The sequence below is a fragment of the Helianthus annuus genome, chromosome 4, assembly GCF_002127325.2.
Source record: "Helianthus annuus cultivar XRQ/B chromosome 4, HanXRQr2.0-SUNRISE, whole genome shotgun sequence".
NCBI lineage: Eukaryota > Viridiplantae > Streptophyta > Magnoliopsida > Asterales > Asteraceae > Helianthus > Helianthus annuus.
The window spans coordinates 33,779,788-33,851,518 of record NC_035436.2 but is presented as its reverse complement, the minus strand read 5'-3'; the positions used below and the strand labels follow the sequence as shown (position 1 = coordinate 33,851,518).

Genomic DNA, 71,731 nt, shown 5'->3' with positions numbered 1-71,731 from the left:
CGTTTTGAGCTGAACCGTTTCGACGCGAACCGTTTCGACCCGTACCGTTTCGACCCGGACCGTTTCGAGCTGAACCGTTTCGACGCGAACCGTTTCGAACTGAACCGTTTTGAGCTGAACCGTTTCGACGCGAACCGTTTCGACCCGTACCGTTTCGACCCGGACCGTTTCGACCCGAACCGTTTCAAGCTGAATCGTTTCGACGCGAACCGTGCCTCGAAACGGTACGGGTCAAAACGGTTCAGCTCGAAACGGTACGGGTCGAAGCGGTTCAGCTCGAAACGGTTCGGTTCGAAACGGTACGGGTCGAAACGGTTCGCGTCGAAACGGTTCGGTTTGAAACAGTTCAGCTAGAAATGGTTCGGTTCGAAACGGTTTAGCTCGAAACGGTTCGGCTCAAAACGGTTCGGCTCAAAACGGTTCGGTTCGAAACGGTTCAGCTCGAAACGGTTTGCGTCGAAACGGTACGGGTCGAAACGGTTCGCGTCGAAACGATTCAGCTCGAAACGGTTCGGGTCGAAGCGGTACGGGTCGAAACGGTTCGCGTCGAAACGGCTCAGCTCAAAATGGTTCGGGTCGAAACGGTACGGGTCGAAACGGTTCGCGTCGAAACGGTTCGGTTCGAAACGGTTCGCGTTGAAACGGTTCAGCTCGAAACGGTTCGGGTCGAAACGGTACGGGTCGAAACGGTTCGCGTCGAAACGGCTCAGCTCGAAACGGTTCAGGTCGAAACGGTTCGGGTCGAAACGGTTCGCGTCGAAACGGTTCGTGTTCGAAACGGTTCGCGCCAAAACGGTTTTTTGTATTTTTCTAGAATTTTTTAGATTTTTTATGATTTTTTAGAATTTTCATTATTTTTTGGAATTTTTTTTTTATTTTTTGGAATTGGATAAAAATGGCAATTGAAAACATTTAAAATGAAAATCTCTAAAATACCCCTGGTTAAAGATGGAGTTTTTGGATGGAGTTAGTGTATGTGATCAAAATGGCAACAAAAGGGAAAAGTAAGGGACCCAGAGCTAAAAAAAACTATTTGGACTAAAATGGCAAATTTGGACAAAACTCATGGACTAAAATGGCAATTTACTCATAAAAAGTGGGTTTCGAGTATACTCACGGTTTTGCAAGTCTTCAACTTGTGAATCCGCGAGTGAGTTGTTGTTGGAGGTAGGAACACCAAGTCCTTCTACACGAAGAAACAAAGTGTATGAGTATTGGGAATTCGGAAGATTAATGATTAGGAGTTTAAACAACGTGAACACATATGATGTTCTAGATGATATAACCAACACTTTGACAAGTGAACATTAGTTCATCATCAAGGTTGATTACTTAGATAATATATAGGATATATATAATATATTAATATGTCAAATAGATCAAGCATGAGGTAGGAGGATGAATCCTCCATTTAGGAACCTCTTAAGTGTCATAGCATTCATGTAGGAGGTAGGAAGAAAAGTCTTCCATCTAGGCACCTCTAAGTGTTCACCACTACAATTGATGTTATGAACATACAAGTAGGGTCATGAACTTACAAGTAATACAAGAATATGAAAAACAAATCTATGAGAAATCATCAAGCAATGTTTGGATTTTTAAGTAGGATAACCCAAGTTAATCCTAAATCACACCAACATCAAATCTTGAACTTGAACATCACTTGTGGGTTAAACCCTTGAACAAAATAGAAAGTTTATGAGGTTTATACCTCTGATTTTGAATGTCTCAACCTTGTTTTTAAGCCTAACTAGCCATGGATGTGGTTATAAGCATAAGGAGATAGGTTTGAGATGAGTTTTCTCAAGTTTAATCAGGTTTATCAAAGTTCTTATACAAAACAGAAAAATCAGTCAACTTTAGAGCCTTTTTGGCGACGTTCCAGGCTCTGGTTTTCCAGGGAAAACCTCTGGAAACGTAGCTAAGACCAATCCAAAGAAGTAGGAAAAAGAATCGAGTGAATCGGATAAGAATTGAGTGAGTTATGCTCACTTTTGTAAAGTTGTATGAATCTGTCTTGCTTCTAATGTTGCTGCGAATTTCAGCTGGTTGAGAGGGGTTTTTGAGTGTGTTTAAGGGTTGTAAAAGTGGTAGGGAGGCTGATATTAAGTTGTATTTATAGGGGGAGGATTAGGGTTAAGTTGGATTGGCATTTAATACAAGTAGTTGGGTGTTTAACAATTAAAACACAACAATTTCCTCCTCTTGAAACCTGCGATCGGGGGGTGGCTGTTGGCAGCCATGTTTATATTTTTTTTATCCTTACTAACATATAAATAGACAGTGCACTTATTAAATTATGGTGGTTAGTTAAGTATATAGCTAATTATTAAAAAAGTCCATGTGACTAAGTGTTAATACAATTAAAAAAAAAACAATCCTAAAAGTGGTGGTTGTTCTCAAGACATGTGGCCGAAAGGCTGTATTCAGCCTTAAATGTCTTACATATTTTTTTGTGACATATATTAGTTGTACGTTAGTGGAAGATATCATGTATATATGAGGGTGAAGGGAGTGGTTAAACAGGTAAAAGTAGTAAACTTCAAAATTAACTAATGAGAGGGTGCCATGTCAACACACCTAAAGAGTTTAAACTTTGGTGAAAAGTGTTGGCATTGGTTAAACACTTAAAAGTGGTAAACTTTTTTTTTTTTCATTTAAAAAAAATATATATGTGTTATTAAAGTCAAGCATACACATACATCACCTGCCAACATTCTTGTCCCCCCAAGTTTCTCGATCGGCATGAGGTTACCGACTTCCTTGGTTTACCGAGCGGCAAAGGTGGCCGGCGGCGGTGTTGCCGCGCGGCAAACACCTTCACCGTTTGGTTTGCCGAGCCACTCCCTTCACCCTGATATTATAGGTAATGGAGTGTTGGAACAAGTTGAAAAAGACAATCAAGACAGCCCTAAAGGCCTGCGACCGGGCTGCTGTATTCAGCCTTTTATATTTTTTTGTTGTTTTTCTTAACATAATAAATGTATATTAGTGGTATATGATATGCGTTAGGGATATATTAAGGTATCACTAACATGTAACAAGCCTAATATGTAATATGTTGCATGAAATCAAGTGTCTTTTATAAGAATTTAAACACGGATTTTATGTTGTAAGACATGATGTATTGTAAAACATATAACTTGGCATCAAGTAAGCATAAATCGTAGAGCTAAGTCTCGTAATCGAATAACCAAGTGGTTTGTAAGTACGGAATGCTTGAACTTAAGAATTACGAATGCACAATCATCGTCTACGAGTTTAACTTACATTTAAGTGAATTACGAATCATGAATCAACCGAATGCACGTATCAATGCACAAGCATGTATAGACAATGAATATTTCACACAAAACATAACTCTTATTACGATCGAAGTCTCGGATTTACAATGGTTTGAAACGAAATAAAAATACAAAAGGAACAAGCTTCCAAAAAATAGAAATACCAGACACGTTTTCTAATTAAGGAAAGTTACGAAAAACGGAGCGTTACACTTAAACGCTTTATATTCGCAACGCTTACGCAACACGAATTACAGAAAATTATGCTATTTAAATTACCGAGTGTGTTTGTATGGTTATCACACGCCACCGCCTACGCTTATCCCGACTAACACGCTAAATCGCAAGCGCTGTTATTAGTAGTAGTAATGTTACGCTGTGTGTTCTTATATGCTTTACTTGTGTGTGCTTATTATGTGGAGTGTTTACTCGCAAACGCTATCGCAACACAAACTCAGCGCTACTCGCACAACTCGATATATCACTCTAAACGCAACGCAACTCGAAACTCTGTATTACACGCGAAACGCGGAAAAGGTTGCACAAAACAACATCTTTGTTCGAAGCTAGGCAGCTTCGTACGAAGGCACTTCCTTCGTACGAAGGCAGCCTATTCGAACCAAGGCCCCCTGTGCAAACCCACCAACTCTATAAATACCCAAGCCCTCCTCATTCATTCTCACTTGCTGATTTTGAGCCGAAACTCTGCCGAATTGATCTTCGACCATTTTCAAGTAAGATTTAACAGTTTTCTTCGATTATACAACGTTTTCCACATCGATTTTTACAAGAATCACTTCGTTTTTATCTAAATTCTTATGTTTTTACCTAAAAATATACAACTTTTTATTTAAACTTTTCTTTTCTTTATAAATTCCTGCTTCTCACAAAAGCCCTTCTTCTTATCACCAAAACTCAGTCCTATTCAAGCAAATCTTCATCTTTTTATCAAAATCTTCTTATTCCACCTCTGATCTACACTTAACCGGGTGTATTGGGACTAGCTACGGCTTCCCAAGTTAGAAATCAGTAGATTTCACACTCACAAGTGTTGGATTCGGGTGAAAGCTCTTTAAAACTCTTTTAGACTTGATTTCTACACCAAACCAGACCAAAACGACATATATTTCGTTCACTGAACAGTGGAACGAGGTAATGTCGAAGCCGTCTCGAATTGGTCTCAGAAACACATCCAACCCAGGCGAGAACACCACACCAAATGCCAAAAACAACCACGTTTGTGAACTGGACTGTTCTGTGCGAAGCCAGCTTCGTACGAAGGCACTGCCTTCGTACGAAGGGACATGGCCTCGTACGAAGGCACTACCTTCGTACGAAGGCTCTGGGTTTTCACAACACAGGCTAATTTCCCTTCGTGACACAATCAAAGACCTCTCCGACTCTAAGCTCAATCAATTGCTTAAGGTTGGAGGGATGAACACTCGATTTTTTCCGAAGACGACGTGAAGACACTCGATTTTGGACAACGAAAGAAGCACGTGTACGAAGACCCACCTTCGTACGAAGGGCCCCTTCGTACGAAGGCCCCAGCTTCGTACGAAGCTTCTGTTTCCCCACCGACACTTTGATTTCCGACCGTTTCAACACTTTGGAGGACTTATGCATCTGTTCCCGTACGCAGGCTGACCCGGCGCTCCCTTCAATCCATTGAGGATTGTGTTTCTTGATTAGTACACGTTCAGTGAGTATACTCGAACCCATTTTCGTTTAACGCAGTTTTGGGTGTTACATATTTTCTCTATCAAAACACAACACACAACTAAAACACTTATTAAACACTAACCATTCCCGCATGCTATACGTGATTTGTTGAAATGCTTGTTACTATGATTACACAGTGTTACACTAGACCGCCTTTAGCAACGATAGTGATATAGTTTGGACTCAACACCTGTGTGACAGGGTTGCTAAGGATCGCATTACTTTACGTCGCGTGTTCGTTTCGGTGAACATGTGTCACGCATACTCTACATCGTAGTCACGTGGTTAGGTTGTATCATTGGTGATAGTTACATGCTTCGCCCGTTACGTGATGCTGGTTATGCGTAAACACTTTTCATACTATATCTATGCAAACTTGTGTACTCACCTTTACTTTATGTATTGACTTTTATTTTAACGTATGTGACAGGTTAATTGGATGTTATGCGGCAACAAGTTAGGAAGTCTAGAAACTCACCAAATAAATCTGAGTTGTCGGAACGGAATTTTTTTTAGACTGAAAATCTGTAATGATTGTTTGCTTTATTGGTTTAATAGTATGGGATATTGAATCTTAAAAATATTGTCATAAATACCTTTTATGCTCATATTTGTTTTACTATTTCAAACACACGCCTTTCCTAAGGCCATTTTACATAATTATGTTAAACTTGAAAACACTCACGTTATAAAACCGAGACGACTTCGACAAAATAGGCGTGAACCCACAATTTGGTGGACGACCCTCAATCCACCTATTCTTTTTACACAAAGTTCGCCATCAAGTTAGTAGTGAAATCCTCACCTTGATGGAGAATTTCCATTTCAAATCTAGTGGACCCTTGTCAACGTGTCGCAATTAACTTCCTTGACCCGACGAGTACTAACCACACTTAGGGTACAATGTTGTCATGTTAGGGGTGAAACCCGCACCTTGTTAACTAGTCCCACTCCTTGATTTTCAAAATCCCATAAAGTCTCGAATTTTCGATTGATTTGGAACATGTAGTAACCGGAAGGGTGAATACGTTAACCGAAATTTCGGCGAGAGTATTCCACCTATTAGGCCAAAGCATGCTTCCCACACTCAAAAGAGCTTTCGACCACTTCGGTTTAGTCAAAAGTTCTGTTTTGGAATAATCCAAGTTTTAATCAAGAGTAGCATTTCCTTTTTTACAAAACACATCCCGCATAGCAATCAGATACTTTATATTCTTTTGACATTCACAAACTTGATTCTCCTTTTCCGTCCAACTCAATCTGTTTTGATTCAATAAGTGCAATGAATTATTCAAACAACTATACATGCATATCATCGTACACGTTTTGGTCAATATTTCACGACAATCTCACATATATCCTTCGTTTTACAAACTCAAAATTTCTTGATCATTTTATATGCTTACATTTGTTGTATTCAAATTATACTATATACGCAATCATTATCATTCATACTTATGCCTATACTCATACTTATATGCATACTTATACTTATACTCATATGTATACTCATACTTATACTCATACTTACACTCATCCTCATACTTATACTCATACGCATACTTATATTCATATTCGTATTCATACATTCGTATTCATACGTGAGCATAACCTGAGGGGTTCACTTACGTTGATCTCAAACATACTTAAACATAAACATGCTTACATGTTACATTCTTATACAACACACATTCTTATTTTCAAAGTTACTGTATACCCTGACTAGTACAAACTATGCGGATCATACGACGACCAATATAATCGTGGGTGCACACGGGATTATAGTGGTAGGCGCATGAAAATCATAGGGTGTCCTACTGTGTATGGTAAGACACAGAACGTAACATGACACCGATTAATGAAACGGACGTAACATGGTTAAAACATGGTGGATACGCCGCTGGTACTTCCTATATATAAGTGTTTTCACCATATTACCAAACTTTCGTAAAACGTGCCATGAGAAATTCGGTGTTTTACAGACCTTGTTTAAATACGATTACACAAAACAACTCACGAACACACTGCTAAACGCACGATATCTGATTATCCATGACGAGACCTCATCCTCAACACTTCATATTCACATTATATCCAAATGAATGAATTATCATACCATTCCTATCCTTGCTTTCATCTATTAGATCGTTCATTCACTCTCATACCTCCATTATTCCCAGTTATTCTTGGACTTTTTGTACAAACCTTATTTACACTTAAATCAGTTTAAACATTCAATCCCTAAAATACCTCTTTACTTCTAAAACTATCTTCCATTCTTTATTTACGCGCAAACTTATTTAGTCGGCCCGATTACCACTAAAACTTCTTGTTAAATACCTATCCTCCCCATTTCTCACCAATAAACACTTTTCTACAACCATGTGATTTTACCAATACTCCTTAAAACCAATAAAACCTTCTTACAGCCTATGATGCAGGCCACACGTTTCATCAAAATACATCCCACTTTATGCGAGAACTTTTCATCTTAGATAACTATTTTAAAATACAATCCCATCGAATGATTTAGACTTAACCAAACTCACTATGCCTATAAACACATATACACGTTTTACATATGATTAATGCCTCAGTTCACCTCAGTCAAACGAACTACTCGTTCCTCAAAATTTCATATATTTTCAACACACACTTCAAAATCTCGATTTTAGTCAACTATTTTAGTCGAAATGCTTTCTCCAAAGTCTTCCTCTTGAATAAATTTCGGGACAAAATTTCCTAAAGTAAGGGAGACTGTAACGCCTCGCTTTTGAAACCTTCCTTATTTATATTTGTATCCCTATTTTTGGAAACTTATATCAGTATCGTATTCGTATTTCACTTCGAGCTTCGTAATTCAAAGCTTTGATCGTAATAAAACTAAGCATTTTATACGGACTATACCTTAATTATTCATACTTGTTTTACATTCGACTTATTCACATACTTGATAATTGCTCATCATTCTCGTAAACACATACTTATTTCACGAACAAATATGCGTTTTAGGACTCTTTATGCATTCAGATACTTATTTATACCTTCAGTTTACTTGAGTTACACTTATATACATGATTTATACTTATTTTTTTTGTAAATAATACAAGTTATAGCATAAAATAACCAACAATACACGTGCAAGGACTAAAAATGAAAATTTTCATCTCCCCAACCACTTTTTTAATGTCCTAACCTCCAACCAACTCATTTAATACCCCTCCTAACTCCTAACCAACTTCATTTAAACCCCAACCACTTAACTCTCTTATAAATACCAACTCTAACACCTTCCAAACACTTGCACCAACTCCAAGTTACTTCCAAACTCTCTCAAATCTCAAAGATTTTCAACTTTGGGCAAAAAGTTCAAGAACCAAAATTGGTAACTTCGGTGTTCCAACAACTCAAGACTCGTCAAACTCCCTAAGTGGAAATTTCTTCGCATACAGTGAGTATACTCGACACCATTTTTATCATTTTACACTTTTTGGGTGCAACATGTTTACATATACAAAAACACACTCAACATACATACTTTCATGCAATAATACATACAAACAATCCAATACATGCTTACTATTATGTTATGCTTGATTCGTGTTTTCTGGGTGATTCTTATGTGATGAACTTGTCATTAACTTCATACGAGCCTCCACTTAACATGTATAGCACTATAGGAGTAATGAACGAGAGGTCATGTTAAGTCTATTCATTCTTTATACTTGTGGTAATCAGAAGGTTGACTTGTAAATCGCATGCTAGTTTATACGTTAATCTAGATAACTAGGTTTGCCATGTGGATTGTTCATTTTATACTTATATGCTAGTACACCAAACTTGTATACTTGCCAATACTTTTGTATTGAACTATGCTTCTAAAACATGTTGCAGGTTATGATGATGTTGATGATGCATGGAACTTAGTAGAATGCCTAGAAACACATTTTAGACTTTATATACTTGTTGTGATATAATTTTTTTTTTTGTTTCAAGTTGTTGTATTTGATTTCAAACAATGTAATTGATTCTTTTAGCAATGAAATGAAATTTGTTATTTAAATACTTGTCGCAATTTAGGGTTATGAGTTATGAACAATCTCGTTTTCGTCTCACTCCGATGTTTCCGCCATCGGTTGGGGTGTGACTCTTCACAACCGGCTCAACACGCCAAGTTACAAACTGCTTTTGTCACCAACACAAACCCTTTCCTACCACCACAACCCGCAGCTTCCGAACCCGTTTACCCAACCCCTTCCAACGCAAACCCTTTCCTACCACAACAACCCACCTTTGTTCCCCAACCATTCTTAGACCCAAATCAAGCAACTCAACAAGCTTTCTATGGAGGTTCATCTAATCCTTATGGTGGACCGACATCTAACCCAAATACAGTCCGTCTTGATACCTTTAATCTCAGCCAAGTTAGTGTAGAAGTTGCCAAAGAACACATGGAGCTTCTAAACACTTTGGTGAGTTCCTATTACGGATTAGTAACTGGACAAGTTGGTAACATTAATTTAACCAGTAAAGATTACACACAGATAGATAAGAAGGAGATGGAGTTGATTGATATCAAATAGGCCTTTGCAAATGTAGTGAGGAGAGCAATAGACTTTATGGAGAAAACGGGAAGAACTAGCCTGGAAAGCAAAAAAGAATACTCCATATGATTTTGACAAGGGGATGGTTACTTGTTTCAATTGCAGAGAAAAGGGGCACTTTAAAAGAGGATGCATGAAGCCCCCACAACAAGGAAATAAGTATCCTTTCAACATAAATCAAGTAGCTAACAATGAAAGAGCAATGGTTCCTACAAACAATGCAAACTGCGCGTCGATTGTTCAGGCTGATGAAATCTGTGATTGGTCTGTTCAATTAGGAAACAGTGGTGGAGGAGGAACTGCATGTTATGCAGAAATTGTAAAGAATGTTAGCGATGGGGAATCTTCAGGAAACGATGAAAGTTCAGGGTATAACGTTAGTTCAGATGAAGAAGGATCGAGTTTTGGTGAAGATAGATCCGAAGATGGTGCTGAGGTAGATGAGGTGATTGCTGAAACTGAATCGACGGATAGCATGGAAGCAGCTTTGGAACAGAAAATTGAAGACTCATCCGATGATTTTTCCAAGCATCTTTCAGAAGTTGGATCTTCTACTTTTCGTGCTACATTCATGGCTCGCTTGGATTTCCAATCCAGTCAGGTAAGTTTCAATAAACTTATGTTATCTAAGTGTATTGAATGTACGGTGTTAAAAGGTAAATACTTAAAACTAGAGGGTAAATTTTATCACACCGAGAAGCATCATCAGAGTTTGATTGTGGATTTGATAAAGTGTACTGAGGAAAACACAACTCTTAAGAAAAATGAAAAGGAATTTAAAACAACAATTGAAACCTTAAGGAAAGATAATTCTGAACTTAAGAAAACAACAAGCAAATTGGTATTAATAACTACATTCGTATCATTGATGAAACAAAGAAAAGCTTGCCCATACACGATGCGAGTATGATGCAATCAAACTCAAATTGGATAGTTACTCTAACTCAAGATATGTTTTGGATCATATCATCGATCTTCAAAAGAAGAATGGTGATGTAATATGCATAGGTTATCTGGCATGTCCTCCTTTGGTTAGACACAACTATACCAAAATGCCAGATGATGAGGATATGCCACATTTTGAATCCACTGTTCCTTTAGGTCATGATGAATTTATAGCCGGTCTAGGGTTCACTAAGGGTGCATCCTCAAGTCAAAGTCAATCGGATGAGACCAACGATTCAAAGAGGAAAACATACCTCTTGAGAATCGCATTCTTTGTGATCCACAAGAAAAACCGTCTGTGACTGCTACGGTCAAGTCTGTTGAACCTTCTACTGAGAGTTGTGAAAGCGTGAATCTTCTTTACACGTTGATTGAATCTGATAAAATATATTCAGATAAGGATTTCCCAATCAAAAATGTCAATCAATCTTTAATTTATAAAGTTTTCGAAGATTCTACTAGTAAGTTTTTGGGAAAACAAGGCCAAAACAATCAGCGAAAGCAAAATCACGCTAACCAAAGAAAAGGAAAGGGCAAACAAGGCTAAAACAAGAAGAAGGTTCAGAATCTGAACTTCGTGAAATCTCGAGGGACAGACAAAATCGAATCTTTTGAAAACAAGTCCAGCACGAATTTTGTTAAACAAGTCCAGATTTTGAAAAGAAATAGTCAAAACAAGTACACACAACACACAATGGTTGTGATGTAGGACCAAGTACCTCAAGATCACAAAGTTCATCATCAAGCTATCACAGTCATGATACTCGAAGGTCTGTTGAGCAGAGATCATGCTTTGAATGCGGTGAGTATGGACACATTGTCAGAAACTTTCCATATCTCACGAAGGGAAAAGCAAAAGTTGAATGCCCCCGTGGCAACGATTACCATGCAAGATTTGTTTCACTAAAACAGGACCCTCCTCTTGTTAAATAGCGAGAAATGAAACAGAAAAAGAAACAAATAAAAGAAGTTGAAAAGGTTTTAAAACCGAAAGTTGTCCAAACACAATCTGTTAATCAAAATGTTAAAAATGCCAAACAAAAACAGATTTGGAAACCAAAATCAGTAACTGTTTCAGGGGGAGCTCAATCAATTCCGAATCATCGGGATATCGAAGTCAAAATTCTCGATGATGCCGGACGACCCAGTCTATGAAGGCTTTCCCACTCTCCAACTGATTCTTAAATGAAGGTGCAGGATGTTCCAGGAGAAACTATTGATACTCGCAGGATTGTTAATAGTGGAGCATCCAACACCTGATCGGTGACATGCGGCTCCGACATATTGTTAAATCAAGGAGGAAATGTTGCCTTTGATGGAGAGAGAAAGAGAAAAGAAGACAAAACGTCTAGTAAAGGAATGATGGTGAAAGAATGTGGATGAATGAAGTTGAAAACTTCGACAAGATAAAATACTTGCCAAAGTTTGATTGTTATGGTTTTTTTATCGGCTCAAGATGATAGATTCCAACGAAATGTACGCCCCCTGCCGCACGTCTGAGACTTTTCAAAGATTCAAGGGTTGTACCTCTCACAAGAAGTTTCAGCCTCACAAGATGAACATGCAGTATACATTTCTCCATGGCGTGATTGAAGAAACTGTGTTTGTTGAATAAACCAACCGGGTGTGCGGATACTTTGGAGTGGATTGGACAGCCGCACACTACTTCTCAAGGAGGAAGTCGAAGACCTTTGCTGGTGCAAAAGTATGTGGAAGACATCATGTATGGACCGACCAATGATGATGTGTACAAGCTTTCCCACATGCTCATTTGCTTCTTACCAGCCGGACCCAGAGGTTTCTGATCCTAAATGCTGATAGTGAATTCGTTAACGGCAGCTGCAAATCGACCTTGAAATCCACACCGGGTGGATATCCAGTTTGGGAGAGCACTCAGATTCCTAGCAATGCACGAAGCAGTTGCAGGATTACGGTTTTGAATTTCTAAATTTCTGTTATCTTTGTCGATATTTAAGCTGCTTTGCGAATCTTTAACATCTCATACAACACTGCTTGACCGAACACGTTGATCTCGAATATCACCTCACACATGATTGTTTCATATGAAATCGTCAATGTTATTTTGGTCCACACAGATTACCAACGTGCCAACTCATTTTTCCAAAATTCGATAAATCGTTTCTGATTAATTTAAATTTTGGTTAACGACATCGAGGAAAAACATGAGTTAATCCACATCGGGAAATCATTTTTGTGAATATTTTTCTTGAGAAAATCCAAAAATATGTTATTTAATAGTTTAAATTTACTTTTTGAATTTTAGGCGGAGTAAATAAAAAAATCAGAAAAATACAAAAACAATAGAAAAATAAAAAAATGAGTTTCCTGGCGAGGAAAAGAGAAAATGATAGTAAACCAGTGGTCTGTTGAAACCTCTTTGAACTTAAAATGAAAAACAATAAGTAGCTCTCTATATAAGATGTAGCGGTAGGCTCACAATTATTTTAAAGTGTGCAGGGCGATATAAACATGTGAATATTATTGATTGGATGCCTCCAAAGATTCGAGGAAAGGAATATATATACACAAAACATAAATATAGAAACTGATAAGTACAAACGAATGGACAATAGAATAAATAGACTAAATTAATGTAAGCTAACATACCCCCTCAAGCGGAATGGTGGCAGACGACAACAAAGGCGGCCGCGAAAGAGCTCAAACTGAGATCGCGGGAGGTTTTTTGTGAAAATATCCGTAACCTGAAGCTTGGTAGGAACAAAAGACATCCGTAGTTTTCCAGATGTGACTAGCTCATGAATGAAATGGTAAATTCGATGTGCTTTGCACACATGTGAGACACCGAATTCTGAGTGAGAAACAACGCACTCCTGTTATCATATAGAAATGTGGGTCTGTCAGGTGGTAAAGTATGTAATTCACGTAATAGATGAGTTATCCAGATAATTTCAGCCGCGATGTTTGCCATAGCACGATACTCAAACTCACAACTGGAACGAGCAACAATGGGTTGTCTAATGCTGACTAGGCGGTAACCTTGTTTCTTAGCACTCCATGAAACAAGGTTACCGCCTAAAAAGATGGAGTAACCATAGGTGGAGCGACGAGCGTCGAGGCATCAAGCCTAGTCAGTATTAGAATAACCGAGAACTGTAGTGGTTGATGGTCTGGAGAAAACAAGACCATAGGAGACTGGACCTTTCACGTACCGAAGTATCCATTTGACATATTTAAAGTGAGTGATAGTTGGTGCCTGCAGAAATTGACTAACATGATTAACCGCATAGGAGATATCAGGGCGAGTGATGGTCAAGTACTTGAGAGGACCAATGAGTGAACGGTACAAGGTGGGATCTGGATGAAGAACACCATTAGCCGTGAGGGACTCGTTAACAACCAGAGGAGTGGAGACCGGCTTACAATCAAGTAAGTCAGCCCGTTGGAGAACTTCAGTAGCATACTTGGATTGGCAGAGGAAGATACCATCGGTTGTGGATGAGGCTTCTAGACCCAAAAAGTAGTTGAGAGTGCCAAGGTCCTTGATGGCAAATTTGTTGTGTAGAGAGGTAATGAAGCGGGTCATGGCATCTGGTATGTTCCTTGTCAAGATCAAATCATCAACATACACTAATAGGTAAAGGATACAACCATCTCGGTTAAAGATAAATAGAGAGGGATCTGCTCGACTACCCACAAAGCCGTTTTTCAATAAGAAGTCACTTAGTTGAAACCAGGCATGCAGGGCTTGCCTGAGACCATAAATGGCTTTGTTCAGAAGACATACATAATCATGAAATTGAGGGTTGGGAAATCCAGGTGGTTGTTCTATATAAACTTGTTCAGAAAGGTGGCCATGTAAGAAAGCATTGTTTACAGCTAACTGATCCAGAGATCAGTTATTAATGACAACTAAAGAAAGCACCACACGAATGGTAGCGGCTTTGACAACTGGGCTAAAGTTGTGTGAGAAAGCTAACCCCGACAATTGCGAGAATCCTTGGGCCACTAGACGAGCCTTATATCGATCGATTGACCCATCAGATCGGCACTTTGTGTGAAACAACCATTTTGAGCCAATAACATTTTGTGCCGAAGGTCGAGGAACAAGTGTCCAAGTTGAATTGTTTAGTGCAGATATCTCATTATGCATAGCCTCAACCCAGTGTGTATGTTTAGACGTAGACTTGTACCCCTTGGGATCTGAATTAGCATATAATGCCGAGTGGAGAGCTGTCGAAGCAAACTCGGCACGATGCTTAGGTTTAAAAATGCCTGCCTTGGCCCTTATTATTATCGGATGAGTGGAGGTTGAGAGTGGTGGTGGCGGAGGTATGGCAGTGGATGGTGGCGACGAACTAATTTTGGGATTTTTCTATAAAAAGTAAAAGACTTGGTTTATTTGATTCGTTGTATATGCATGCTTTTACTTGTTTGATGAACGTCTATTTCTTCACATGTGCCTAATTGAATGTCTTTCATATAATAGGTTCATGTTAGATCATTGGTCATTGTGTTTGTAATTTTTGTGGTTAATTGGCCAATACACCATAGAAGTAATATTCATAAATCAAGTAGGTCTAGGTGTTCTACTAATCTTAATAATCGTGAGGTGAGAGATTGTCGAGACGTCTAGGTTGGTAAATTGCTAGGTTTAGGTGCTTTGTGAGAAGTCCAACTTAGTTGCCTTTCCAATTCTTCCTTATCGAGTTGAGTTAAGTTACCAAGTTACCTTTGACTTTCATGCCTTGAGGTAGATTGTGGATTAAAGGTACTTTTTAGAACAATTAGATAACCGTGAGGGAGTCTAGGTAAACCGGTAATTTAATAGACTATTAGAGTTCCATAGGTGTCTTCTCGAGAAAGGTCGAGGGTCCTATTGGATTTCTCGGTAGGTTTAGTATTTACCGATCCTGGTTCCATAATTGTTCCTGTCTGGTAAAAAGATAAACTAATAGCATTTGGGATTCCAGCCTAGGTTTTCGTTTTATCATCATCTGAGTAAAATCCAAAGTCCAATTTGCGTCTTAGTCCATTCCACTGTGTTAATATTTAATTAATTTCAATTTTAGGATATTAGAAAATCCTCCTCTCAAAATATAAAAACAATTAGTCGTGTCAGTTGTTAAGTCTAGTGAATCTAGTTTACGTAATCAAACGAGTCTCGTGTGTTCGATTTCCGGACTTACTTAGCTTTACTAGAGTCGATGGGTTCACTTGACGGTTAGTAGTTTAGTTTAGTTTAGTTTTAAAGAGTCTAGAGTTTAACTAAGTATCTAGATTAGGGCAATTTAATTAATAAATATTAAACTATTTTTAGAACATCAAATACCTATTGTGTAGAGTGTATTATTAGGGGTATTTGGGATTGCTTATTTTAGAGACTTATTAGCTTATTGACTTTTTGAAAAGTTAAAAAGTGTTTGGGTGAAAGGGGAAGAGTCAATAAGTCACTCCATTGTGACTTATTAACTTTTCCAAAAACTTATAAGTTGTTTTAAAAAGCTAAGCCAAACATGGCCATTGTATTGTATTAATCTCAAAGTACAGGACCAAACTTATTTTATATATGCAATACAATCAAGGTGAAACAACACCTTAAAGTTGTGATAGTAGATTCAACATAAAGTGGCTAATACCGTTTGTTTCCTATCATACTTGATGGAAAGCCATGTCACACCCTGACTTTTGCGGAAGCGTGATCATTGCATTCAACCATATCAAACAATCTATATGATAATACCAAAGATTTGTCATCCATAAAATGAGTTTAAAACATAACAACATTGTCTAAAACGTAGACTTCAAAATTTAAGTTTTACAAACCAGATGAATTGTGTAAAAGTTTGCTAAGGACTCGTCAAAGATAATAGTTGTAATCCAAGCTTGGAAGACATGTCTCGTCCAGGATTAAGACACACTAGCCAAACCCAAAAACCATGGATGACATCTTTATATTTAACATGACTTGAAATTCCAACGCCCGCCAGATCCATACTTAATTTCCTGAAATACATGTAGTTTGGAAAACATCAACAAAAGTTGAGCGAGTTCATGTGTAGGTGAGTTTGTATAAATCGTTAATGTGTGTCTGTATAGATTGTGAAACATGTCTGTATAAATGTATGCCCTTGGTATGTAGCTATAAGGAAAAACAGATCAATTGATGTGTAGCTAGTACATTAATAAGTGATATGGCCTAGGAAGCACTCAAACCTGTAACGCGTACTTCATACCGGTCCTTCCGGCGGAACGACATAGTCACCACATGCAGCCACACGCTGGCCCATGTGTGGGGCTCGCAACACCCAATAGATCTATCACTCATGCCTCTCGGTCCTTATACAAGGATTAGTGGTCTTACGATAATAGCCTATCCATTCACGTGATCTAACAGTAAATTCCTTAGCTAATCATACCATGAATAAAAATGTCTGTAAGTGTCTGTAAAAGTCTGTAAATGTCTATAATAATTGTAACATGTATTTCACCCCCGAAGTATAAAACTGAAAACGGTTAAGAGAAAAGGGGGACATGAACTCACAGTATTGCGTCTTCGGTACTCGTAACCCAAATCTCCTAAGCAAACACGACTACCTACAATGGTCTAACGTCTATTAGACGAACGGGTCGTGCCTTGTCTTAGTATTGATTAGTGCTTTTGAGTTACGTTTTAAAGTGTCTTTAATATTTTAGTAATAATACTTCTCATGCTTGTGTATTCGTATTTCCTTCCCAAGGATGGGATATTTTACATGTGTCTGTTCATATTGGGATTATATTTTTAAGTCCCATTTTAGAGAATACATATTTAACCATATTCCTGTATAAAACCAACCCCCGATAGTCCGTATTTAGTTATAAAAATTATGGCGAGTTTTATGCTTGAAAACATAGTCTAGAATATACTAGTAACGCTTGTCCTGAAAATATTTACTAAGTGTTAGGATTTTTGGAAAATTTCGCCATAGTAACCTTTGTAAATAGAGGTGTCCATGCTTAATAGCATATCATTTTCTTTTACATAAATCCAATAGTTCATTTTCAATAACCAAACCGACATATAGACATACAAAACGTTACATACTTTATTTCAGCTTTATTACTCGAAACTGGACTGTTTTCGAGGATTTTTATAAAATAGTTAACCTTTTCCAAAAATTCCCAAATTTTTATAGAACGAATCATACGATCCAAATTTTATTGTGTAAAAATATCAGGGTCCAGTTCGTTACCAATATTTTACAGAAATTTATTTACCCGACTGCAATCAGATTTGTTACTTTCTGATTGCAGTTTACGGAATAATTCACTAAAAATTATCCGTAAGTCCGATTGACGAAATTCCAGTTGGAGGGTCATCCTGACAATGGTGTCCATCTACTGTAAAAATTCCATGAGTCGGTTTCACTCAGGTTTTAGTTTATGCCTTCGAAAATAACACACTTTTTCTGCCGTAAAAATGCAGCTTGAGCTACTGTCCAAAAATAGCCCTATAAAATTGTAAACGACCTCGAAAAATTACGATTCCAGTGCCATTTGTTTAGTTATTCCAAAATGCACATTTTAGGCTTCAGAAAATCAGTTTTTCGATTTAAAATGGTCCCGTTACAGCCTGTTGAAGTCGGCTGGAAATTCAACTCAGCTTGCTGTTTGCAAAGTAAAAGTTACTAAAAACGCATAAACAAAGACCCTAACCATGGTTTATCGATGAATAAATGTTCAAACAACATGCATACTTATGCCAACATAATCCAACCAGATTTTATCATTATATAAGTTTGTGTTTAGGTTCCATGTTCACTTTCTCTTTGTGTTCTTATTTTAAGCTTCAAACAACAATGTTTCGAACAATCGACGTAGAAGTGATTCAAGAGTTAAATCGAAGACTTACAACTAGCACAAGGGCTAGGGATGAACTTGTGAACAGAAAATGATGATGAAAATGGCGTGAGAATGCAAGGGGTGATGTTTCTTCAAGATTCCAAGCTCCAAGCTTCACAAGACTCCTTCTAACACTTGTTTTGGACTTGATAGTGAATCAAATGAGTGAGTGTTGGTGTGATGGTGGTGGTGGCGGATATGGGCAGCCAAGAGGGAGGGAGAGAGAGTGATAAAATGGTGGAGTGAACTTGTAGAGAAGATGAAATGATGAGATGAATCTTATAGCCCAACCTAGTGTCATCATGGATATTTCTTGGCAAGATCAACACATAAGGAGGTCCAATCACATTAAAAAGGAATATTTCATTGCGATTTAGTGATGATCATGGTGGGTCCCATATGTGGGCCGAAAATTTGAGAGGGGGGGGGGTTAAGTGTAAGTTTTTATTATAAGCAGGTGATTATTTGGAAGGTTTAGGGTATTTTCTAAAGTAGTGGGTGTATGTCATGTTTTTATAGTGTGTGGGGATTTTTATGACCATAATTATTTAAGAATAATAAAATAATGTTTCTGACAAAATTTTGGTGTCCCGGGTAATGTCCAGTTGTTCAGTTACGCATCGTTCCGTTAAAGTGTTAAATTATACCGTATAGTGTCTTTTATGCACCTTTTTGTAATGAAATCCTTCCTGGCACTTAGGAAAGTATACAGGACCACTCTGCCATATTTGTGTATTCTACTGGTACAATAAAATGCTGAATTTTATAAAAGAATGCATAATTCTGTACTTAAAATGAGTTTTAGGCACTTCCCTGCACTATATCTATCACCTGATGACGCAGTCTTATGGTCCTCACTTCCCTACACTCCAAACCAGTGTAGTACCCTATCCCTGGCTCATACTGGCCATATAAACATTGTCTGTCTATGTGCTGGTATTGTCAGCATTATTTCTGAATCAATCGTTCAGTGTGTCAACTGTGCTGAGTGCATCAAGTATGTCACTAATGTTGGTGTGTAATGAATGGAGTGACTGTCTAAAATGTGATGCATGTATATATGATATAGAATCATAAAGCAGTTTAAATTGTTAGTTGTAATCAAGCACAGTCATTAAGCACGTAATTAAGATTAATTAATTTGTACAGTACCTGAAACTTTTGAGGGTTGTCACAAGCCAAACTAATCAAAGTTGTGATAGTAGATTTAACATTGTAGGACGAGGGTGACATATTGCCACCAAGCTTATAGCCTTGGACATGTTTAATCCTTCGGTCCCTTCGCTCATATCAACCTCGCTCTCACTTGTTCGCTCCCACTCAAAGCACTGAATCAGAGATCCCAACGCCAACCTGACCAAACGCATTGCCATGTCTTCCCCTGGACAACCTCTCCTTCCGAACCCAAAAGGCATTAACTTGAAACCATCTCTATAACCTTCTAGACCTTCAAATCTCTCTGGTCTGAATTTTTTGGGGTCTCCCCATATGTTTGGATCATTGTGTATTGCCCACACATTGACTAATAGCATTGTCCCTTTAGGAACATGGTATCCTCCTACCATGCAATCGTTTGATGACTCGTGAGGGAACAAAGGAGCTGGAGGAAGCATTCTCATTGTTTCCTTTATTATGCAATCAAGATAAGGTAGATTACACATGTCTGACTCCTCAACACGACGATCGTGACCAACATATTTTTCGATCTCACCATGTGCCTTCTTCAGAACACTTGGATTGTTTAGTAAAAGTGACATTGCCCACTCCATGGTGGATATGGACGTATCAGTACCACCCACTAATATCACCTGTGCATTTCAACATAAAGAATGATGTATTATAATGACCTTAATACCATTAAATATTTTCAGAACGATTCACCAAGTGTAATTATACGTGCAAGTGAAATAGATAAACCACTGAGTTTATAATTAGGCATAATTGTTTTGATTCCAAACACTAAATAATCAGGAAATTGTAACACCCCAAAATATGCTATTCATTTACTTATTTTATTAAAGGTGTATAAATTGTAATAATTAACCAAGTCAAAAGATTTTGGTATTTGTTAACTAGAAAGAAAACTAGTGTGATAACTATCCACACTTATAACCCTAGGGACTAAAGTTGTGATTGTGACAAAGTTTTAATAATAATAATAATATAACAAAAACCAACACACTGGTGTTGGTGGGGGATGGATCGAACAAGCAGAGAGAAGGGGGAAACCCTAGCTCAAGCAAAAACAAGCAATTGGATCTAAATTCTCAAGATAATCTAGTGCATGAGTCCATAAATCTGAATAACTAACCTCAATTTCGTAAGTGGCATAAAGGAAGAAGGTACAAGCGCCAAGAAAACGGAAGGAGCGCAAGATCGAGGTATGTTTCGTTTTATACGAATCTTTATTATATTTCCCATTTATATTAAATTTAATGTAAAGCTATCCTTGTATAACGAACGTGACAATGTAGTAAGTAAGCGACAAATCCCTTGTGGATTTGGGTATGTTAACGAAAGTAATGTTGAGTTATGCTAAACCCAATTTCACGGGTTGAAGGTGTATGCTTAACTCTCTACGAGAGTGTTTATGCTAAACCCAATTTCACGGGTTGAATGTGTATGCCTAACTCTCTACGAGAGTGTCTATGCTAAACCCAATTCTATGGGTCGAACGGTATGCTTAACTCTCTACGAGAGTGTTTATGCTAAACCCAATTACACGGGTCGAATGTGTATGTCAAACTCTCTACGAGAGTGGTTATGCCTAACCCAATTATTGGGTTGTTGTATGCTTAAGAGTAAGAAGGTTTTATATGGAAAAAGCTAAAACGTAAGGTTATGATTTTCTATGGCGATCACTAACTTTTTTTAAATTGTGGATGTCAATGTAGGTAAAGCACCTCTATAGGCGATATGGAGATATGGAACGAGCACATGTTCAAGCCTTATAATACCAAGCGCTTCCGCAACTTATATGCATGCTTTTGGGTTCTTGTTTTGTTACTTGGTTAAACTTTGTTGAATTGTTTTAGGTTTGAAAATTAGTTATTTTCGTTGGAATGGTTTTATGTAAAATGGGTCGTTTGTAAACGTTGTATGTTATGTCAAAACAGGGGGTATGTCCGTTTTGCAAACGGGTCATGCCCAATTTTTGTAAAAATTTCTTTAAGTGTTAAAGTGGTATTTTAATTGTCCGAAAAATCTTGTTTATATAAGTAAACTATTATTTTGGAAAAAGCGGTCCTAACAAGTTGGTATCAGAGCCAAGGTTTGAGAGATTCGGCAAGAGTCTTAGTGTCCGAACTCAAACCAATGGCTCGTGCAAATGTGCTCGCTCCAAGATCGCCAAGGAGGTAAAATTTTTTTAAAACGTTTGTTTAATATGTTCATGTATTATGCGCTACGGTTAAAGAATTGAGGTTTATTATGTTGAGAAATGTTAAGATGGGTTAAATGAGAAATACCGGGACCCGGGAAGCTGAAAACAGACCCGGAAAACAGTCGGAACAGCCAAGAAACTGAGCTGCAGCGGATAAGCAAACGGCTGCCCGTCGCCGACGCTATACCTTCACCCGACGCCTTAACACCCTGCCGACGGGTGATTTTGTCCGATGGCCATTATACGAACCCGTCGCCGACGGGCACATAGCCGTCGCCGACGGCTTACCCAATGCCGAAACGCTGAATTGTTTGTTTTTCATGTTTGGTGTTACCGGTTTGTTCGAAAGCTTATTTCTTGGCTACGTTGTGTCCATATAAGGTTTAACAAGTGTGTGTAATCACTATTAGCGAACACAACGAGAATGGATTCGTAAGAATCAAAAGAAATGAAGCAAATGAGATGAAATGGATTAAATGAATGATGATTAATGATTAAAGATATGCTGAATGATTAAATTGTATTAAACGAAATATTAACATTGTGTAGATGGCTGATGCAAGAAATATTAACGATGATAATGATGATAACAATGATGTGGCTAGACAAGAAGCATTCGAGAACAGAGTTACAGAAGTAGCGGAAGGGGTTATACAAGCCAATCTTCCACGGTTGGCTCAAGAAGTAGAAAGCCGAGTTATGGGGGTTGTGGATGCTATGATGACTAGTAAGTTCGAAGAGTTGAAGGAATTAATCGAAGGATCCAAGAGTAGAGGTAAGGAACGAAGGTGCACTTATAAGGATTTTATGGCATGCCATCCGACGACGTATGACGGTAAAATAGATCCTGTTGAATGTCAAAGATGGATCTCGAACATAGAGGCGGTCTTTATACGAAGTCGGTGTGATAAGGAGGATCAAGTGATGTTCGCTACCGGTTTACTAACCCATCAGGCGAAGGATTGGTGGGATGCTCACAGCAAGGAGGTAGGCGAAGACAGACTGCAAGTTATGACTTGGCAGGAGTTTAAGGGGCCCTTCATGAGATATCATTGTCCTCAGTCGGCTATCGACAAGATTCAGGAGGATTTCTTACGCCTCCGGCAGAAAAACGAATCAGTGAATGAGATAGCAAACAATTTTATGGATAAGATGAAGTTCTGTGGAGAATTGGTAACAACCGAGAGGATGAAGATAAGTCGTTTTTATGGCGTGTTAAAGGCAGAAGTTAGAGAGTTCATCACTCCCTCAAAATGTGAAACTCTTGAAGAGCTCATTGATTTAGCGCGGGATAGAGAGATCGAAATTAAAAGGCAAGAGGAGCGAGGTGAAAAGAGGCCGAGTGAAAAAGGTGCAAGTTTTAGTCCATCCAAAAAGGGGAAGTTTCAGGATCAAGGAAGAAAGGGTAAGTCGAAAGGTGGGATTACACCATGCAAGACGTGTGGAAAGCTCCATACCGGAGAATGTTTGCTAGGTAAGAAGGGGTGCTTTAAATGCGGTAAGGAGGGGCATTCGTCCTATCAATGCCCGGACAACCCAAAGACTTGTTTCAACTGTTTCGAAAAAGGGCATATTAAATCGGAATGTCCAAAGCTTCAACAAGGGTCAAAGAAAGAAGATAAGAAGCAAGAGGGTTCTAGGGCAAAAGGGAGAATGTTTCAGATCACGTCTGAAGAAGCCAAGTCCCAGCCAAATGTGGTCTCAGGTATTTTTCTAATAAATTCTATACCGGTTTACGTTTTGTTTGACACTGGAGCTACCATGTCGTTTATCTCTAGTGAAATTGCTCAACATCCATCCTTTAAGATTGAACGAATGTCGATGCCCTTAGAAGTAGAGATAGCAGATAGTAAAAGTTACTTGTTGCACGAAATATGTAAAAATTGCAAATTGACCATTGAGGATGAGGAGTTTGCTATTGATCTTATCCCCATGATCTTGGGGGAATTCAAAGTAATAGTGGGTATGGATTGGATGTCTCAAAACCATGCAGAGATAAAATGTGAAACCAAATCTATACTTCTCCAGACTTCAAGTGGAAGACGATTAAATGTACAAGGCGAAAGAAAGATGGAAGCGAAGCTATGTACTCTCGTTCAAGCCACTAAGTACGTGCTCAATGGGAGTAGAGCATACTTAGCTTACGTAGTAAATACTCAACAAAGCTTCCCAAAGCTTGAAGGTATTGAAGTTGTGAACGAATTTCCAGATGTATTCCCGGAAGAATTGCCGGGACTCCCTCCCGAGCGAGAAGTGGAATTCAATATCGAATTGAATCCGGGTGCGAAACCGGTCGCGAAGGCTCCCTATAGATTAGCTCCCACGGAAATGCAGGAATTAATGACACAAATACAAGACCTCCTAGACAAGGGCTTTATACGCCCAAGTGTGTCGCCTTGGGGAGCGCCCGTCTTATTTGTTAAGAAGAAAGACGGGTCGATGCGCATGTGCATCGACTATAGGGAGTTAAATAAGCTAACCATAAAGAACCGCTACCCTTTACCTAGAATTGACGACCTTTTTGATCAGTTACAAGGGGCGAGTTGGTTCTCCAAGATAGATCTGCGATCGGGGTACCATCAGGTTAGAGTACGAGAAGAAGACATTCCAAAGACCGCATTTAGAACCCGTTACGGACATTATGAATTTTTAGTTATGTCCTTCGGGTTAACAAATGCGCCGGCGGCTTTTATGGACCTTATGAACCGTGTATGCCGACCCATGTTGGATAGGTCTGTGATTGTATTCATAGATGATATTCTGGTTTATTCACGAAGCAAAGATGAACATGCAGTACACTTGCGTGAAGTACTTGAAGTTCTCCGTAAGGAGAAGCTCTACGCAAAATTTTCAAAATGCGCCTTTTGGCTTAGGGAAGTGCAGTTTCTGGGGCACGTAATAAATTCGGAGGGTGTTTTGGTTGATCCTTCAAAGATTGATGCTGTAATGAAGTGGGTTTCTCCGAGAAACCCGACAGAGATAAGAAGTTTTCTGGGTCTTGCGGGATATTACAGAAGATTCATACAAGATTTTTCCAAGATAGCCTTGCCCTTAACAAAATTGACAAGAAAGAAAGAGAAGTTTGTATGGGAGAAAGAACAGGAGGAAGCTTTTCGAATGTTAAAAGAGAAACTATCAAGTCCCCCGATCTTAACACTACCAGACGGAACCGAAGACCTGGTGGTCTATTCAGACGCTTCACACCAGGGATTGGGTTGTGTTCTAATGCAAAGAGGGAGAGTTATCGCTTATGCTTCGCGACAATTGAAGCCTCATGAGGTGAACTACCCCACACACGACTTGGAATTAGCGGCGGTAGTGTTTGCATTAAAGATTTGGAGGCATTATCTATATGGGGCAAAATGCACCATCTACTCGGACCACAAAAGCCTTAAATATTTCTTCGAACAGAGAGACCTAAATATGAGGCAGCGGAGATGGCTGGAACTTATCAAGGATTATGATTGTGATATCCTCTACCACCCAGGAAAGGCAAATGTAGTAGCCGATGCGTTAAGCCGTAAAGAGTATCCATCTCCCATAAGAGTGAAATCCATGAAGATGATAGTTACGCCACGATTACTCGAGGCGATCCGCGAATCCCAAATGAAGTCGCTCGGAGCGGAAGACCGGAAGAGGGAAAGATTAAAAGGTGTGATCGATGATCTAGAAGAGAATTCGACCGGGCTTAAGACACGGTTCGGCCGAATTTGGATCCCACGATTCTGTGAAGTTAAGGCTGCCTTGCTCGACGAGGCACATAAGTCTCGATATTCGGTCCATCCCGGGGCTACAAAAATGTATCGGGACTTGAAAGCCAACTATTGGTGGCCGGGTATGAAGCGTGACATAGTTAAATACGTCGCGAAATGCTTAACATGCTCCCAAGTGAAAGCGGAACACCAAAAGCCATACGGGAAGTTACAACCTTTGGAGATACCGGTATGGAAGTGGGAGGAACTAACGATGGATTTGATAACCAAGCTTCCTAAAACAAAGAAAGGGCACGATACAATATGGGTAATCGTAGACCGACTTACAAAAAGCGCCCACTTTTTACCCATCAAAGAAGCTTACTCTTCTGAAAAGATGGCAGAAATTTACGTGAACGAGATCATATCCCGACATGGAGTGCCCGTGTCGATTGTCTCGGATCGGGACACTAGATTTACTTCTCGTTACTGGCGAAAGTTCCACGAGAGTGTGGGTACGAAGTTGCACATTAGTACCGCCTACCACCCTCAAACTGACGGCCAGTCAGAAAGAACCATTCAAACACTCATTGATATGTTGAGGGCGTGTGCCTTAGATTTTGGGGGAAGCTGGGACGACCAATTGCCACTGGTCGAATTTTCTTATAATAACAGTTATCATAGTGGTATTCAAATGGCACCATACGAATTATTATACGGCAGAAAATGTAGGACTCCCGTATGTTGGGGTGAAGTAGGGCAAAGAGAACTTGCACCAAGTGATTTAATAACAGTAACGAATGAAAAGATCGGAATGGTTAGAACAAGGTTGAAAGCAGCTCAAGATCGGCAAAAAGCTTATGCAGACAAGAGAAAGCGTCCTATCGAATTCCAAGTCGGAGATTTTGTTTTGCTAAAAGTGTCCCCATGGAAGGGTATAATCCGTTTTCGCAAACGGGGAAAGTTAGGTCCTCGTTACATCGGGCCGTTTCAAATCTTAGCTCGGGTTGGAGAGGTTGCATATCGATTAGAATTACCGCCTGCTCTAGACGGGATTCACAATACCTTCCACGTGTCACAATTAAGAAAGTGTCTTGCGGATGAGACAGCACTAGTACCACTCGATGATATCGAGTTGGACGAAGGGTTAAATTATGTCGAAAAACCCATAGCCATTAAGGACTTCAAGGTGAAGAATCTCCGCAACAAAGCTGTTAAACAAGTGTTGGTCCAATGGCGACACCGAAAAGGTTCGGATCTTACATGGGAAACTGAAGACGAAATGAGAAAGCACTACCCTTTTCTTTTCGGTATGTCAATACTTAAATTGTTATGTGATCAGGTTTCGGGGACGAAACCTCTTTTAAGGGGGGTAGACTTGTAACACCCCAAAATATGCTATTCATTTACTTATTTTATTAAAGGTGTATAAATTGTAATAATTAACCAAGTCAAAAGATTTTGGTATTTGTTAACTAGAAAGAAAACTAGTGTGATAACTATCCACACTTATAACCCTAGGGACTAAAGTTGTGATTGTGACAAAGTTTTAATAATAATAATAATATAACAAAAACCAACACACTGGTGTTGGTGGGGGATGGATCGAACAAGCAGAGAGAAGGGGGAAACCCTAGCTCAAGCAAAAACAAGCAATTGGATCTAAATTCTCAAGATAATCTAGTGCATGAGTCCATAAATCTGAATAACTAACCTCAATTTCGTAAGTGGCATAAAGGAAGAAGGTACAAGCGCCAAGAAAACGGAAGGAGCGCAAGATCGAGGTATGTTTCGTTTTATACGAATCTTTATTATATTTCCCATTTATATTAAATTTAATGTAAAGCTATCCTTGTATAACGAACGTGACAATGTAGTAAGTAAGCGACAAATCCCTTGTGGATTTGGGTATGTTAACGAAAGTAATGTTGAGTTATGCTAAACCCAATTTCACGGGTTGAAGGTGTATGCTTAACTCTCTACGAGAGTGTTTATGCTAAACCCAATTTCACGGGTTGAATGTGTATGCCTAACTCTCTACGAGAGTGTCTATGCTAAACCCAATTCTATGGGTCGAACGGTATGCTTAACTCTCTACGAGAGTGTTTATGCTAAACCCAATTACACGGGTCGAATGTGTATGTCAAACTCTCTACGAGAGTGGTTATGCCTAACCCAATTATTGGGTTGTTGTATGCTTAAGAGTAAGAAGGTTTTATATGGAAAAAGCTAAAACGTAAGGTTATGATTTTCTATAGCGATCACTAACTTTTTTTAAATTGTGGATGTCAATGTAGGTAAAGCACCTCTATAGGCGATATGGAGATATGGAACGAGCACATGTTCAAGCCTTATAATACCAAGCGCTTCCGCAACTTATATGCATGCTTTTGGGTTCTTGTTTTGTTACTTGGTTAAACTTTGTTGAATTGTTTTAGGTTTGAAAATTAGTTATTTTCGTTGGAATGGTTTTATGTAAAATGGGTCATTTGTAAACGTTGTATGTTATGTCAAAACAGGGGGTATGTCCGTTTTGCAAACGGGTCATGCCCAATTTTTGTAAAAATTTCTTTAAGTGTTAAAGTGGTATTTTAATTGTCCGAAAAATCTTGTTTATATAAGTAAACTATTATTTTGGAAAAAGCGGTCCTAACAGAAATGTAATATATATGTCTTGGAGTTTTGTCCAACCCTCTCTTGAAATATCAAGTTATATAAGCGTTTTTTAGATTGCTTTAAAGCTTTAACACATTTTGTATGTCTGAATGGCGATCATTTCTTATGTGTGTTTCCAAAAAATATATGCCAATAAGAAATATTACTTGCATTAGTAGACACATATATTTATCCTTGTATCGTTATGTTACATGTGTTTTTAAATGTCTTCATTTTAAAGGACAAATAGTAGCAACAAATTTGTTCTTACAATTAATCTTACATAAATTGAATCCTACTTTTACAATAGTATTTTACTATTTTATAATTATAATATTTACTTTAGTAGGGTAAGGTGTAAAAATGGTCTTAACCATTAATTTTACATAAATTCGAATCCAGCTTTTATAATAGTATTTTACTATTTTATAATTATAATATTTACTTTCGTGGGGTAAGTTACATAAATTGAATCCCCCCTTTTACAATATTATTTTACTATTTAGGGTAAGTTACATAAATTGAATCCCCGATTTATAATAGCATTTTACTATTGTGGATAGAAATTATATAGTTATATAATGTTTACACAACTTTAAGTAACTGAATTATTTTTTTGTATGTATTTTTTTTATTACATACAGTTATTTAAAAAATGAAAGTACAATCACACAAATCTCTAAATAGTTTCTAGAGATAACCTTAAGCTATTGGTACTGGATACGAATATGGTCAAATTACGAGCAAAACAACAAATATCGTGTACAAAGAAGTATTTAGAGATTCATTTTATATTGTTGTATGTAATAAATTAATTTAGTTATGAAAATTTTTGTAGGGAGTATAAGATTACATAATTTATATTCTCAAACCTGTGTAATACACGAGTTTACAAGCTAATACATTAATGTATTCTTTATCAATTTCGTTGCATGTTGTTACCCTTCTATAAATCTATGTACAATGTGTTAGGTTAATCAATATAAGAACAATACCAATATATCTATATCTATACTACTTTATAAAACATATCCAAAGGACTTCTTAATGTCCAGAAAAATTCCATTAAAACACCCTTAAAGCATCATGTACAACCCTCTAAAGCACAATCTAATTTACACTTCCAATTATACCCTTCACTCAAAAAAAAACACACGGTTATACACAAATCGATTTTAGGGTTTCTCTTTCTAATACCATTTTATCCGCCCCCATCCCGAGCTGCTTTCTCTCTCCCAAGGCGATTTCCAGATCTAGGGTTTCAATGACATCGAATCGTTGATTTTCTCTCTATCCCACAGAAGATCCACTGGGGTTGACCTCTAGGTACCGTTTTAAACCATCTTCTCTGAGATCGGCTGCTGCTTATGTTAATCCTCATGGTCTTCTGTTCAGATCTGGTTTTAATACAGGTAATCGTTTAATATAGCTTTAGTTTACTTTGTATATGTTGTTGAATCTGTTGTTTTTGGTTGATCCAGAGAACTAAAGGCTAGGGTTCGACTAACTGGCAGTTAACTTCTCCGAGATCCGTTGCTGCTCGTGTTAATCCTCATCTTCTTCTGTTCAGATCTGGCTTTAATAATGGTAATCGTCTAACTGTATATAGTTTGAGCTAATGATTTTGTGTTTGAACTTTGAATATGTGAATTTGAGTGTTATTCATGTGGATTGTATCTGTTGTTGAATCTGTTGTTTTTGGTTGATCCAGAGAACTAAAGGCTAGGGTTCGACTAACTGGCAGTTAACTTCTCCGAGATCCGTTGCTGCTCGTGTTAATCCTCATCTTCTTCTGTTCAGATCTGGCTTTAATAATGGTAATCGTTTAACTGTATATAGTTTGAGCTAATGATTTTGTGTTTGAACTTTGAATATGTGAATTTGAGTGTTATTCATGTGGATTGTTGTTAATTAATGGTTATGAGAGTTGCAACTGTACTACAAACTGTTTCGGATATGTTTTTCGTGGATTTGGTGAGTGTTTTAAGTTATTGTGTTTGAATTTGTGAAATTTGACTGTTATGTAAGTGGATTTGTTGTTAATTAATGGTAAAGCAAGTTGAAACTGTACTGAAAACGTTGAGTGTTATGTAAGTGGATTTGTTAATTAACGGTTATGCAAGTTGATTTGGTGAGTATTTTTGGTTAATTTGAGTTTGAATTTTGTGAATTTTGGCTCAGGTGGCTGAACAACAAGTGAGTAGCTTGTGTTTGGAGGCTCATGAGTTCATGATTGCTGGTAGATGGTTGGATTTGGCTTTGTTGATGATTACTTCTGCTGATTTGGTGTTTTCCAAAGCGTCAAATAAAGGTTAAATCTTTAAACTCAATCTGGTGATTTCCGGTTGAATTTCCGGTTGAATTTTGTCGTTGTGTAACCGTTTTTGTTCGTTCATTTCGTTTTCGTGTGGTTTTGGTGAAGTGAGAGAAGACGAAGGCTTCCGGCGAGAAAGTTAGGAATGATATGGTATGATTACGTCATCATTTTTTCGTTTATGTAATTTTGTTATATTGCATTTTGTAGTCGTTATTGTTCAATTTGTTGTGTATGGAGGACAATTGCAGAATATATGTGTTACTGTTCGTTCATATTCTAACAGTTAATCGGAATTTTTGAAACGATGATTCTTCTTTTGTTGGGTTCAATTTGTAACCACGAATACGTTGTGTCTCGGTTTTATTGGAGTTTTGACTCTATTTGTGTACTGTTTACACTTTATTGACTTAATTTCTGACAGTTGTTATTTGTCAAAGGAACTAATGTTGATTACTGTATTGCTGAAAGAGTTACCTTGGTAATATGTTTAGAGCCTACTTAGATAGTTATTTCTTAACTTGTAATAAATTTTAGAAAGTTTTACATGAAAGTTTGGGCATAAAATCATATTCTTTTAAATTAGTAACTCATAAGATTAACAGAGTTACTGGATAATACATTTTGACCCGTTTCTATTGTGCAGATTCACGTCAAAGTTTAAGCGTTATTTAACGAAGGACCTGCCAGATATTGTGATGCAGGTATCTGTGATGAAAAGGCTTCGACATCCAAATATTGTGCTCTTCATGGGTGCAGTAATTTCACCTAACCACGTATGCATTGTTACTGAGTTCCTTTGCCGGTAAGTCAACCTGAAAACATGCTCATCTAGCTATCTTTATATCTTATATGTTGTGTTAGATGGTGACGTTTTTTTGCGTCGTACGATCCATGTCGGCCCGGTGTCCGAGTTGCTGTCCAACTGTGCGTAAAGGCCCGTGTTAAGGTAAGAATGGTGACGGGTGACAATCTTCAAACCGCCAAGGCAATTGCGTTAGAATGCGGTATACTTGGGTCAGATGCGGACGCTACCAAGCCAAACCTAATTGAAAGGAAGTCCTTCCGTGCAATGTCGGATGCACAAAGACTCGAAGTAGCTGAGAGGATATCGGTATGTGATTTTACAACAATACCCTCTTGATTCATGCATGTGAGAGATGACATATCCGTGGTGGATAATGACAGGTGATGGGGAAGTCGTCTCCTAACAATAACTGTTACTCGTGCAAGCTCTGAGGAAAAGAGGACATGTCGTTGCGGTTACTGGAGATGGAACTGGCGATGCCCCTGCTTTACATGAGGCGGATATCGGTCTTGCTATGGGTACTCAAGGCACTGAAGTAGCAGAAGAGAGTAGTGACATCATCATATTGGACGATAACTTTGCTTCGGTTGTTAGGGAGGTAATTAACTCAGTCTGTTTCTTAGTTCCGTTTAGATGTGATAATATCTACCCATCCTTATTAATCAACATTTTGGTTTGTTTTTTCTACTAAATTCAGAAAGTTTCAAGACTGTCCTAAATAACCTTACTATAATATTGTTTTGATTAATTAGCTTTAAAAATACTCTCCTAAATAAACTTCACTATTATTTTGGACAGAATAATAGGTTTTTTTAATTCATGAGACTTGTTACCCCACCAATACTTATTGAGTGTGTTTTTAGACTAATATGATAATTTGGTTTACTAAATAAATATTCATGGAAAAAGAAAGAACATACCTACATGTTGCTTTGCAGAAAAGCTACACTCTTGTACAAAAATAACACTGTTTCACAATAGTGACCACACATAATTAAAAATCAATTTTCTTTCATGATAATTTTATTAATATAGTTACTACAAAACTATATAGGTTAGAAATTCTTTTACACCAAATATTTTGTTACTCGAGTTCTAGAATTACGTTTTAAGTATTGATTAGATGATATTGAAGTTTATATAAGAGTTTTGTGTTTATTTTATTTGAAAATAGTACTATTTTTCTAATATATAATATCTTTTTAGTTTTTTATTTATGAGCTTCTTTTTTTCTCAGCCCTCGCTTTTTTTGCACTTTTCGTCTAGGCCTCAGGCGAGTCTTATGCGCCTTTGATGACTATAGTTGTAGGTACGTGGCATTTACATTTCTACTTTATTAAGAAATCGGTATGCCTTTCGTGAAGCACGGGTGAATCCACTAAAGGATTAATAATTGAGATTATGGTCACGATAGTCATGTTATTTGATTTGGCTGTGTTATCATGTTATTTGATTGCGTATGCTGATAAATCAGTTTAGTGACATATTTTTTTTCTTTTATACTGTTCGTTAAGAAGATATACTTCATCTTGTTGGTTTTAAACAAGAAACTAATATCTTGTTGGTTTTGTACTAATATTTGAACAAGCCCTAACTAAAAGATGTTATGTGCACAGGTTGAAAAGAGGTGAACAGCTGGGTTGAAAAGAGGGAATAGTGGTCAACAATGGTCAGAAGGGTGAAAAGAGGGAACAACTGTAGCTTGCTTGAAAAGAGGGAACAATGGTCAACACTGGTCGGTATGCTGAAAAGAGGTGAACTGTGGTCAGAATTCAGCAGTCTGCTGAAAAGAGGTGAGTGGTTAGAATTCAGTCTGTACATCTACTTTTTTTTTTTTTTTCAACTTACAGCTTTTTTTTGGTCAACTTACAGCTGGGTTGGGTTAAAAAGTAGATGTTTACTTTTTTGACATTATATATTCAGGTTTAAAAAGTAGATCTCAAAAGTACAACTACTTTTGACATTATATATAGTAGATTTAAGCTTCATAAACTCCATCCAAATTTCTACGAACACTACACACCCACCTTCACCTTCACCTTCAGTTTGCTGCTACATAGAATGAACAACATTTATAAAATCAATTCAACCGTCTAATTGTAAGTTAGTGTCAGTTTAACTTAACGCTACTTTTAAAGCTCAGTTTTGTTATATTTGTATTCCTAACAAATTTTGTTTTATTTCATTTCAGAATACTATTTTCATCTGGGTCTTCCATTGTTTCTCACCTCTATTCCTAACACATTTGATTCTTGCATTATTTCTCTATTTTTAACATCTTGGTTCTGCGTTGTGGTAAGTATTTCTCACATTTCGACTGTTTATTTTGTATGTGTGTTGTACTCTTACATAGTGATAACAATGTTTGATACACCGATTGTAAAAATCTTACACTATTTTAGTTGTTAAGACTTATCGACTGTTTTATTTTATATGTGATAACAATCTTCACTTTTGGAAAGTTCTGTAAAAAAATATCAATGTGAACCTCAACCGGCAATGTTATGTTTATACACAAGCAAGTCTCTCTTTGAGTTAAATTAAGATAGTATTTACAACCAGTATTCTGTTTGTTTCTAAATTTTTTACACCCAGAATTTGCAATGGATTGGGTTTTGATTGAGTCTGCACGATGACAATATAGATTGTGATGCAAGACATACATGATTATAACATTATAATATTGCTTTTAGGGGTAACTTCGTAAAATAGTAACTAAGTTTTTTATATGTTTCAATTAAGTCACTCAAACTTTGTTTGTCTTATTAAAATAACTCAAGTTTTATATCTTGCTCCAGTCTTGTGTAATTAGTAGCTTATCAAGTTACCTTGATGATGTGTCAGGTAACAAATTCTTTTTATAATTTTTAATGCTTACGTGAATTAAAAAATAGTGACATGGCTTTTTAATTTAAAAGCTTAAATTAGAAAATGCCATATTTTTTTAATTAAAACATTTAGAAAAAAAAATCTTCTTAGTTTCTTTATTCTTAAAAAAATAACATTTTTTCATTATACCTAAATCTTATATCAAACCTGCAACTTTCGTTTTCATATTCAAATAACATCTGCAACTTTTGTTTCTTTATTCTTAAAAAATAACGTTTCATTAAACCTAATTCTTTTTAACTCTTCAAACCTTCAACTTTCATTTCTATTCTTAAAGAATAATATTACCTACAATTACGGCAAAGCGTTCCCAATACCTACGACCCTCATCTCGGTCATTTCTTCGATTATCAATTTGCCGGTCACCGGAAAACATGTTAGCTCCGAGCAAACAGTCCAAAAATCTCGCCATGGTTGGAGAAACCAATACTTTCAGTTCGTGATTATGTGTTGTTTTCCGAGATGTGGCAGCTTCGTTTTCATATCCATCTGATTTTTATCATCCTCACCGTCTTCTTCTCCGGCACTTCCATTAAATACAACGGGAACAAATATTAGCGAACAGGGGGGAGGGTTGCATCGATCCAAACCAGCATCAATTCTAATCCTGATGAATGGGGCTGATTTGTCGCCGGAAGTTCAGTGGTGCAGACGAAGAAAGGATGTGGGATTGTGGGGTTTAATTTGTTGTTTGTATTGTTGAAGTTAGTGGATTCATTTAATTATTATATTTATTATTTTTTATTTTTTTATTGTTAAGCCATGTTATTTTCCCAAAAAAAGTGTTTAGAAATAAAAAAGAAAAGATTAATAACCTGACACATCCTCAAAGTAACCTGGTAACCTGATAAATACGCAAGACTGGAACACTAAATAAAAGTTGAGTGACTTTAGAAAGACAAAATGTTGGAGTGACTTTAGTGGAACAGAAGAGAAACTTGGTTACTATTCTGTAGAGTTTTCCCTTCTTGCTTTATTGAAAAAATTACATTTCTTTAAACCTAATTCTTTAACTCATCAAACCTACAAGGCTACAACCCATTACGTTCTTCAAATCATTTAGAAACCATTTTTTTAATTTATTGAACCCATTGTTTTGTTCATAATTAATTTTTTCAGAATATCATAACTTTGTATCCAATAAAATTGTATTTAAACTAATAATTTTATTTGCTTAAAAATTGATCTTTATGTCCAATCAAAATTATATTTTTCAGTTTACATTTCATTCCAAACACATATCAATTGAGAGGTATGGGTGGTGGTTATCCAATTCCAATTGAACCACAAGGGCCTTCAAGTCATGGACGATCAAACCCTTCTCCAGTGACAACCCCACCTTCCGTAACAAACCCACCCCCCGTCACAAACCCACCTCCCGTCACAAACTCAACTCCTGTCACAATTCCTCAAGATAATGATCCAAATACTTGGACGGATGAAGAGTTGATTTGGGCGTATGACTATACCTTTGCTCAACTACAATTTGGGGCACTACGTATTGGGGAGGGGCATTATCGTCCATTGGCAAACACTCCTACAGTGCCAAACCATCCACCATCTTCAAACCCCCCTCAAGTGGAAAACCCCCATCAAACACAAGGAGTACCGAATTGGGCTGAAGGGTACGAAACCGATCCTGGAGCGGAATACGAACCACCCTTGGATGAAGAAATGAATTGGGAACCTTAAAAAAACGTTATTGATGAATGCATCCACCGAAACGACGATGATAATGATTGATTCTCCTATGATTCGGTGTTTTGTGTTTTAGTAATATTTAATGTGATTTACTAAATGTTCTATTATGTGTTAGTTATTTTTATTTCAATGTATTTTTGTTTTGTGTTAGTTTGAATTTTATTTATGTAGATGTTTCGGTTTTAATTATGTATTAATATAACTTTTTTATTTTAAGGTTATTTAAATTTTAATCATGTATTACTTTAATTTTAGCTGGCTCCCTCTCTTATCTACTTGACCTTAAAAATCAAACAGATATAAATTTAAATATATGTAATTTTTATTTTTTCTTTGACTAACATTGAACAATGATAGGATATGTCTGGTCATTGTACGGTCGACGAATTTTCATCATTGAGAAATGATAGAGCATGGTATAATGTAACCTTTGTTATGGTCGAGCTTATTTGGCATGACGTCGAGGGAAAGAGATTAGTGATTATTTTTCTTGATCAAAACGTAAGAACATTATTTTTATTTGCTATATATGTTATACGTGTGAATGTTTTTTCACCACTAAATGTGTTCTTTTTTTAGAGACAAAAAATTGTTGCGATCGTTCCACAACATTTGATACACCTATATAATGACGCTACATTGATGGGTGGCTTTTTTTCGTTGAATCATTTCCAAATTGAGAATCTCCACTATCATGAGTACCCAAAGTACCATAATTACCTCTTAGTCTGTTCGGAGAAAAAAATCGTCATCAATGAATATACGAAGCTTTTATCACTGGAGCTTACGATTCCAAGAGGTGCTTGTATATATCCGTTGGTGCCTTCCATTAAAAAATTGAAGCATGACAGAAGACCTAAAAAATTTATTGTTGGTACATATAAAATCCCATTCTTTATTTTTTGATTAAAAATATAAAAGTTAATATATTTAGATATTAGATATGGTGTATACAATTTGGTTGATTTCATTGTAGATGTGGTTGGGAGGATAGTAGAAGGTAAACGGGATCGTTGTTGTTTCGAACTTTCTCTTCGAGATAAGACGTAAGTCATTATTAACATATTAGAGACATAATAATTACATCGTATGTAACAAAAAACTAATTTTAAAAGAACTTCCCCCAAAATTGTTGTGTACAGTGGTCATACAATACAAATGTTTTTGTCCTTCCTGAAGCCTTCCGATGTTATATGTACCATTCAAGCAGTGCAACGCAAGTCTATCATATACGTATCACGTGTCAAGTTGGTTCACCTACCGGATAGTACGTTATGCTTTAAACATCAACTTTCTAAAAAATTAGTTACATTTAATGGGTCATGTAATTTAATATAAGTTGTATTTTATTTGTTTTTTCAGTTAATATTTTGAAGTCTACAGAACTGAGTAAGATTACGTACGACCCAGATATGCTCGAGGCACGAGATATTTAAATTATGGATCTATACTTAAGTCCCTGTTCATGATAGAAAGATTGGGTGTTTTTATATCTTTAGTTGTTGAATATTAAAATCCATGATGGAGTTTTGTGATTTGCTTTTGGTTAACTGCCTTTATGTTTCTTTCCTACTTGTAGAAGTATACTTTAGTTTGTTTAATATTATATTATGTTATAACAAGTATGTTATATTACTTGATTAAAAAGTAATGGTTACACCTATTTTTCACCAAACTATAATCTAGATAGGTTGGACAACTAAAAAGTAATTATTTATCTTAAGCGAAGGTATCACCATGGCTGATCTTCCTATTGAAACAATATTTGAGATATTAACGAGGGTGCCAGCGAAGGTCGTAGGACGTTCTAGGAGTGTTTGTAAGGAATGGTATGCGTTGCTGTCAACTCGAGATTTCATAAGGGTACATTGTTCTCGCTCATTAGTTTCATCTAACCAGAGGGTTCTCTTAATTGACGACCTAACATGCTCTGTTCATCCGATCATCTTTCAATCCTATGATTATGGGCCAAGGTCAATAGTTACATTACCATTCGACCACCAAAATAATGATGTGTCAATACTTTCACATTTGAATGGATTGTTGTGTGTTTGCTTGAATCATACAAACGAGTTGCTTCTTTGGAATCCAACAACTACTGCTTTCAAGCGTTTGTCAACACCTGATTCTCTTGGAATCTATATAAATAATCTTGATGCCGTTGGTTTGTATGCTGATGATGCCGATGATTACAAGGTCTTGCATATCAAGCGTAGGAGACATGTATATGAAAGCTATGTTTATTCTAGGGAATTAAACTTTTGGAGAAATATTCCTTTCTTAACAAGACAAGAGTACCTTAGCCCCAATTTCGCGTGGTCACCAGGCACATTTTGTGGTGGTACTATGTATTTCACTCTTTGCGAATGTTGGGTTGGAGGTACAAATGTGGTGATTTGTTTTGATATTAATTCAGAGCAGTTCAAGGAGATAAGCTTTCCACCTGTTCCATCTACGGGATTTGTTCAAGGTGTTTTAGTGAATGTAAAAAATGAGCTTCACATGTTTGCTGCGACTGGCTGGTTTGAGATAACAATTGACCTGTGGACGCTAAAAGAGGATTACTGGATTAAGGTCTTATCGTGTCCTCCGATCCCCCCAATATCATTGTCATTGTGGGGCGATATAACACATTACGTGACGAATGGTAATTGGTTTGTGATGACTAAATTAGGGAAGCTTTTTACTATTGAAATGGATACGAAGCCCTTCGAAATTCTTTATCCAGTTACTTGGTTTCGTGGTTATAAGGGTGCGGTGTTTGTGGAGACCGTTGTTTCACCAAGTATTTAGTTTGGCTTTCACTTAATGTTATCATTATGTATTCGATGTTTTAAGAATTTTGGTTTTCTATTTCTGGTAATCATGTTATTTTGTTTAAGTGTCGTGTACTATTCTTGTAATAATTTCAGAATTTCGTCATCTATAACTATCTTTTATTTAATTTGCAAGGTATTTGACACTTTAACAATTTACAATGACTAATGGACAACCAAACCATCTTAATCAAGCTTCTAGCTCTCGTTCATCTACTAGAGCTGAAAAACGAAAAGGGTATAACAAAAGATATTATGATGCACGCAAAGAAAATAACAAAGTCCCAAAATTTGGGAGTAGTGAGGTCTCCCAAAGTGCTTCATCACTATCTTTAATGAGTAATAGATCAGCAGAAAGGACACCGTTAAGAAGTTTACAGAGTAATATTACTCAATTTACCCAAATGACAAACATGAACGCGTCAAGTATTTCTACCGTGAAACGTAAGGAGTACAATGGAATGCATATTTCAAACGGTAGTCAAATTACATCAACCCCGACTAATGATGTTACGCCGACAACCACATTCCCCAATGTAATTGATGAAGTCATTACCAGAACATCACGAGGTTTCTATTTGTTTAACATTGATTTCTTTATTGAATTTGATATCTTTAATAACCTTCATTACTTAAGACAACGATTTTTTTAGGTGTTCGAATTCAACCACGTACACTTTTACCTCAACTTTCTGAAGTAGTTGATCAACCTTCCTTCCAAAATGAGAATGTAGAAGATGATCCATATAACTTTGTTTACGATCGTTTACCTAGAGAACATCGTGTTTTAAAAGAACGTAGTGCATGTCCTGATTGTGGAGCAAAACGTTTTCAATTTGAATTTGATACCTTTTGTTGTATGAGTGGGAAAACTGTGTTAGCAAATTCAGAAATTCCAGAGGAATTGCACCGACTTTTCACATCGCAAGATGAAATTGGAAATATTTTTAGGCAAAACATTCGTGCTTATAACACCAATTTTTCTTTTGCCTCAATGGGAGTGACGTTGGATGATACATTGAACAATATGAGAGACGGTGTATATACTTTTCGTGCACATAGAGGAATATATCACAAAATCGACCAATTAGTTCCGAGGGATGGAACCCCTAGGTACCTGCAGTTGTATTTTTATGATCCTGATGCCGAGTTAGATCTCAGACTCCAATGGCCAAATCTTGATCGTCGTATTACTCAAATTTTGACACGCGTTCTTTCTACAAACCCATATGTCGATACATTTAGAAGACTTGCAGAATTAGGACCTCTGGACAACTATAGAGTCACTTTGAATGCTTCGGTTGAACTTGACCAAAGGGTGTACAACCGACCAACGACATCGGAGGTATATAAAATAGTTTATATTAATTACAATTATTTAATAGTATTGCTTATTTTACTTACTTATAGTTCACGAATATATATAGGTTGCTGGTATTTGGGTTGAAGGTAATGACAATATCACTTCGTATAAACGAAGTATTGTTGTGTATGGTAGGTCTGAATATAGCCAAACTATTCAGCCGTACTTCAGTTGTTACGATCCATTGTCGTATCCTCTATTTTTTCCTAATGGTGAGTCGGGTTGGCATGCAAACATACCACGTCACGGAGTATCAATAAATGAGGTTCGCAACAATGACAACATCGAAGGAGAAATGGAAGGTACCAACAATTTATTATCCTTTTTAAGTGAAGATCATAAAAATACCGTAATGCGTCTTATTTTTATTAATAGTTTGTTTTTAAAACATCTTCATCGTTCAGAGTCTAACACACGAAGTGGTAGAACAACCGTGGCTATGCGAGAGTACTACTGTTACAAGTTCCAGATTCGATCTACCGAAAACGTGCTTTTGTTCGGTGGTAGACTGCTACAACAATTTGTGGTAGATGTTTACATAAAAATGGAGACATCACGCTTACAATTTTGTGAGAGAAACCAGGCTAAGATACGTGCCGATTTGTACCAAGGTCTTGTGGATTGCGTCAATGTTGGTGAGGTTCATGCAAACAGAGTCGGGAAAAGAATTGTGTTGCCTGCATCTTTCATCGGAGGTCCTCGCGACATGCGACGTCGGTTTCTAGATGCGATGACTTTAGTTCAAGACGACGGCAAGCCTGATATATTCCTTACAATGACGTGTAATCCTAAGTGGCCTGAGATATGTGATAATTTACATGTTGGTCAAACTGCACAAGATCGTCCAGACCTTGTTTCAAGAGTGTTCCGGGGTAAATTAGAAGATCTTAAGGAACAACTCTTCAAGAAACATATCCTTGGGGAAGTTAAGTCATACGTTTATGTCATTGAATTTCAAAAGCGTGGTTTGCCGCACGCACATTTTCTCCTTATCATGTACCCGCAACACAAGATCAATAACGCCGACCATTATGATAAGGTTGTGTGTGCTGAAATTCCTAACAAACAAAGACATCCCAAATTGCATGAGATGGTTGTCAAGCACATGATTCACGGTCCTTGCGGCAATTTACGATTAAGCAGTCCTTGTATGCAGGGTGATCCTAAAATTTGTCGTTTTCATTATCCTAGACAATTTAATGAACAGACAACACAAGGAGAAGATGCGTATCCGTTGTATCGAAGGAGAGACACCGGGATTGAAGTGGATGTACGAGGAAAAACACTTGATAATAGATGGGTGGTCCCATATAACCCAAGGCTTTTGATGATGTTTAACTGCCACATCAATGTTGAAGTTTGCTCAAGTATAAAATCTGTGAAATATCTTTTTAAATATGTTTATAAAGGACATGACAAACAGGTTATTCAAGTTGATCAAAGTGAGCCAGGGGTTGTTGTTAATGAGATAAAGAGCTTTCAAGATGCACGCTACATATCTCCCCCAGAGGCTATGTGGCGCATTTTTTCCTTCTCTCTTTCTCAAATCTCTCCTTCTGTTTTAGCCTTACAGCTTCATCTCCCAAATAATCAGATGGTTAGATTTAGAGATGATGACTTAATGTCTAATATTATTGATAGGGAAAGAGATAAGAGAACCATGCTAACAGCATTTTTTGAGAGAAATAGAATCGATGAAACAGCAAGGGTATATTTGTATAAAGATTTTCCAAAACACTTTACGTGGAATGGAAGCACACGCCGTTGGAATCCTCGTGGCGGTAAAAAACAAAGAGGTCGTATCGTTTCCGCTAATCCAGCCGAAGGAGAAAGGTACTACTTACGCCTACTTTTGTCAAATGTCAGAGGGCCTACTTCTTTTGAACATCTTTGCACAGTTAATGGTCAACGGTGTGAGACATTTCGAAAAGCAGCTCTTGAGTTAGGCTTAATAGAAGACGATGAATATCTATCACAATGTCTCGAAGAAGCCTCTACGTTTCAGTTTCCCAATGCTCTTCGAAGGTTATTTGCGACCATAATGATTTTTTGCCAACCTGGAGATATTCGAAAGTTATGGAATGACCATTTTGAATCACTGTCTGAAGATCATCGGTTACACTGTCAAAGTATAGAACGAGTTCAAAATTTGGTTCTTACTGAAATTAGTGTCTTCCTACAATCCATGGGTAAAAATATCAATGAATTCGACCTTCCTAAGATAACAGATGATGTTAACTTACAAGATGCAGGTTGTCGTGAGTTACAAGAAGAGTATGGAATTGTTTTGGAACCTGAACACTTGAGTGCCAAAGATTCACTTAATCCGGACCAAAAAAACGTGTTTGATGAGATCATGATGCATGTTGATAATGATCTTCCAGGCGTGTTCTTTATTGATGGCCCAGGTGGAACTGGAAAAACATTTTTGTACATTGCCTTGCTTGCTGAAATTCGGTCACGTGGTCTTATTGCTCTCGCAACAGCTTCATCAGGTGCAGCGGCTAATAATATGCCAGGAGGTAGAACGGCTCACTCAAGATTCCAGATTCCTCTTAATCTTGAAAATAATTCAATGTGCAATATCAAAAAACAGAGTGGGGCCGCTAAACTGATTCGGTCTGCCAAAGTAATCATATGGGATGAAGCGTCGATGGCTAAACGACAGGCGATAGAGGCAGTCGATCGTACATTACAAGACATTATAGGCGTTAGTCTCCCATTTGGTGGGAAGATAATGGTTATGGGAGGTGACTTCAGACAGGTGTTGCCGGTTATTAAACGTGGCACTCGAGCACAAATTGTAGACTCCAGTGTACGAATGTCACCTCTTTGGTCTTTGACTAAGAAGATGCGGTTGACCATAAATATGAGAGCGCTGAAAGATCCATGGTTTTCTAAATTTCTTTTAAGAGTCGGCGATGGAACTGAAGAACCAATCGAAGGAAACTATATTCGCATACCTGATGACATGACAATTCAGTGCAACGACAGAGAAAACGCTATAAAAGAATTGATCCATGCCATCTTTCCATCAATTGAAGATAATGTATATTCTTCAGATTATATAATCTCTAGAGCAATATTGTCCACTAAAAATGAGAGTGTTGACGAGATTAATAATCAAATGATTGAAATTTTTCAAGGGGAGGAAAAAGTTTACTACAGTTTTGATGAAGCTGAAGACGATCAGCGTAACTTCTATCCGGTCGAGTTCTTAAACTCACTAAATATTAGTGGTTTGGCGCCTCATAAGCTTCGTTTAAAAATTGGATGCCCAATAATATTGTTACGTAATATCGATCCATCACATGGCCTGTGTAATGGCACGCGGTTGATATGTAAGGGTTTCATGCGAAATGTTATTGATGCGGAAATTGCAGTTGGTCAACATGCCGGAAAAAGAGTTTTTTTGCCAAGAATCCCTCTAACCCTTTCTGAAGATGACATGTTCCCATTCAAGCTGAAAAGAAAACAATTTCCAGTTCGACTTAGCTTTTCCATGACGATTAATAAAGCTCAAGGTCAAACAATTCCGAACGTTGGTATTTATCTACCGGATTCTGTATTTTCACATGGACAACTTTATGTCGCGTTATCAAGAGGGATTTCAAGACAAAGTACGAAGGTGTTGGTACATCTCGCCAAAGAATTCAAACAACGCGGAGTTTACACATCAAATGTTGTCTACCAGGAAGTGTTACGTGATTAATTAATCGCATCCTTATCAAAAAGAAGGTAAGTTAGTAGATGTTGTGCCTTATTTGCTTCCAGAAATTACCTTTTAATTACTATTTTAAATCACTGTAAGTGTCTAACATTTTTTTTATGTGTTGAAATCTGGTACAGTAGAGGAGAAGATGCAAGAAAGTCATAAGCGAACGGATGTATTGGTAAAACAGGAAGAGATACAAGAGACTCCCCACATTTTGTTTTTATTGTTTTGTCCAGCTACTTGACTATTTTGAACTCTTCTTGTTTTTAATTACATCTACTTCCTTGATTTTGTACTCTTCTTGTAGAAGATTACCAAAGAATCGATAAACTAACAGAAAAACCAGTGCCATCATATCACGAATAAGAAAACTAACTTAAGTACTATACAATATATCACGAGACGACGGATAAACTAACGGTAAACAATTATACTATTGTAAATTGCCACTCCCGCCGCATCGCGCGGGTACGTGACTAGTATATATATATATATATATCTATACTATATTAATAAGCATATCCAAAGGACTTCTTAAGGTCATTAAAATTTCCTTAAAACACCCTTAAAGCATGATGTACAAGTGTTTTAAGCACTAGAAAACATCACTTTCCACTTATACCCTCCTACTAAAAAACACAAATACATTAGGTTTCATATTCATTTCAAAACATTTCAAAATCGCCCGCCTCTCTCTCTGGCATTCCAGATCTGGATCTAGGGTTCTTCTACATCATAGGTTTCATTTGATTTTCGTAGTGAATAATGTTATCATGCTCATTTCATTTGAAGGACTTCCGATCTAATCTTTGTTACGGGCCTACAATCGAATGGACAAGAGGCGGAGAGGCGTCGATTTTCTCATAATCGAGAGAAGGATGAAGGGCAGCGATGAACTTGATTCTGATAGGAGTTTCAAGGGTAAGTTTTTGAGTTTTCTTTTGCTTATCGTTCGAATGAAGCCATAATTCACGGCTGGTGTTGGCATTGGTACCCTAATTCTCTTCTTTGATTTGTACATAAATGGACTGACTCTAAAAGTTTCTTTTCATTTGGATTGAAAATGTTGTTACTGATTCTTTACGTTTGGTTAGTGTACAGGTTGGTGGAAGTAATTTAATAGGTCAGAGTGGTGGTCTTTTCGTGGGGTGGGGGCTGTATCTTGGGTTTGGGACTGGTTGTGTCTTGGTGTGGGTGTGTTTTGGTGTCTAGCTGGTTCACCGCTTGGTGAGGTTCCGATCAAATTCCGGTGAGTCCTATTTCTTATACATATCTCATTTACTTTTGACGTGGGTGATGTTTCGAAGCAATTTGTTGTCATCGTTTGAAACACAGGGGATATTGCTAAAGAGGACCAACAATTAGAAGTAGATTGTGACATGGTGAAGATATGATGGTCGTTTGCTCCATGTCTACCAACTGATTGTGGAAAGTCATCAGAGAAACTCTGCTTATACACATCAAACTTTTAAAGGGGGTCAAGATTTTTGTTGGTTTTTGTGAAAGTATGGTTAGATATGTCTCTAATTTTATACACAATTTTATGGTTTGTTATTGTGGATCAAAATGTCATTTAAGAAATTTGATTATGCAGGTGGGATGGAAGTGAACCATACAATAGAAGTAGAGTTGGGGGTTTAGGTTTCGGTAGTAACAGAAGGCATTGGGAGAAACAGGGATCGTTTGACAACAGAGGGCGTTGAAGCGAGCGTAGGTATGACGGCAACTTTTTTTATAGTGTTTCGTGTTTCGGGGTAGATGTTCTTTTTCAGGTTGTCTAGGTTGTTTTCTGTTTTGTCTATGAAAGTTGTAACACATGTGCACAACAGGTGTATGGGGTAGAAACTTTTGCAAGCCTTTTCAAGTGCTTATGATATGATTAACATAGTATCGACTGTACTTATTTTGTAATGGTTAACCTGGATCTTCTTGCAAATAGCAGTGTTTTTTGATACAGTTAAGGGTTAATAAACTCCGCTAATGGCTGATTTAATTGTAGTTAATTGACCATTGTATTTCTAGGGCTCAATCATCAAGACAATGAAGATGAACAAAAAGAAGTGACTGATAATGGCTAGCTGTGTTCGACGGCATCAAAAATGGTGGTAGTTGAGTAGGAGGATGAGCTTGGTTAGACGACGACGCTGGTGGTGTGTTGAGAACCTAACCGCCACCTCCGACGATGGCGGGTAAGGTTTCATCACAAATCCGACGTTTCATTCCAGGTGAGGTTTGGTTTTGTTTGTTTAATTTATGGCGATTGGAGTCATTTTTGACAGGATTCCATTCTGGTCATATGCAAAGCTTATTATAACATGCTGGTTGGTTATACCGCAGTTTAGCGGTGCTGCATATGTATATCAGCAATATATTCGACCTTTCTATGTAGGAAACCACACTATTAATGTGTTCTATGTTCCGAGTAAAAAGGACTTGTTCACGGACCCCACGCAAGATGACATTGTCGTCTCTGCTGATAAATACGTTCGAGAAATCGGGCCGGATGCTTTTTCTGGATATGGCTACGTGCAAGAAAGCCTACCTCAAGAAACTATACAACATGTATGCACATATATATGGATATGTTTCATCACCTTTTTCTTCTTTTTTTCGTCGATTTTTGTTTTTATTTATTTGAAAAATAGGTTGTTTAGGAACGAGATTGGTAGTTTACGGTGAATTTGGTACTTGTTATAGTTTTAGGCAGTTTGCTATCCTTGGGAGCTAACTCATGGCAAATTTAATAATTTTCTTAAAAGTTCGCTCCCTTGACTAGCGAACTTGGACTACCAGCATGGCAGGGTCCTTGTTCGAGTTGCAAAAAGCGCCTAGAAGTATTAGTCTTATTCCTAAACAATCCATTGCCAAAAATTTCATCTTCCATTACCAGCATATAATGTTTCTTTTTTTCAAGATCCGATATATATTTATGTGTTTCCTGTTTGGTTTGCAGTTCGATATGAATGGCGAAGCGAAGTATAGAGGGAACACTTTGTTCTCTGAAGATGACTATGTGTATTAAGGCTGTTCTGCGGATCATACAACTTGTCGTACAGCAGGCGATGTATGGTCAGATTTATGGTTTCGGTCTGTTAACAAGCATAAACCTTTTTTTATAAATTTTTTAGCGTATAAAAATAAAGAAAATTTGTAATATGGTTATATACTCGAAATATGTTTTAATAAAGCTGTGGTTACCTTATTTGAGTTGGCCAAATGGTTGAATACAGATATGGTTCAACTTACTGGCTACCCAAAGTTCTTCCTTATGCTCTTTATCAAGCAGATGGGCACATATTAGACTGCGCTTTGCAGTTTTATCGTGATCAGACTGGCTCTGATAAGAAAGAAATATTTGGAGCTGCTTTACCTGCGCTTTTGGATGAACTCATCTGTTCTGTGGATGTTGATGATTCCGTTGATAACAGCATAAGGTAATATGTCTCATGTCGATTTAATTTGTAAGTTAGTTAACTGCAATATTTTTCTTTGTTAAAATTTCAGAGTAAACATGCATCCAAATTCCAAATCACTGGCCATTGAAATGTTTAGAGGAGGAACTTTTAATTCATTTACTTATGAATGGTTTGATTTGTTTATTTTTATTCTCAAATGGGTGAATAAAAAATGCAGCTACAGGGAAAGCATGTGCAGGTTAACTTCTGACCCTTTTTGACCATATGGGAGATGGAAGTGACTTCAACATTATACATGTTGCAGGCTGATATGTACTTCATATTACTCACAGCAAGTTCACAAGCCTTTTTCCATCTTAAAGAATGCAGGCAAGTGTTTTTTTTTCCTTTTTTAATGTCCAAAAAATATGGTAAAATGGCTTATTTGAGTAATGGGTCATAATGTGTAGTTTTTTAGAGTGAAGTACACGAATGGTCCTTGTGATTAACCAAAATTTTGGTTTTGGTCCCTAGCTTTTCCAAAATACACGGATGGTCCCTGTGGTTTGCATTTTGTAACGTATTTATCCCCGGCTAACAAATCCTTGGTTTAAAAAAGCGCGCCTTAAGCGCGCTTAAGCGCAAAGCGCATCTAGGCGCAAACCCCATCGCCTTGTGTGACACAAGGCACACGATGTACAAGAAGCGTAGCTGAGATGCGCTTTTTAGGGTGAAATCGACCTAAGGTGCAGCTGAGGCGCACACTTTTTGTACATGGGGTGTTTCTATGACAAGATTTCAAACCTTTTGGATCCAGATGCGGAAAAACAAACCTTTGAACGAAAGTCGCAAAACTGGCTAAACCTCATAGCATAGTTATCAAATGCGCTAGGCGCACTCAAGGCGCATAGGCATCGCCTAGGGCCTAGGCGCAAAGCGCAAAAAAAGCGAGGGCCTGAGAAAAAAAAAAGCGAATTTAAAAGAAAAATAATTACTATACATTATGTATTGAAAAATTAATAAATATATCTTGTAGGTATATAAAATTAATATTACTCTATAAATATATTATAGAACTAATATAATAAGATTTTAAAATCATCTAATTAGTTAAAAAACGATTTAAGATAACCTGTGTACAGTGTACTTGCTATGGTAATTTAAAATATGTTAAAAGAAAAATGAATTTTGTTTTATTATTGAAATAGTCTTTTCTGCAAAAGTGACTGCAAAGGTAAGGTCAAACAGTGTCAAAATTTTCTGCAAAACAGCTTTAAGAGGAAGCTTTTTAGGTGTCTTCTTTTTCACTCTTCATCTTCTTCTTTCTCCCCTCCGGTGATGCACCCACAACCGGAGATCTGTTCCAGACGAAATTTAGCATCATTTTGCAAAAGGTTCGCCGGAAACTGACAAGAATCTGGCCGGAAAAGTCACCGGAAAGTTGTTTTTGGCCGGAAATTTACCAGAAGTGCGCCTTTGACGGCGCAAAGCGGCATGGTTGCGCCTCGCCTGAAAATTGCGCCTAGGCGCAACAGGCGAGCGCTTTTGATAACTATGCCTCATAGGGACGAAAATGGATTTTACTCTATTTTTTAATATTTGAGTATCCATTGATTTTATTTCTTTTTGCAGATTTTATAGAGGGTACCAGAGACTTTATGCTTCCATGCATGATAAAGGGATAGGCCCCAGTAAAACTCAGTTCAGAAGGGATGAAAACTATGGTAAAATAATCTTTCGGTTTTTTTTTTAATATATGCATCATCTTTTTTCTAATTTTACAGAAGGTATTTCTTGATTAAGTCACAAAATTACTGAACCATATATTCCGGTTTTTTTTTTTTAATATATGGATTTATTTTTTGTATATTTGTTCCAACTGCTCATCCGATGGCCATTTGGCAGTCAAATAGAGAATGTTGATGGGCTTTTGGTTTTGTATGATGTAGTTGATATATAGGTCTGATACCGGTGAGATTCTTGGACTACATATACTGGGGATGCATGCTGGTGATCTTATCCATAAAGCATCAAATGCCATTGCATTAGGAATTCGTGTTCAGGCAGGAGGGGCTGAGGTGCTGCGTGAAGTGGCGGAGAGTGGAAGCGAACGCGAAACGTATGCTAACAGCGCTTCGTGAACGGGATAATGGTGAAGAGGGTAGGGATTAGAGAGCTTTGTTGGAAGGAGGGGCGAGTCAAACTCGGTATGGAGGAGGCTACTCAACTGCATTCTAATGGGTTAGTGCAATAGCATTTAGTATGATAATCTTAAAATGTGATTTTTGCTAGGGTGTAATTGTAAATGATAATTTTTTTTTTTGTAATTTTATTGGTGATTGATCTGAGAATGGTACTTAAATAAGAGTGTAAATAAATAACACACAACTATATGGTTTTGATCATAAAGTCTGTTTGATCTTGTTTGATGTATTATATTTTTGTAGTTATTAGAAATCCTGTTTGCAGAGGTGATAATAAGACTGCGTGCAGTCAAAGAGGAAACGACGACATGTGTTTATGTTTATAGTTTAAATATATATTTTTATTTGTCTTGATAGCATGTAAATCAAAACAGATTTAAGAGATAAATAAAAAGAAAGAAAATGAGACAGCCAAAAAAATCTGTTTGATAGTTAGTTTTATTCACTATTTAGCCGCGCAGTGAATAAAACTAAATATCTGAAGGGAGGTTTCTCGAAACTTTGTTTTCTAAATTCAATATATGTTTCTCGACAAGTTGTTAGGAAGTCCAAACGTTTGAAAATATGTGTAAAAAATGTTTGTTCCTATTTCAAAAATCTTAGCCAACAAGTTACGAACATGTATTATGTCATGGGCGTCTATGATATAGAAAATCAAGGTAACATAACATAGCAATCGCATTTGCATCTACAAGTCATTATCTTGAACAATATCAACAAAATGGATACTAGGTCACGTACCTTTACTTTGTTACGTACTTCGTCAACAAGCAACCAAGATGAAGATACATGCTATGTAAATAGTTTCATTCTTTAATCACTTTAAGGGGGATACGACATCCGATTTTATTTTAACACCTTATCCCCATCATTTGAACATCCAAGTGATCAAATTAGTTGAAGTGGCTCAAAACCGAATCGCTCCGTGCATATCCCTAAACTCACCAATTTAAGTGATGTTTCCCGCCGCATCGTGCGGGTAAACGACTAGTATATATATATATATATATATATATATATATATATATATATATATATATATATATATACGGGTGATTATAATTATTGAAGTCAATTTAGATTTTGTTAATTTTTTTTTCAAAAATCAACTAAAACATAAATCAAATCAAAATAACAAAAGTATAATTAACATCATAAATGAATTATTAGATTATGTTTCAATAAATTTGTTAAAGATAAAGCTAAATTTAGATTTATGTATTTATAATAAATTTACGTCAGATATTATTATAATAAATTACATCGAAATTATTTTATTTAACAGCATTTTATTGAAGTTACAAAGGGAATTATTATAATTATTTTCTACTATGTGTAATCTTAATTATTTTTTAAACAATTTTTTTAGTTACTGAAAAGTTATTAAAGGAAGAAGGTGCCATGTGGCATTTTTTAGAATTAGTAAGAGAGAAGATGCCATGTGACATTCTTTACACTCCTTTATTAGAATTAGATTATCCTATTTTATAACTATAATATTTACTTTCCTAGGGTAAAGTGTATAGGTCTTAACCAGTGTTGTAAATATTACTAGGCGTTAGTCGACTGGTGAGGTACAGACTAACAATTAATAACGATCAACAGGGATTAACTGAATTGAGATTTCATGTGTAATTTTTTGTTTTATATGTATATACACACATTTTTATACATAATTTTTCTAAGTAGAAATGTTTTAACACATTTTTCGACCTATATTATATTTTAGTTTAAGAATCTATTTTTTGTGTATTTACACTAGTAGCATAATTATGTAACCACTCTAGTGTAATTGCACATAATTACTCTATTACAGTAAATACAGGATATAAAATTTATTTTTTCCATTTTTCAACTAAACATCATTCTTAAGTAGATGTGCATGGAAAAAAAACTTAAAAAAAGATCATCCTTCACTTCTCACATTATATGTTAAGATCTATTTATATTTAATCTTTACCCTTTTATGTAATATATAGAGTTATAGTAAATCATAATTATGTTTTTAACAATGACAAAATAAATATAAAAGATGTTTATCATATATTTTAGGGTTATTGGATTTTATCATCCCCAACTATTGGCTAATGGCTGCTGCCACCCTCAATTATCACTTTAACGTCCGTCACCCACAACTTAACACTTAGCGTGTTCTGTTAACACGTCGTTGATCAATAACTTTTGATCCTGTTTTTATATTTTTAGGGGTGTCAGAGGGATCTTAGGATGGTTTTAGGGATCTCTGGAGACCCTGAAAAGTTAGTAACAAGCTCAAAAGTTAGTGATCAGTTAGCGACATGGTGACAGAACAAACTAAGTGTTAAGTTGGGGGTGGCGGACGTTTAAGTGATAGTTGGGGGTGGTAGCGGCCAATAGTCAATAGTTAGGGGTGATAAAATCCAATAACCCTATATTTTGTACACTTTTATAGGGGTTAGGATCAAATACAAAGTCTCCTAAAAATAAGAAGTCGCAAGAAGGGTATCAAACAGACTCTGATTGACCTCATTCAAGCCGCATTGGAACCGTCTCTTCGAACTCTACGATAGGAGATTTTAGGTTTTTGTTTTTAGATGTTTAGCTTGTAGATTTTAGACTTTTTGTTTACATCATTGTTTCTTTTTATTTAGGGTAAATTACTTTTTGAATCCCTGTGTTTTATAGGTTTTAACCACTTAAGTCCAAAAGCAAAAAGTTTAACGACCTGAGTCCCCATAAGCATTTTCTTTAACCATTTGAGTCCAAATTTCTAACATTGTTAGAATTTTTTGGTTAACTATTGTTAAATGACCAAAATACCCTTATAATAAAAAATAAAAAAAATATTACTTCTCTGTCTCTCTTTTTAACCTAATTAAATCCCCATTTCAATCCCCTTTTCAATCCCCATTTCACACTTTCTTCATCTTCAATCCCCATTTCAATCTCTCTTTTTAACCTAATTAAATCCTCTTTTCATCACCCACAACACCCACAACTTCAATCTCGGTTGCAGATCGAAAATCAACCAACATGGGTCAAGAAATCATCGCCGTATCTACCCCGGCAACTGCCGCAGCCTCACCACCGCCGCCGCCAACGTCGTGGTAAAGGTAGAGAGAAAGAGAGGAGGATCAAGAACATCGAATCTCATCAAGAGAAACGTCTGTTTGGGTTTGATTCAAGAATATTGCAAGAAATTTTGATCAGGATTCTTGATTAGGGTTCTTGAGTAATTGCAGGATCAAGAACATCAAATCTCATCAAGAGAAACGTCTGTTAGATATCGATGATGAAGAAACCATTCACCCAACAAAAAGTTCATAATTTCAACTTTAGCACATCCAAACACCCTGTATGTATGCATAATTTTCCCCTGACATGGAATATATACTGATCTAAAACTGTTTTTTAATAATTATTTCATGTTTCTTTCAACTTATGTGTTTTGAAAACTTACAGTGAAGATATTGGATTGGAGAGAGGGCGGTCTTGCCACTGCTGTCGAGACCGCAAATTTGCGTACGTCTTTTCGACAAGAGGTTGCTGTATGGCATAAGTTTGATCGTCCAACAAGAACCCACAATAAAGGTGATAGTGGTGGAGGTGCGGTGGGGATGGTGGTGGTGCAGTGGTGGTGCGGTGGTGTTAATGGTGGTGGTAGGCGTAGAGAGAAAGAGAGGAGGGTTGGATTAAAGACTTGTTCCTTATACTCTTGTGCATATAAGACTTGTACTTTGTGTGTAAATGACCAAATTACCCTTGTAGTTAACAAACTTGGTGGATGGAGTTAGAAATTTGGACTCAAATGGTTAAAGAAAATGCTTATGGGGAATCAGGTCGTTAAACTTTTTGTTTTTGGACTCAACTAGTTAAAACCCATAAACAAAGGGACTCAAAAAGTAATCTACCATTTTATTAATCATAGTGTCTTTTTTATATTTGTGTCATCATGTCTTTTTGTGACTCTTTATGTCTTTTTTCTTCGAAATTGTGTTATAATTTTCAGATTGTGTTATATTTTGTGATCTATTATATTTTTGTACACTTATTATTTTTAGAATTCTTTATAAAATACTTTGCTCATTATTGTGAGGCTTAACTGGTGTAGGATTATGAAAGTGTTTATAGGGTTTTTGGGTTTGTAAAGCTTTTTAGGTATGGTAATCGTACTTGTGAAAGTAGGAGACTCCAAATTTTTATTTTATATTATCTTTTCTTTTTTCTAGTAACTCAATAAACATATAATTTTTTGAACGAAATTAACATATAATTTGATTTTACTATAATAATTTGTACAATTTTAACTTTTCTAAAAAATCTAAACACATAGTTTTGTTTAATTTCTTTATCGTCTTCTTCAGATGTAAATTTTATTAAAAGTAGTTTTCTTTCAAAATAATTTAAAGAATCCATGTCGTTTATATGGCTGTTAAGGTTGTTTGTTTGTGTAAAATGCAAGAATAAAATATAATATTTTTTGTGTACTATTTACCAGCATCATGCTGCGGATCAATTCATCGGTGTAGAGCTCAGGCTCCGATTTTTGAAGCGATAACAACATCTGAATCATATTCTTTCTCTGCTTCCCATTACTACAAGTTTCCATGTTCTCCTTTAACTCCTCCAGTAGCTCCTGCATGAACAAGTCTCGCTTTGCTTGCAAAGCGATCAATCTTTTTTCCAATTTGCTCACTCCTAACCACCTCAACATTGGCACGAAGTCCCCTACATTTGTAGCTCCAACAAGCTTCAAAATCTCATTCACAATCTCCTGAAATCGATGTGCCTTTTCCTTCTCCTCATCTATTAGCACATCATCTTTACTATAATAATATCTTTTACCAGAAATCATCCTCATCACAACATTAAGCGTTAGGTCAACCAAGATAGGCCTAACATGCACCACAGTGTCCAGTTTCAACGATGATTGATAGAGTTTATGCGTCATATGGTGCACTTCATCCGCACGAATGGGTTCAAACTCTGTTAGTCGATGAGATGAGAAGATTTCAAGAGAGGAGATACGGCGGAGGTTCCGCCAGTGGTCGCCATAGGGTGCAAAGACAAGGCTGGTGTAATTGTAGCCAAGATATTTGCCTGGAATAAAGGTGTTAAAATAAATAAATAAAAACAGGCATACTGGGTGTGTGAGTTAGTCATTAAAAAAAAAATTAATAATACCTGCAAGCAGCTCAGGGCGGTTTGCAAACACGATATCATTCTTGGTGAGACATTCTTCGGCGGTGGAGGGAGAGGAGACAACAAGAACTCGGCGTGAACCAAATTGCAAGAGTTGGACCGGGCCGTGTTTTGTTGAGAGTTTGGCGAGGGACCGGTGGAATGGTTTGTTGAGAAGGTAGAGATGGCCGATTATAGGTAGGGGAGGGAGCCATGGTCTTGGTGGAAGGTTTTGGAGTTTGTGGAAGAAGTAATCTGTGAAGATAGAAATGGCTAAGAATATTAATGAGATTAATGGGATGTAATAATATAACGCTTCCATCTTTTCTAACAACGTTCGAACACACCATGTCTATTACTCCTGTGTTTCATTTATATATAAAGGAATAATTCTGCTTTCACATAGTGGGATTCTATTGGCACACCGTTCCCTCTATCCGGACACTTTGAAACAGAGGCGAAGCTTGAAAATTTCAACCTTCGGACACTTTGAAACAGTGGCGAAGCTTGAAAATTACAACCGAGGGGTCGAAAGTCACTGGACCTAAAAGTATACACCTAAAAAAATATTTTTTTATAAAACCGGGGGGTCGAAAACGTATATTCCTAAAAAATTCTATACAAAACGTACATACATAACACTACTGAGCGAAAAGTTCGGGGGGTCGGACGCCCCCTCTGGCCCCTTCATAGCTGCGCCACTACTTTGAATGTCCTATACGGTTCGTATAGGCCTATACGATCCGTATTGGATAAAGTTAAGACATGGCAGATTGACAGGTGCAGGGCTTGTCTGGCGGCTGGCCTATACGCATCGTATAAGCCTATAAGATGTGTATTAAGGCCCTGAATTTTTGAGGTTTGATTTTTTGGTGTGTTGTGTTTGGGTTTTGGTATTTTGGTTTTGGTTATTGGTGTTTATTGTTGATTATTTTTGTTTTAATGGATTTAAAATCTTTTTTTTTATCGTTATGTATCGTATTATAGAGTATCGTGGCGTATCATATCACATTTTTAACTTTTTAATATTTCATCGTGACGTGTCGTATGATATCGTATCATCCTTGTACCGTATCGTGTCGTATCGTAGTTATATTTTGTATTATTTTTTATGTTGACGTATTCACGACGTGTGATATTTACGTTATACGTAACCAAGCAAACCAATCTAAACAGTCAAAATAAACAATCACAAATACAAATAAACTATAACTACAAATTTAATTACATTATAAGTTTGTATATTTACATGGCATCGTCCAAAATACATAAAATGTGAAAATACAAAAAAAGTTTAATGTTCCTAACCCGCTGGATCCTGACCCTCCTGACTGGTGCCTGAGGGCCCCGCCCCTGATCCGCATCCTGTCCAGGGCGAGGCGACAACGGCGGTATTGGCAATAGGGTCCGACCAGGGTCGATAGCCGCTTGTATATCTTCCTGGATCGCCCGCAGGAGAAGGGCCTCAGTACGGCGGTGATGGGCGTTTATCTGCGCCTGCAGCCGGTCCTCCATCTGCGGTAACGCGAGCACCACAGCTAGATGGAGCTGGTCGTACAGAACGTGTTGGGGGTCCTGAGGCACCCCCTTTGGCACGGCTACGGTGGCGATCCAGGTGGCGGTGGCGGAGGTAGTGGGTGAGCGTGGTCACCAGCGGCGTCATCGTCATCGGCGGCATCACCACCTGCTGGATCTGGCAGCTCCTCTAGTAACTCGGCTGGGAGCGCGGCAGGGACAAAAAGTTGCCCATTCGCTCCTATGAATCGAAGCCCGAGCCCAGGGAAGTCACGCGTCACGTGCATGCCGATCAGGGTCTGCCGTGTCAACCTGGCCGACTCCACCGTGCCCCCTCGGTGAACAGTGGGTCCTGTTGGGGAACAAGGCCCAACAAGTGGGAAATACGCGTGATGTACGCCCCCCCCCCCAGTACAGTACAGACATGTCCTACTGGTGGTACGCTACCGCGAACTGTCACACCCCAACCGATGGCGGAAACATCGGGGTGCGGCACTAAGCGAAACAGATTGCTCAAGAGATTCCACAACACTAAATGTTTCAATAATGATTAATCAAATTTCATAAAAATTGTCTAAACATCAACCACGATTCACAACTACAAAAGTATCAAATACATAACAATCAAATATTGTTGAAAGTTCCTGAATTAACTAAGATGTGTTTCTAAGCATCATCCTAGCGATTTTCTTGATTTCCCAGCTACTATCAACCTGCAACATGTATTAAAATACTATCAACAAAAATGTTGGCGAGCATACAAGTTTGAATACGTAGCATAATAGTTTAAAACTCATATCCATCATAAAACATATAACAAGTTTCGCCATGCTAGTTTACGCAGTCCAAGTGTTAACCCAAGTTTCCAATGCGTTAAATGCCTTTCCGTATGTGTGTGTATTTTTGTTGTTTGGTTCGTATTGGAAATAATAACCCCTAGTTAATCAGGGGGTTATATCGTTTTGGCCTTTAATACGTATCGTATAGGCATATACGATGCTTATTACCCTATGAATTTTCAAAGGACCCTCTGGTTTTTTGAGAAATCAGGGGGTAATACACATCGTACAAGCCTATACGACGCGTATTAATCTGCAATACGACAAAGTACAGGCGTATACGATCGTATTGGCCATAATAGCAAAATTTGTTTTTTTTTCGTGTTTTTTTGGGTTCGACACGTATACGTGTCGTATTTTTACGAATTTTCGCGTACTTTGTCATTTTATGAAGTATACCTACAATATGTGTCGTTTCGGTGACACTCGGTTGCGTGTGATTATCGTATTCTATGATTACGTTCAATTTTGTTTGAAATCCTCTTGTATTGTATAGTGTCGTGTTATATATGTATACGCGTCTTAGAATATAATTAGTTGCGTACTTTGACGTATTTTAGTGTATTTTAACGTATTTTAGCGTAATATAGCGTATTTTGACATATTTTAGCACATGTTGATGTATTTTAGCGTATTTTAACGTATTTTAGCATATTTTAACGTATTTTAGCATATTTTGACGTATTTTAGCGTATTTTGACATATTTTAACGTATTTTAGCATATTTTAACATATTTTAGCATTTTTAACGTATTTGAGCGTATTTTAACGTATTTTAGCATATTTTGACGTATTTTTAGCGTATTTTAACATATTTTAGTGTATGTTAGCGTATTTTAGCCTATTTTGACGTATTTTAACGTATTTTAGCATATTTTAACGTATTTTAGTGTATTTTGATGTATTTTAACGTATATTAGCGTATTTTTGCGTATTTTAACGTATTTTAGCGTATTTTACAAATAAATTATTCTTTAATATTACAAATTAATCAATATAATGCACTGTCTTGTCAATAAACAAATTGAATACATTATACAAATAAATTATTCTCTAAAATTACAAATTACCAATATAATGCACTGTCTTGTTAACATTAGGCTTCGTTATCGTTTCATACCATGCTTTGCATTCCTTGTAGTTTTCCGTTCAAAGTGCTGCTTCTTCGCCCGCGTGTCCTACCCAGAGATAGGATGATGGCATTGGATAGTCCCCTTCAAGATTGATGTGGATGAAATGACCATTGTTAACATATACCAGTATAACGACCTGATGGGGGACACGTCCGCGCTCTGGATGATAGAAGGGGAATAAAGTCGAACAAGCTCTCATGTCTAATATGTGAATAATCACACCAAACCTATGGGCAAGAAGGAGTCCTGCCTGAGGCATCTCCATCCAATGCTCCATGGGTGCTCTCCCAACTCCGGTAAAATTTATTCTCTTTAGTTACATGTCGTAGCCTCCCGGTAAATCACTGTGTAAAATGTACCTCCAGATATATTTTTCGCACCCATAAACTTTTCAACTAGTTAGCTCTGAATAAACCCAAAGTAGTCTTGTTCCAACCCTAAACCCACAGCCATAGCCCGAAACCCACAATGTCCAACCGGTTTGACATCTTTTATTCTTAAAATGTTGGGGTGGAACACTTTTGAATTTGATTTTCGAATCTGAGAACATATTAAAGCGTTCCATCATCAGTGATTAGCGGCAACCCATGGTCCTCGCAAGGCTCTTTTTTCCGTGAAGCCATTGAACGACTACGTCACAGTAACAACCTTTGAGACTTTTGAGACATTGCAGACGTAGACGTTATTAGAGAATCTTGTGATTGTACATAAGAGCTGTGTCGAGGAGGGTCATACCTACTTTGTTATTCAAAAGGCCCAACTAAGCTATGACTAGCATGTTGCACTTTTCTTTGTTGTTGGACATTGGACGTTGGCCGCCCGCGAGTGTTTTCTTGTACAACAGGCGGTTTTTTGTCGCTCATAAATGTGTTTATCACCGCCTTGATTTTCGATATGATGTTTTTCTTCACTTGCGGGGGTTGGGTACATATTTTTTGTTTCACGTCTTCTAATTCTTTTTCTAGGTCAACCTCTTCATCATCAAAAGTTGATGGATTCAGGTCAAGTTTTCTCTAGAAAATGTATGTATCATCGAGTTGAATAATGTGTTCTGTAAAACAAAAACGAGCATTAGACAAGCATATTAAATTAATACAATAAAACATTTTTTAGAAGTCTATAAGTACCTGTATTTTGCAATCTCTCCAGACGACATGCACATAACAACCCGCAACCCGTGTACAACTGGCAACCACATGTTAATCCGAATGACCGCAAAGTGGTTAGTCTCCGTGTTAGCTCATTTCCTAATAGGTTAAGAGTATGTATGGAAACTTTACAAAGAAGGTTGCGAAACAAAGGAATCTCAAGGTGGCTGTTCATTGGCTTGGTGTGACTTTCTTCCAAACATTTCTTTATTTGCATATATTGTTTTAGTACCATGGTGTCCACCTTTTTCACCAGGGTTTCCAGACTGCATTTTGGTGTAGTGAGTTGTTTCTTTAATGCTGCATGTGCGCCTTCAGCTCTATTTGTCATAGTTTTGTAAAATGTTAGCGTTTGATTGGTCCATGCAGAACAAATTTATGGCGGGAGGTGTTTAACTAGTTATCCCATAGGTAATCAAGAACTTCTGAAAAACATAAACATATTCAAATTATATATCTTATATGAATGTATTAACTTAAGAGAAAACGTGCGTTTACATTGTTGATTGAGAATGTGTCTCTGAAGGTTGGTGAGGTTATAATCGTATAACTCCTTAGTGAAATCACACACTCTTTTCCATTGACGAACGAAGTCTTCCTAATCTGGTTGAGTAAACAAATTCTTGCAGTGCTTTACAATATTTTGTAAAATGTGGAACCTGCAAAGATAACTGCGTGCGGCAGGGAATATTTTTTTACACGTGTTTTTCAGTGCTTGGTCCTTGTTCGTAAGAATTACACACGGCTCTATGCATTCATGCAGCATGGGCCTGATCCTCTCCATGACCCAGACGTACGTTACCTCCTGCTCGTTTGAAAGAAATGCATGCGCAACACAAAAGGTTTGGTTTGTCGACGTCATACCCACAACTTGCAAAAATGGAAGATTGTACATGTTAGTTTTGGAGGTCGCGTCGACCATAAGCACATGCGGGAATGCCCTCCACATTTCAAAGGACTTGTCGTGACAAAAAAAAATATATTCTGAACGACATTGGTGGAAGGTTCCGCCTGTATGTAATAGGTCATCTTTTTTCTAGAGGATTTGTTCCGGTCTCTGCATGGGATTCGTTTTTTATCGAACTTTGTGGCCCTAATCTTTTGGCGAGCGTTGTGTATCTCCTTTGGAACACATTTGTTTCCAGGGTTCTGTTCAGTTATGGACTTCCAGATTTTATGGGGCTGTATGTCTTGATCTGTTAGCTTTTGCACCAGTCTAAACTCACTAGGAGTAAGTCTCTTGGCATACACATAGCCCTCCAGATGTTCAGCAGCTAATCTATCCGCTAAGCTCGACGAATTTGGTCGAGACGACCTATCACCATAAAAGGGCATGCGCATTTTTTGCTGCCGGTTTTCCGAACCGTGGCCTTACTCCCATGCTCGCCGCTACGACAGCATTGGAGGCATGTCCAGTGATCCTTGGACCGTCTAGTAACAATAACGTATCCGTTGGCTAAACCCCTTCTTTTTACCCAACCTTCCAAAAATATATATAACATTCATAATTATTTTTTAACATAAAAAATGCAACATTTATAATACATTTTAAAAAATATATAACATTTATAATAATTTTTAACAGGAAAATATAACATTTATAATACATTTTTTTAAAATATATAACGTTTAGAGTAATATTTTAAACAAAAATATATATCATTCGTACCTGATCAGTTTTGTACGAAACTTCAGGGTAAGTGGGTTGCTCGTCACCCAATAACTCTTGCGCGTAAGAAGGCTCACCAACGTCTTGTTGTACGCCCGAGGCACCACTAAGGAAAAAGTTATTGACATATTCTTCTTGTCCGTACGAGGCACCGTAACCGGCTTCATAATACGAAGACCCATAACCATGATCATCGCTAGGCACGATAAACTAAAAAAACCAACGGTTAAATCATAACGACACATCTAAAGCCTTTTAATAATAAGTAAATATATTTTTACCTCGTTCAGATCAGATCTGGCAACAACGGTTGGCGGGGCTCAACAAACTAAAAAAACCAATGGATAAAAGGTAATGGTAAGTTTAAGGCCGAATAGAAAAAAGTAAATAAATACTTACCTTGTTGAGGTCTGGCAACAACGATTCATTATGATGGGGACGAAATCCGGACACGACCAACTTCGTATGATCATCATTTCCTTTCCAATCGTAAGAATCACGGACAACAGGCCCTCCTAATACAAATGGTGTGCTAAGTATTTCATAAACAAAAAAACAAAACAAATTAATAAAAATGCTATACCACACTGCTTTCCGGAATAAACGTGCTCGTGTTTGTGTCGGACGACTCACCGAAAATGTAATTAAGGTTGAACCAAGATATGGTGTTAGCGAATATAAAGAAAAAAACGAAAACAAATTCACAGAAGACAAATCGAACATGAATCGTCTTCGTCATCCTTCCACGTTTATAAAGGCCAAGCAGAATGCAAATTCACAGACCAATACGGGTCATATAGACCTATACGACCCTTATAGGGCTAACGCAATATTCTTTGAATCACTTTATGTCACTGTTAAGTGACAGAAAGTAATCTCGTACTATAATACCGATCGTATAGGCCTATACGATCCGTATAGGATTCTCATGTGAACCCTATCTGTCAGCTTTGATAGATAACCTATGACTAATATGCATCGTGTAGGCCTAGACGATGCGTATTAGTCCGCATGAGGAGTCAGTGTTAACCTTTGACTAACCTTGGAAATTGAATTTAACCTAATACGCATCGTATAGGCCTATACGATGCGTATTGGTGGTGTCGATTTAATTTTTCAAAGTGTTCCAATAATACGACCCTCTCACATAAGAGAAGAAAAGATATTCACTTTTTTCATGAGGTAGGTGGGTCTTATAATCGATTTCACATGTCATCGTCCACTGTCGGACTCATAAATTTTTTCATCAGGGTGTAGAATATTTTTAAAGATTTTAGGCCCCTGGGTATATTAAAAAATTCTGTTCATAACGGGTCAGACCTGGTCGGTTTACGTCGGGTCATGTAAAACAAAAGAACATTAAGCTAAATTTTATATAAATCATCATATCGGTCGGTTCGGGTCGCGCCATAACTTCCCTACTCATGGTTCCTAACTTTCTATCGAATATAACACAACTCCATTAAAAACAACACTAAACACTTAGGTGTTGTTTGTTTTTAAGAGGTAAAATGTCTGCAGTCTATGGATCACATCTGTAGACATCTGTAGAAGAAAAGGTGGACCAAACCTCTGCAGTCTGCAAGAAGAATGTTGTTTTTTTTAACGTATGAAGACTTCTAAAATAAACTGGTGGTGGTGTACGAATGGTGGTGTTGCTGGACAGTGGTGGTGGACAGTGGACGGTGGTGGTGGTGATGGACAGTAGTGGGTGGTGGACGATGGTGGTGAACTGTATGGTGGTGGTGATGGGTGGTGGTGGTGAGTGACAGTGTTTAACCCTCTGCAGACCTTAGAAGATCTTAGAAGTGGCCGGACCAAGTCTGCACCATGAAGAGCTCGCACAGACGTTTTTTAATGAAACATCTTCAGAAAAACAAACAGTCTGCGCGTGGTCTGCACGGCGCAGACAGAAGAGCTTGCGCAGAGCTTTTCAGAAAAAACAAAGAATACCTTAAAGTCTTAAACAATCGTCACCAAACTTCATAATTTTTCAATTTTAATTTCAAGCCCTAGTTGTTACTTCGTTGTAACTAACCATTTAAACAAACTAAAACAACGAAATCACCCTACTAAATTTTCAAATAACATCAAAATAACTAAAAGTTCTAAACCATTTACAACTCTAATTCTCCTAAAATTCAAATAAAACAAGCATAACAACTTAAATAATCAAACCATACCCGATTGCGTGATGTTCCTGATGTTTGCTTGGGAAGAGTGGCCGGATTTCACATTTCTCCGATGAAAAACAAGAGAAATCAATCGGGACTGTGGTTTGCGCACAGGTCTGGGTCGCAGAGAGCGGGAGCCAAGAGAGAAAGGGAAAGGGCGGTGGGTTAGATTATTTTATTTCTGTTCAAATTAGAATGGATAAGGTTTGGGTAATTAGGTTATGTATTCTTTATTGGGCTAAACGAGTAAAGGTTACATGATTGTTAATTGAGTTAATTGAAAGTAGTTAATAATTATATATATTAGGAATAGGAATTTAGGTTGTATTTTAATAAAAATCATAGTTTACTTTATTTTTTTTATACTTTCATAAGATTCCTTCCTAAGGGCGGCGGTCGAAAATTTCCAAGGGGTGCGGTTGGGATTTTTGCTAGAAATTAACACTGGATTTTTTTTAAAGGGGTGCACCCACCCAACTTGGCCAAGGGGTGGGTCCACCCCTGTCTTCAAGAGACATGGTATGGTTGTAGGTGCTTCACCTCGATCCTAGAGGTAGATAGTCAAATTCAATAAAGTGCAGGTATTATGCTTAATAAAAACTAAGAAAATTCATTCGCGCGTTGTGGCGGGAATTTGGTCGGTATCAGTTCTGTTCAACTAAAAAATTGATGTGTGTAAAATGCAACATATAAATTACATCAAATGAGGCATAAAACTAACCCTTTTTAAGTACTAATGTTGGAAAAAGAGTGTTTTTGTATTCCTTTTGTATTTTCAGGATTAAATGAGCTCAAATTCACAAAAGAAGCAAAAAGACAGCTAAATCTAACATAAATACGAGATAAGGAACATAAGTGAATTGCCCGACCCCTCAACAGCATCCTCCCAAGCAAAATAGAGAAGACAGAAGATAGAACACGCCCCGTGCTCAGCCAGCACGGGGCCGTGCCCAAGAAGCAGCATAAAAGACAAACCTATAGAAGCTTCTATTGCCCACCACGGGGCCGTGCCCAGTGAACACGGGGGCGTGGCGAAAGTACAGCAGGCGCATTAATTGTAATTGCGAATTACAATTAATGAAGAGTGAGAGTGTCAGACAGGCACGGGGCCGTGTCCAGCGGACACGGGGCCGTGCCCAGCCTTCTGATCAGCCTATAAATAGGAGTGCTTGGTTTCATTGCAACTCATCCCTTGGCACACCACCTCTCTCACACTTCATCCACCACCCACCACCATCACAACACCATCATCCACCACCACCATCATCCATTGTCTATCATAAAGTGTGTGAGTCGTCTCGGGATCCAAGATTGATCGTAAGAGTTCTTGACAATCAAGGCCATGTTTGCCTAAGTCTCTTACATCACTTGGTGAAGACAAGTGTTTAGTATAATACTTTTTATTTTTAATCTTTTGCACTTTTTATTTGGTTTTGTATTTATGACTTTAATAACTAGTTGCTTATGTTGAAGGTGATCTTTCCTTATCGTTTGTTCGTGGTGTTTTGGCATTATTTTACTGTCTATATAAAATAAAAAATTTTCACTATTCATATCTCCACAGTCTATATGGAGGTATGTTGGCTACCTGGTCGGGGGTTAAGGGAACGGTTTGGTAAGGGTCTTGCCCTTGTTCAACGTTTAGAGGTCCTGCAAGGGACCTGGGTCAAATTTAGTAGGATCTCCTTCAATGCCCATAGGTATTGGATGGCGGGGATCAAAACTCTTTGACCCCCTCATAAGTTAACTACTATTAATACTATAACCCGGCTATTTAGGACTGTATCCCTGCTGACTTAGACTACTTAGTCGAGGGTAACGTCACCTCCAAAAGAGGGGCCTACCATAATTTGCATTAATAACTTAATTCATTATCTTTCAATAATCCGACCCTTTAGGATCGTATCCTTGCTGACTCAAACTACTGGGTTGAGGGTAACGTCGCCTTCAAAAGAGGGGCCTACTACAATAACTAAGATAATCTCTTAAACAAGTGCAAAAGTGCGAAAATAATCAAAGGTTATACTAATACACGAGTCGGATCCAAGTGATTCATCTTGTTTATCTGTTTTTATTTTTTTTATTTTATTTTTCAGCATTTAGTTAGTTTTCATTTTCTTAATTTAAAAATCTTTTCTAACTTTTTGATTTGATTAGACGTTGAGGATAAACCGGTACTAAAAGCTCTTGTGTCCTTGGACGACCTCGGTATCTTACCAACACTATACTACGTCCACGATGGGTGCACTTGCCCATATGTGTGTTTAGTGTTAGTGAATATCGTGTTTTATAAATTTAAAACTTGGCTAAAAGTGTAAAAATGGCTTAAAATATACATCTAAAATATAACACACTTCACGCACATAAAAAATAAAGCTCAAAAATAAAGTCTTGATATACCCAAAAGGATGATGTTACGTGTCTTACATCGATTGAATCGGTTAAGTTCAACTAAAAAAAGAAAACTTATAATAAAATCGTGATATGCCCAAAAGGATGATGATACGTGGTTCACATCGATCGAAAATGAATATCGATAACGGGCTAACAGTTTCGATAGTACCGATAATAAAATTTATACAAACAAAATTTTAACTAAAGAAAAAAAGCATTTAAACATCAATTTTTTAAACTATACTAAACAAATCAATTATTTATAAACTATACTAAACAAACTAGAGAATAAAATTAGTTAAATTATTAAGTTTTGGATTTGTAAAACTATATAGTTAAGTAACAAAAAATTACTAGTTAGAAAACAAAATTAAGAAATGGAAGGAAGAAAAAAGAGAAAAATTAGAAAAATAAAAAACAAACTTGGAGAATAAACATTAAACTATACAAATAAATTTGGTTCTTTTAACCAATATTTCTTATTATTTCATCTCAATTTGGTTGATAATCTATAGGAAAAATTACAAGTTTTTTCCTTTATCTTTAGACAACTTTTCAAGCGGTGTCCTTTTTAATGAATGTCGACACGCTGTGTTCTTTACTAGGTTTTTCGTTGCAAGTTTAGTCCTTTACATCCAACCCAGTTAAAAAACCCTATTAATTGTTGGGTGTAAAGGACTAAACTTGCAACAAAATACCTAGATAAAGGACTAAACATGCAACAAAATACCTAGTAAAGGACACCGCCTGTCAACAATTAACAGGGTTTTTTAACTGGGTTGGGTGTAAAGGACTAAACTTGCAACAAAATACCTAGTAAAGGACACCGCCTGTCAACATTCGTTAAAAAGGACACCGCCTGAAAAATGGTATAAAGATAAATGACAAAACTTGTAATTTTTCTCATAATTCTTATCCTAGGGATCCAAAAAAGACTATACACATAAATTCATTTGGCATAGAAGGCCAAAGGTAGGTCGAATTAGAGATGGGCATTAAAACTGGATGGGAAAAAAAACCAGACTGCTTTTTTTTTTTCTAAATCAGTTTGAAAAAAAGGGTGGAGCCCCACCCGAACCTCCTATTTGAATACCGGATTGTATAGCCCGTTAACAATATCAGTTTGAAACCTGTTTGAAAAAGAAAACGGGTTTTTTGTTTTTTCTTCACTGAACGTTATACAACGGTAATATTATGGTTGGGGCCTTTTTGACCGTCCACCCCCACACCGATTTTTTTACTCGTAGTGTTAATTTTATTGATAATTTTCAAATTTTTTAGTGTAAAATATTGGTTTTTAAAAGTCCGCCCCCCACAGATTTTAATTTTGAGAGTCCGACCCCCACTAAGTTTTCGTTCAAACTCCGTCACTACTTGCATTTACAACATACTCCCATTCCTCAAAACACCCAAAACCAACTACTAGAGATGCTCCAAATAATCCGGTCACATGATAAAATACAAAATTAACTTGGGTCCTAGTCCCGTCTCATTAAGTGGGTGTTTGACAACCCTTTCACTAAACAAATTGTTAAAAAATATGTATTTATTTGTATATTTAAAACATATTTTACTAAATAATAATCGTGTAATAAAGAAATAAAAAAATTAAGTAATTACACAAAAAAAAAAAACATTACCCTACAATATCAAAAGTACCCTACAAGATCATTTGCAGGATAATTTTGATAATTACACTACAAGTAAATAATAACGAAAATGCCACCACTTTTACTTTTTCATGCCTTTCGTACATTTTGTACGATAAGGCTATTTATACGGAATCTTTTCCCTAAGTTTAATTATAGTTTTTTTTTGTTTTGTAAATTGCCATTTTCCTTCCGGTGGTTTGGTTAAAATTGTTAATTTTATTCAAAAGTTTGTTTTCTCATATTCGGTCCTCCTGATTTTAAAACTTTGTCACTTTCATCCACTTTGCTAACTTCTTCCATTTATAGAGTAAATTACACTTTGTGTCCTTTAAGTATATCAGCAATTATGAAACGTGCCCTTTAAAAGATTTAATTTCAGTTTATGTCTAAAAATCACATGTTATATAACACTTTACATCCTTTTCACCAAACTAAGTTAATTTCATCAGTTAGGGTTATTTATAGCAAGGGCATTATTGGTATTACACAAATAAATGCATAAGACCCACATCCTTCTCCGTTCACCGGTTACCACCACCACCAATCTCCATTCATCGGTTACCACCTCCTGTCTCCACTACCACCGTCACATCCTGCCACCACCCACCCCACACCCATCTCCACCAACCGCCTCCATAACCACCTGCCCCCAACCGCTATAACCGTTAGCACCACCATCACCACTGCCACAAATCATCCCACTGCCACCACCTCCACCGTCACCATCCACCACATCTGAACCAACCACCACTGCCCTCAACCTTCATCTCTGACCAACAATAAACTTGTTGAAAGTGAACCATTGAATCTTCATCATCTTCGAATATTCATCTCCGTTGTTCACCTACAGGCATCTTCGTTGTCGTTATCAACCACCAACCGAACCATCACATAACTACCTCCAAACAAACATCATCAGGTCCTCATCAACCACCGAACACCACCACTTTACAACAATCAAACAACTACCGTAATTGGGTTACTTCCTCCAACCAAACACTACCTGCATCCTCACTATCCCGTCACCTCTAACCATTGTACCCATCACATCCGACCACTATTACATCGACATAACCAATACCATAACCCCACACACTCACAAACAACTTCTTGTAACAACTTTCACCACCAACATCACTACCAATAACCACCATCACATTGTCGCTATGCCCCCACCATTTTTATCATCGATTGTGTGTTACTGTTTGTTAGAGAGTAAAAAGTAAAGAAAGAAAGAACAATTGTTGTCCTTGTTTAAATCATAGAGAGAGAGAGAGAAGAGAGATAGAGAGAGAGAGAGAGAAATACCAACATTTTGTTTATGATGTTCAAAACCCTAATCTGATTTATGGAAGATGATGGATGAAAAGATTGGATGTTACAAAAGGATCTAATATCTAATGGTTTGTAAAATACCTATATTGCCATTCATTAAATTAAAGTTAACTAAGTTATTTAACTGGGTTTGATTTAAAGGATATAACTTGTTAGAAAAACCAAGATTTTGGACATAAACTGAAATTAAATCTATTGAAGGGCAGGTTTCATAATTCTGGTAATACATAAAGGACACAAAGTGTAATTTACTCTCCATTTTTGTTTTTTTTATTCTTCTTGTTTTTAGAGTAAATTACACAGATTGTCCTTTATTTATATATTATATTGTACTCTTTGTCTTTTATCTTTAAAAATCACGCAAAATGTCCTTTATTTTGTAAATTTTGCACGTTCTTTATCCTTTAAGCTAACTTATGTTAACTTTCCAATTAACTTTACGTTAAACATATTATTTTGCCCAAGGACATTCTGAAATTTATTTATAAAGGTCATAATCTATAATTTACTTAAGTTCTTATAAAAATATATGCTTTTATAATTTATTTATGTTCATTTATTTTGTTAAATTATTTACTTTTTCTATTTTACAAATAATATAAATTTGTAAACTATGTTTTACGTAAATTATTGGCGTTATCAAGTTATTTTTTTTATCATTTTCACAATTATTATATGTTGTACGAACAAAATTTACACCAAAATATGAAGAAAAATAAGCATGTCAAGCGCAAAGCGCAATACGACAGGCGGTTTAAACTATGATTTTCTACGAATTAGGAAATTTTGTAATATCATTTTTAAAGTAACTGTTTATTTTAGACGTGTTATAATATGTCCCACGTACATTCATCTCAAAATACAACATTGCGACATGTTTTTTATCTATATTTAAACCCACCCGTCGTAACGCGCGACCGATGTGCTTATTTTCTCCATATTTTGTTGTAAATTTTGTTCAAATAACATATAATAATTGTAAAAATGATAAAAAATAATTCGATCACACCAACAGTTTATGTAAAAACATAATATAAAATTTACGTTACTTGTAAAATAAAATAAAAAAGTAAATAAATTAATCAAACAAATGAAAATAAATAAATTATGATAAAATATATATTTTATAGAAAAATATATTAATTGACGAATTAAGAAAATTTTAAAGTAATCGATAAAACAATAGTGATAAATTTATAAATAAAGTTCAGATTATATCCTTTGGACAAATTGGTAATTTTACCTTAAAGTTAACCGAAAGTTAACATTAGTTAGCTTAAAAGATAAAGAGCGTGCAACATTTACAAAATAGAGAACATTTTGCGTGATTTTTAAAAACAAAAAAGAGTGCAATTTAATATATATAAATAAATGACAATTTGTGTAATTTACTCTTGTTTTTACTTAGTTTTTAAGCCCACTTTATTCACCCATTCCTTTGTCTTCCCAAACAAGCACCTTTCGTTGTTTAAGTGAAAAAAATGGATGGGTTAAGAAGTGAATGAAAGTGAGAGTATTTTAAAACCATGAGACCCAGATGCAAGTTAACAAGCTATTGGTTGAACATAGTAATTTTAACTAAATCATATGATATGATATGAACGAATATTTTAGCCCTGCATTTGGCCCAGGCCGGCTATGGACATTTAATTAATTCTTTCTAAAGCATGAGTACGTGTATATGTGTATGTAGGTGTATGGGTTGTTGTCATGCCAACTAATGGTTGGTGTTTTGTAGTGATTATTAATTAGATGGTGAAGAAAATGAATATGGATTATTGTGTGTTGGATTAATCTTCTACATTAAAAAAAGAAGACTTGGTTTATTAAATTGAAGAGTCTTACGTTAATAAATAGAAAACTCCAAGATTGAGGTTTCATGAACCTCGTAACAGCTAAAAGATTAGAAAGGATCCAAATCCTTTGCTTCCGTATGAAACAAATAATTTATGAGCTTATGATTTTTTTTTATTATTAAATAGTACTTAAAATACTGAACTCCGAAAATTGTGAAGTAGATTAAACTTTTATCGTTTTTTAAAGGAAACCCAGCTTTTGAAAAGAGACTAGTTTGATAACCCCAAGGACCAAACGTTATTATATATTGGTTTTTGCTATTCACACACGCCACTTCTTCTTTCACACACACTGAAGCGTTGCGTTTTGGCCAAAGCGTAACACTTAGATGTAAAGTCAACAGACAACATCTGAAGCTGTCAGACCTTGTCTGTTAACCTTGTACCTAAGCAGGGCCGGCCCTAAGAATTCGTGTACCCTGTTCGAGCTCGAAAAAACATGCCCTTACGCCTTAATGAAATTAGGTATTTGGCTCACTAAAGCTAAACCTAATGGCAATGGGCTAATAACTAATCTAAACCATAAGAATAGTTTTGTAAGTGGGACTATATTGGTGTTTGTATGGGTATACCCTATTAAAAAAATATATTTTACATATACATATCGGATTTTTTCATAAAATAAAGTGTCCTTCGAAATATAGGACCCTGGTCGGTGGTCCTCCCCGCCCACCCTTAGGGCCGGCCATGTATCTAAGCGCTGCACTTGTAGGAACCGTTCACGTAATTTAAATAAAATAAACAAATTTAATTTACTGATTACAATACAAAGAATTAAGAAAGCAAAATTACAATACGATTACAACTAAAATAAAGACAAATACAAGAAAAGGGTAGAAGCAGAATGACTGAGGCACGTGTTTAACACGTTTCCCTTAAAACAAATTCCGAGTCTCCCAGGAGTACTCGTTTTGTTTCCCAGGGTACAACAGCCGGAGCAGCGGTACTGCCGGAGCTCGCCTACAACCCGAAGGTTACCTTGAAACTGCAAGAAAGAGATCAGAGAAACTGAAGAAAGAAAGTGAAATTGCTGTTGTGTTGCTGGTATCCTTCTGCAGTGGTGGAGATGCAGTATTTATACTGCTTCTGAATCGAAACAGTCAAAAGAATTAAAGGAGAGGTTTAAATTGCATTAAACGTCTTCAATGCAATTTAATACGTCATTTAATTCTCAGTCAAAGACCATTAACTCGTCAGTTTCGAAGTAAAATTGTAACTGCACTGTCATTCAATGCTGGAAGCTTCTGCGCGCGCGCGCGCAAGACACACTGGTGCACGCGCGTCCTTGCGCGCTCAGGTCTGCACGCTCATGCGCGCTGCGTCCATCTGGCTCACTGCCATGCCCGCGTGCGCCACGTCACCTGTGAGCCTATACGAGCACGCCACACAGTCGTGCCGTTTTGGCTCACTCAGGTGCGCCGCGCACGCCACAACACCCATGCACCATGCGCAACCGCGCGCCTTCGTGCCACTCGTACTCGCGTGTGGACTGCCACGTCACGCG

The 71,731-nt window shown here is 37.0% G+C and overlaps 6 protein-coding genes and 2 long non-coding RNA genes across 24 annotated transcripts; 5 read left to right on the top strand and 3 right to left on the bottom strand.

Annotated features, from left to right (window-relative positions):
- Positions 1-13,661: 13,661 nt before the first annotated feature.
- Positions 13,662-14,120, bottom strand: LOC110933178 (uncharacterized mitochondrial protein AtMg00810-like). The gene has a single exon (XM_022176412.1). It carries the CDS (start codon positions 14,118-14,120, stop codon positions 13,662-13,664), a length of 459 nt encoding a protein of 152 aa, XP_022032104.1.
- Positions 14,121-19,575: 5,455 nt separating this feature from the next.
- On the bottom strand, positions 19,576-20,209 carry LOC110936086 (cytochrome P450 81D11). Its single transcript, XM_022178433.1, has one exon. It carries the CDS (start codon positions 20,185-20,187, stop codon positions 19,606-19,608), a length of 582 nt encoding a protein of 193 aa, XP_022034125.1. The 5' UTR covers positions 20,188-20,209; the 3' UTR covers positions 19,576-19,605.
- A 415-nt stretch (positions 20,210-20,624) lies between these two features.
- LOC110936089 lies at positions 20,625-21,622 on the top strand. The gene is made up of 2 exons (XR_002589710.1): positions 20,625-20,799; positions 21,313-21,622. It is a non-coding gene; the product is annotated as an uncharacterized LOC110936089 (long non-coding RNA).
- Positions 21,623-29,338: 7,716 nt separating this feature from the next.
- Positions 29,339-33,701, top strand: LOC110936092. Of its 5 annotated transcripts, none has more exons than XR_002589712.2 (10): positions 29,339-29,559; positions 29,629-29,734; positions 29,859-29,964; positions 30,329-30,458; positions 30,570-30,614; positions 31,108-31,266; positions 31,399-31,575; positions 31,650-31,867; positions 32,886-33,062; positions 33,461-33,701. It is a non-coding gene; the product is annotated as an uncharacterized LOC110936092 (long non-coding RNA). The 5 variants fall into 5 exon arrangements; XR_004891597.1 differs by having other exon boundaries at positions 29,340-29,559; positions 31,108-31,237; positions 31,326-31,575; XR_004891598.1 differs by having other exon boundaries at positions 29,355-29,473; positions 31,108-31,237; positions 31,326-31,575.
- Positions 33,702-37,596: 3,895 nt separating this feature from the next.
- Positions 37,597-38,652, top strand: LOC110933179 (putative F-box protein At3g24700). The gene has a single exon (XM_022176413.1). It carries the CDS (start codon positions 37,597-37,599, stop codon positions 38,650-38,652), a length of 1,056 nt encoding a protein of 351 aa, XP_022032105.1.
- A 184-nt stretch (positions 38,653-38,836) lies between these two features.
- LOC110933180 lies at positions 38,837-43,750 on the top strand. Its single transcript, XM_022176414.1, has 4 exons — positions 38,837-39,245; positions 39,329-40,020; positions 40,103-40,340; positions 40,443-43,750. The coding sequence occupies exons 1-4, from the start codon at positions 38,837-38,839 to the stop codon at positions 43,748-43,750; spliced, it is 4,647 nt and encodes a 1,548-aa protein (XP_022032106.1).
- Positions 43,751-44,417: 667 nt separating this feature from the next.
- Positions 44,418-49,571, top strand: LOC110936087. Of its 13 annotated transcripts, none has more exons than XR_004891588.1 (7): positions 44,418-44,674; positions 44,848-45,002; positions 45,089-45,258; positions 45,348-45,467; positions 45,776-46,315; positions 46,707-47,187; positions 49,098-49,571. XR_004891588.1 is itself a non-coding variant. In XM_035989156.1 (7 exons), exons 2-6 carry the CDS (start codon positions 46,717-46,719, stop codon positions 48,831-48,833), a joined length of 444 nt encoding a protein of 147 aa, XP_035845049.1. In that variant the 5' UTR covers positions 46,561-46,587; positions 46,707-46,716; the 3' UTR covers positions 48,834-48,872; positions 49,098-49,571. The 13 variants fall into 13 exon arrangements, 1 of the variants encoding a protein (XP_035845049.1); XR_004891592.1 differs by lacking the exon at positions 49,098-49,571 and having other exon boundaries at positions 45,776-45,978; positions 46,184-46,315; positions 46,707-47,536; XR_004891586.1 differs by lacking the exon at positions 49,098-49,571 and having other exon boundaries at positions 45,776-45,978; positions 46,143-46,315; positions 46,707-47,536.
- A 3,655-nt stretch (positions 49,572-53,226) lies between these two features.
- Positions 53,227-54,837, bottom strand: LOC110933181 (cytochrome P450 81E8). Its single transcript, XM_022176415.2, has 3 exons — positions 54,516-54,837; positions 53,827-54,431; positions 53,227-53,238 (listed from the first exon to the last, which is right to left on the bottom strand). The coding sequence occupies exons 1-3, from the start codon at positions 54,832-54,834 to the stop codon at positions 53,227-53,229; spliced, it is 936 nt and encodes a 311-aa protein (XP_022032107.1). The 5' UTR covers positions 54,835-54,837.
- Between the last annotated feature and the right edge of the window lie 16,894 nt (positions 54,838-71,731).

Excerpts from the sequence above, each read along its gene's own strand:
- LOC110936086 (XM_022178433.1), bottom strand. The coding sequence starts at position 20,187 with ATGGAGTGGGCAATGTCACTTTTACTAAACAATCCAAGTGTTCTGAAG.
- LOC110933178 (XM_022176412.1), bottom strand. The coding sequence starts at position 14,120 with ATGACCCGCTTCATTACCTCTCTACACAACAAATTTGCCATCAAGGAC.
- LOC110933181 (XM_022176415.2), bottom strand. The coding sequence starts at position 54,834 with ATGGAAGCGTTATATTATTACATCCCATTAATCTCATTAATATTCTTA. Across the intron at positions 54,432-54,515 it reads CCGCCCTGAGCTGCTTGCAG|GCAAATATCTTGGCTACAAT; the intron begins GTATTATTAATT and ends CCTTTATTCCAG.
- LOC110933180 (XM_022176414.1), top strand. The coding sequence starts at position 38,837 with ATGACTAATGGACAACCAAACCATCTTAATCAAGCTTCTAGCTCTCGT. Across the intron at positions 40,021-40,102 it reads ACCGACCAACGACATCGGAG|GTTGCTGGTATTTGGGTTGA; the intron begins GTATATAAAATA and ends GAATATATATAG. Across the intron at positions 40,341-40,442 it reads CATCGAAGGAGAAATGGAAG|AGTCTAACACACGAAGTGGT; the intron begins GTACCAACAATT and ends TTCATCGTTCAG.
- LOC110936087 (XM_035989156.1), top strand. The coding sequence starts at position 46,717 with ATGGCGAAGCGAAGTATAGAGGGAACACTTTGTTCTCTGAAGATGACT. Across the intron at positions 46,818-46,983 it reads CTTGTCGTACAGCAGGCGAT|ATATGGTTCAACTTACTGGC; the intron begins GTATGGTCAGAT and ends GGTTGAATACAG. Across the intron at positions 47,188-47,386 it reads TCCGTTGATAACAGCATAAG|CTACAGGGAAAGCATGTGCA; the intron begins GTAATATGTCTC and ends TAAAAAATGCAG.
- LOC110933179 (XM_022176413.1), top strand. The coding sequence starts at position 37,597 with ATGGCTGATCTTCCTATTGAAACAATATTTGAGATATTAACGAGGGTG.